The sequence below is a fragment of the Tachyglossus aculeatus genome (genome assembly GCF_015852505.1).
Source record: "Tachyglossus aculeatus isolate mTacAcu1 chromosome 12 unlocalized genomic scaffold, mTacAcu1.pri SUPER_6_unloc_3, whole genome shotgun sequence".
In the NCBI taxonomy this organism is placed as follows: domain Eukaryota; kingdom Metazoa; phylum Chordata; class Mammalia; order Monotremata; family Tachyglossidae; genus Tachyglossus; species Tachyglossus aculeatus.
This window is the reverse complement of record NW_024044830.1, coordinates 2,632,744-2,704,832: the sequence shown is the minus strand read 5'-3', so window position 1 is coordinate 2,704,832 and position 72,089 is coordinate 2,632,744.

Below are 72,089 nucleotides of genomic sequence, written 5' to 3'. Positions count from 1 at the left end.
CGTCACTGTTTTCCTCTCTGCAGGTGCATTTGTCTACATCAAGCCGCCCTCAGACTCCTCCTTGATTGTGGACCTGCTGGTGTTCGTGTTCTACGCATTGGTACACACTGCTCTGAACCACCGTATCTACAGCCTCAGGAACAGGGACGTGAAGGCCGCCATGTGCACGATCCTAAAAGGGTCACTCACTCACCCGGCCTCTGCTGTTGGACAAAATGCGTCTTACCTTGTGCAAATAACATCACAACACTACTTAACCAAGGAACTGCCCTTGGACCTAGACAGAAACTAAGCTGTCCTACTGGGTTCACAGAAAACGCTGGACGTAGATGAATTGCCAAAGTCTGGGAGGGAGGTAGCTAAGACTGAAGAAGGGTAGGATGGACAATCCAGTTTAGGGGAGGCATCATGGCCTAAAAGAGGGGGAGCTCTGTAGACTGCAAGCTCATTGTGGGAAGGGTATGTGTTTAACAACATTGGTGAAACAAACTCTCCTAAGTGCTTACTGTCGTAAATCCACTTTGGAGACGGTTTCTAAGCCCTGTTCTGCCACTTGTCTTCTGTGTGACCTTGGGCGAGCCACTTAACGTCTCCCTGACTCAGTCACCTAATCTGTAAAATGGGGATTAAGGCTGTGAACCCCACATGGGACAACCTGATTTCCCTGTATCTACCATAGTGCTAAGGACATGTGCTTGGCACATAGCAAGTACTTAACAAATACCATATTTTAAAAACATTTTATCATGGCCTAAAGTACTCGGAATCGCTCTAGACTGTAAGCACATTGTGGGCTGGAAACGTGTCTACCAACTCTATTATATTGAAATTTTCCAAGTGCTTAGTACAGTGTTGGGTCCAGAATAAGTGTTCAACAATTATGATTGATTGATTGATTGATTGATTGACATTGGATTCTGATGTTGGCTCTGCTACTGCCTTGTTTTGGGACCTAGTAGCAGTGACTTAACATCCCTAGGATCTCTCTTGCTCCAACAATCTTAGCCCCAGTGTGACAAGAATTGTGTCTGAACTGATTCTTTTGTTTCTACTCCAGCAAGTGGAAAAATTTAGGCATACAACCTCTTAATAAATACAATAATGATATCATTATTAGTAACGTCCATGAAAATATAATGATATGTTTTTTAGCATGACTCTGGGGTTCGAAATGAAAGTTGGAAAATGGAAGATTTTATGGGTGAAAGGAAGAGAGGATGATTGCAGCTTCATCTGTCATGTCAAATCAGTCCTTTCACTTCAATCAGTCTTTCCTGCCTTCCTTCTATCCTTTCTTCGAACCATTCGTTATCCATCCATGCATCCATCCATGCATACATACATGCATGCGTACATATATACATACATTCATCCATACAGCCATCCTTCCATCCAGAAAATAGGCCTGGGAGTCAGAGGTCGCAGGTTCTGATCCCCGTTCTGCTACGTGTCTGCCAAATGACCTGGGGCAAGTCACTTCACTTCTATGTGCTTCGGTTACCTCATCTGTAAAATGGGGATTGAGACTGTGAGTCCCAAGGGGAAGGGGACTATGTCCAACCTGATTACCTTGTATCTACTCCAGCACTTAGAACGGTGCTTGACTCATAGTAAGAGTTTGACAAAGACAGTACTTATTACTGTTATTATTATCAATGGTACTTATTGACCACATCCTGGGTGCAAAGCAGTGTAGTAAGCTCTCAGGAGAGTTAAAAAGAGATTAAATTGCATTGCTCCTGCCCTCTAGGAGATTATGATTTAATGGGGGAGATAGGCACAGAATAAATTATGTAGAGGAGGAAGGAGAGAAGGGAAAGATGAAAAAGTGGATTAAAGCTCGATTCAAGAGTACTGTTTATATAGTAAGTATGAACAGACCTTCAACGTATTTGCCATTAGGACAAGCCAGAAGAAACAGCGTAGCCTAGCGGGTAGAGGAGGGACCAGGGATTCTAAATGATATGGGTTCTGATCCCGGTTCCACCACATGTCTGCTGTGTGACCTTGGGCAGGGTCGCTTAACTTCTCCATGCCTCAGTTCCCTCATCTGTATAATGGGGAATGAGATGTGAGTCCCACGGGGGACGTGGACTCTGTCCAGCATGATTAACTTGTAACTACTCCAGCACTTAGTGTCGTACCTGATATAGAGTAAGTGCTTCACAAAGGCATAAGAAATAACTACAGTTGGCTGCTTGACTGACAGATTCAGTGTTAAGGTTGTGAATTAGACAATGGTGAAACCATTCACGGTGGCTAAAGACTGTCTTTCAAAACAGGAACCGTTGGGAAGCTGGGATGCAGATGCTGCTGTATCCACGGGAAGCCCGTGGGCCGGCACCATCACTGGTGCTGCAGGGACTGCGCCCTTGTCTCTCAGCAGCCTCAGGAACCACGTGACCAGAGGGTACTTGGCTTGTCCAGGCCTTGAGGTCCCTCGGCAGGGCCCCGAGTTATCCTCCAGGGATCCCCCTCAGAGCAGCTCCTGCTTTATCTGCAGGGATGGGGGCCGTCTGGAGAGCTTCTCAGTGTCTGAGGAAGAGTGGAGAGGGATCGAGAGCGCCTCTCCGTTCCTTCCTGGCTGACTGAACCCCGGGGTTTGAGGAGAAAGAGAGGACTAGACCAACCCTGCAGAGGCCAGAGACCCCCAACCCCATGCTGCGCCGGTGAGAGTGACCAGGGGTGAGTGGGATGGAGAGGTGTGGGGCATGAGGATGAGGATGGAAGTGATGGAGTCAGTCTGGGGCCTAAGTTCAGGTTGGGATCAGGGTCTCGGCCCCCAGCGGGGCAGGGGTGCTAGCAGGAGGTGAAGTGTTTTCAAGTTCAGTAACCCCCAACCATCACACACCTCTCCTTTTTCCTCCTCAAACCTCGCTACCATGCCAAACACCCGCTGGACTACGGTGTTCTTCAGTATCAGGACTGTGAACAATCAATCTGGCCTTCAGTGGGTCCCAGAATCCCCTGAAGAGGCTAAATGACAGACAGGGCTGAGATAGTGTGACCAGCTTTGGACTGCAACTGGTACTCTCAGCAATTCCTCCCTGTAAGAGTCCTTCCCAAATGTTGGGGGAAGACAAATTGTGAGAAAGGTTGTAATCCCTGCCCTCAAGAATTTTCCAACCTACTGGGCTAGGTTGACACGGTATAATTTACTATCAATCAATTAATCTTGAATCACATTTATTAAGTGCTTATTGTGTGCACTAGGTAGCTGCGGTAGTCCACCACCACGGTGCCCAGGGTGTTCATGCCCTCCATGTCCACGTCGTTGTAGGTGTGCATGCCATTCAGGTCGTGGCTGGGGGCGGCGTTTGTGGCCGACTAGCCCCCGAAGTCCTTGTAGTGGTCGCGCACATAGAAGTCCAGGCCGAAGAAGATGTTGTTCCAAGTGAACGTCATCTTGTTCTCCTCGCTGGGGTTGATGGCCATCACGATCAGGTCGATCAGCTCCATGGCTGCCTGAGTGGCTGACGCCGTGAGGTCACTGTGTATCTGGAGGTGGTAGGAGCTCGGCTCAGGGAGGGAGTCCCCGGGGCGGATGCTGCTGGTCTGTCTGTGGGCTCACGTGCCGAGAGGCGGTGTGTGGGGGGACTGGTGTCAGATGCCCACCCCCAACCCCCCACCCACACGGAACCAGCTCCTTGCCACCCCGTACCTTGAAGATGGCTCTTTGCCTCAGCAGACGCTAGGGAAGTTTCTTCCGGGGCAGCTCTCCGGTTATCTGCAATTCCGCATTGGAGAGGGTAGGTGGGAGGGCGAGGGTCAGGGAGCCATCACTCTGTAGGGTGCGGCCTGCACCCTACCTTGTCCTGTCTGGGTTTTCAGAGGGGCGATGCCACGACTCTGTCAGAGCTCCACGCCAGGGAGACGGGGAGGGCAGACACTGCTCCACCCAATCCACCAGAGCCACTCCCTCACACAGGGCTGGGCCCGGGCTTTGCCCCCTTCAACCTGAAGCCGTAGTGACAGGTCAGGGAAGGTGGACGGACCATGAGAATGCCCCACGGGGCAGGGGGCGAAGAGGGTGGGCAGGTAGGCACTTGTCCAGGGATGTGCTCCTAGTAGCCCAGGCGAGAGGTGTAGGTGTCCTCAGCCCGCACGCAGTCCAAGGCGCACTGGGACTGGGGTGCCTTCCAGCTGTACACCTGGAATGGGGTGGCGATCTTCTCGAAGGGGTGGTGCTGTACCCTGCAGTCGGAGTTGAAGGGGGGAGGGGTGCAAGGGCCTTCAGCCCCGAGCAGGAGGACGCTCTTCACCACTCCGGCCCTTCACCGTGCCCGGGGGCTCCCAGTATCCCCCAGACGAGACCAGCTCTTGGGGCTCATTTTCTCCAGCTTTTCGGGGGCCCCAGCTCCCATCGCCTCCCCCCCGGGTGCGGAGAAAAAGGAAGGAGTGCCGATTTATTCATTCATTAATAGTATTTAATGAGCGCTTACTGTGTACAGAACACTGTACTAAGCGATTGGGAGTACAAGTTGGCAATATAGAGAGACGGTCCCTACACAACAACGGGCTCACAGTCTAGAAGGGGGAGAGAGACAACAAAACAAAACATGTAGACAGGTGTCAAAATCGTCAGAACAAATAGAATCAAAGCTTTATGCACATCATTAACAAAATAAATAAGATAGTACATATGTACGAGTAAAGTAGAGTAATAAATCTGTACAAATACATACAAGTGTTGTGGGGAGGGGAAGGAGGTAGGGCGGGAGGGTTGAGGAGGAGGAAAGGAAAAGGGGGCTCAGTCTGGGAAGGCCTCCTGGAGGAGGTGAGCTCTCAGTAGGACTTTGAATGGAGGAAGAGAGCTAGCTTGACGCATGTGTGGAGGAAGGGCATTACAGGCCATGGGAAGGACGTGAGCCGGGGGTCCACGGCGGGACAGGCGAGAACGAGGCACAGAGAGGAGGTTAGCGGCAGAGGAGTGGAGGGTGCGGGCTGGGCTGTAGAAGGAAAGAAGGGAGGTGAGGTAGGAGGGAGCGAGGGGATGGAGAGCCTAGAAGCCGAGTGATGAGTTTTTGGTTGATTTGTAGGTTGACAGGCAGCCACTGGAGATTTTTGAGGAGTAGAGTAACATGCCCAGAGCGTTTCTGTACAAAGATAATCCGGGCAGCTGAGTGAAGTATAGACTGAAGTGGACGGTGACAGGAGGATGGGAGATCAGAGAGGAGGCTGGTGCAGTAATCCAGTCGGCATAGGATGAGAGATTGAACCAGCAAGGTAGTGGTTTGGATGGAGAGGAAAGGGCGGATATTGGCGATGTTGTGGAGGTGGAACCGGCAGGTTTGGGTGACTGATTGGATGTGTGGGGTGAACAAGAATGCGGAGTCGAGGATGACACCAAAGTTGCCGGCTTGTGAGATGGGAAGAATGGTAGTGCCTTCGACAGTGACGGACAAATCAGGGAGAGGGCAGGGTTTGGGAGGGAAGATAAGGAGCTCAGCCTTGGACATATTGAGTTTTAGATGGCGCACAGACATCCAGATAGAGAAGTCCTGAAGGCAGGAGGAGATATGAGCCTTGGGAGAGTGAGAGGGAGCAGGGGCAGAGAGGTAAATTTGGGTGTCATAAGCGAAGAGATGATAGTTGAAGCCTTGGGAGTGAATGAGTTCACCAAGGGAGTGAGTTTAGATAGAGAATGGAAGGGGACCAAGAACTGACCCTTGAGGAACTCCTACGGTAAGGGGATGTGAGGGAGAGGAGGAGCACGCAAGGAGACTGAGAATGAACGGCCTGAGAGAAAACCTCCAGCTTTGATTTCTCTACCCACGGTCTTCTAGGCCAGAAGAGAGAGTATTTGAGGTGCATAAGGAGAAATTAGCTTCATGCAAACCGACTCCACCTTTTACTTCTCTATATAACGTCTTCAAGGCCTCAAAAGTATTTGAGATGAAAAAGGAGATCTTTTCTTCTTGAAAACAACCTCCAGCTTTGATTTCTCTATCGAGGGTCATCTAGGCAAGAAAAGAGAATATCTGAGATGGAAAAGGAGACATTGCTATATGCAAAGATTCTGCAGCTTTGATTTCTCTACCAAGGGTCTTCAATAACCCGAAAGAGGATATCTGAGGTGGAAAAGTAGAAATTTTCATGCAATCCCCAGTTTGTATTTCTCCATCTTCAAGTCTTCCACAGATAATATACCTCGTGCAAAAGGGGAAATTTGCTTTATGCAAACAATTTCCTACGCTGATCTTTCTAAATCTGATCTTCATGACCTGAGAAAAATATATACAGGGTTGAAGAAGGAGAATTTTGCCTCCTGAAAATACTGTCCCACTCATTTGTCCTCCTTAGGTCTCCAGGGTCTTTGAAACAGAATATATGAGGTGAAAAATGATCGGTTTTCATCCTGAAAACAATCTCCAGCTGTTATTGCTGTAAGGTCTTAGGTCTTCAAGGCCTCCAAAGAGAATATTTGAGGTGGGAAAGGAGAAATTTTCTTCATTCAAAGAAACTCTAGCTTTTATTTCTCTAAGGTCTTCAAGGCCTGAAGAAACAGTGTTTGGCATTAAAAAAGGAGAATTTTCCTTCAGACAAAAAAAATGTCCTGCTTATTGTTCAACCTAAGGGCTCTGGAGCCATCAAAGAAAATATATCTGGTGAAAAAGGGTGAATTTGGCCATGTAAACAATCTCCAGCTGGTATTTCTCTATATAAGATCTTCAAAGTAGAGCTTCAAGGGGAGATACACTTCCTATGGACTACACCACCTCCGTCCTTCAAGGCCCTGTATTGGAGGGTATTTGAGGTGTAAAAGGAGAAATTTGCTTAATGCAAAACATCTCCAGCCATTACGTCTCTGTCTAAGGTCTTCAAGTCCTTCATGCAAACAAACTCCAGCTTTTATTTCCCTACCTAAGGTCTTCAAGGCCAGAGAAGAGAATACTGGAGGTGAAAATGGAGAAATTTGGTTCTTGCAATCCAACTCTAGTTTTGATTAATAAAGACTTCAAGGCCTCCAAAGAGAATATTTGAGGTGGGAAAGGGGAAATTTGCTTCATGCAAACAAATTCTACCTTTTATTTCTCTAAGGTCTTCAAGGCCTGAGAGATATTATATGACATTAAAATAGGAGAATTTTGCTTCATGAAAAACATGTCCTGCTTATTTGTCAACCTAAGGGCTTCGGGGCTGTCAAAGAAAATATACCTTGTGAAAAAGGATGAACTTGCTTCATGAAATCTCCAGCTGTTATTTCTTTCTATAAGGTCTTCAAGGCAGAGCTTCAAGGACAGATACACTTCCTGTGCACTACCGCACCTCAGGCCTTCAAGGCCTTTTAATTTAGAGTATTTGAGGTGCAAAAGCAGAAATTCACCTCATGCAAACCTTCTCCAGCTTTTACTGGAAAAAGGAGAAAGTTTCATGCAGACAATCTTCAGTTTGTATGTCTCTAATGCCTTCAAAAGGGAAGATTTCAAGTGAAAAGGGGGAAATTTCCTTTAGGCAAAATAATTTCCTGCACTCACTTTTCTAAATCAGATCTTCAAGGAATTTTAAAAAAATATGAGTTTAAAGAAAGAGAATTTTGCTTCATGAAATAAAAAACTGCCTGCTCATTTGTCCACCTTAGGTCTTCAAGGCCTTTCCAAGAGAATATATGAAGTGACAAATGTTTAGTTTACTTCACATAAACAATCTCCAGGTATTATGTCTGTAAGATGTTAGGTCTTCAAGGCCTCGAAAGAGAGTATTTGAGGTGAAAAGGACTAAAGTTGCTTCATGCAGTCCAAATTTTGCTTCATGCGAAAATATCCTGCTTACTTAACAACTTAAGGTTTTCAAGGCCATGAAAGAGAATATTTGTGTTGAAAAAGGAAGAATTTCCTTCATGCAAACCATCCCTAGGTTTGATTTCTCTATACAAGGTCTTCAAGGCAGACCTCCAAGCACAGATACACTACTTGCGCATTCCTCCACCTCAGGCCTTCATGGCCTTTTATTTGAGAATGAATAGAAATTATGTGGAGGTGTAAAAAAGAGAATCTCCAGCATTTTACTTCTCTAAAGTCTTCAAGACTTCAAAAGCGATTATTGGAAGGAAAATATAGAAAAAGGGGTTTCATGAAAACCACCTCCAACTTTTATTACTCGACCCTATGGACTTCAAGGCCAGAAAAAAGAAGTGAGATGGGAAAGGAGAAATTTACTTCACGGAAAAATTGTCTGAAGCTTTTACTTCTCTAAGGTCTTCAAGGCTGCAAAAGAGATTATTTGAAGTGGGAAAGAAGACAATTTGCTTCATGCAAACAACCTCCAGCCCTTATTTCGCTACCTAAGGTCTTCAAGGCCAGAAAAGAGAATATTTGAGGTGAATATGGAGATATTTGCTTCATGCAAACCGTATCCTACTTTGATTTCTCATAATGAATGTCTCAAGACATGGAATGAGAATATATTTGTTGAGAAAGACAAGTTTTCCTCGTGCAAAAAATCTCCCGCTTTTGTTTCTCTGCCTAAGGGCCAGAGAAGGTAATATATGGTGTTCACAAAGGAGAAATATCCTTGATACAAAAGCACCATATATTTTTCCACCTAAGGTCTTCAAGACTTGAAGGGAAAATGTATCAACTTGAAAAGGAGAAATTGGTTTCCTACATAAACTCCTCCTATGTAGTAGTTCACATCAGGCCGTCAAGGCCTCTGAAATGAGAATGAATAGAGTACATTGGTGGTGGAAGGGATAAATTTGTTTCATGCTAAGAAAAAAAAATCTGCTTTGATTTCTCTCCATATCAATCGTATATGGTCTTCAGGCCTAAAAAGAAAATATTTGAGGTGAGAAAGGAGAGGTTTTCTTCATGCAGATATATCTCCTGCTCATTACACCACTTGAGGCCTTCAAGACATTTTAATGGAGCTTATTTGACTCGGGCCCCAACCACCTCTGTTGCTGAACTGTTGCCGTCTGCCTCCACGCGTCCGGCGCAGCGGGGAGACAGGCACTCGCAATGGAAGAACGCAGGCCAGGCGAGTCTGAAGGTGGACAAGGAGACTGTTTATTCAGCACACTGTGGAGGATTTTATACAGTGAGGAGCCTCAAGGGAGTCAGGGGACAGGTGGATGACTGCAAGCTTATCAGCAAGGCTGAGCTAATCAGCAAGGCTGAACTTATCAGCAAGATTGAGCTCATCAGCAAGACTGAGCTCATCACTAAGGCTAAGCTTATCAGCAAGACTGAGCTCATGCCTAGATCTGCACGTTCCCATTCTCAGAACAGCGTCAAGTTATTCATCTAGCAGTCTGACTTCCTTCATTGCTCCTTGTAAGTCTTCCTGTGAGCACAGAAGGCCAGGTGGCCTGGCTTACTACCTAGGCCCAGATGTTAGGTCTGCCACAAGTCCCCCTTTTTGTTTTTGAAACAATTGCAAAGCATGGAGTTGAGTAAGAAGCAGGCGAAGGAAAACAGATAGCCATCGGGCAACGCAGGGCAGGCAAAACAGGGCCAAGATCAACAAAATAATATATGGGAGACTATGAAGCAGCACTGAGAGCCAATTAAAAGGATTAACCGCCTCAAGGACAGAAATGATCGGTGAAGCAATATCGGCAGGAATTGTCAAGGGAGGGGTATTTTGCATAGCATCGGAGAGTAAGGCAAGGTGTGACAAATCAAGGGAGACATTCGAAGAATGCCAGGCTCCTTGAAGCCGATTTCAGATCGCGGACCACGAAAATCCGGGAAATGTGGCATTATAATAATATGGGGTCACACAGATATGAGGGTAACGATAATCACAACGTTGAAAAGATAGTTGAGTGCGAGTAGCAAAGAGGGAGACATTGACAAGTGCCTCTTCTCCTGGTCCTTCCTATGGAATCGCATCCCCCCTTACAAGTCAGAAGCATTAGTGAGAATATCTCCCACCGGATCTTGCAACGTCACAACAGTGGAGGAGGCGAGAATCAGGAAAGCAATCATCATTTTTAGAAACTTTGCTGCTGATCCTCCAGAGGAAGAGTCGCGTAGTCTGTCTCCTGGTTCTCTGTCAGCTTCTGAAGTACGCAAGGTGAGGGAGAACGCACTGTAGAAAAGACGCGACGTATGTTCTTTGTGGGTATCCAGATTGGGCGGTCCTCAGTTTCTGGAAAGACACAAGCATACCCTCGGCCCCATGTTAATAAGGTATCTGGCCCTCGCCACTGTCGCGTGAGAGGGTCCTTCCATTTTACTCTTTCGGGGTGTTCTTTAGTGTCCCTGCCACCCCATTTTTCATCAGGGGTGAGACCTTTGTCATCCATAGTTTAAAAAATTAAGGGTATATATAGCAGATTGTAATTGTCTATGGGGAGAAGTCAGTTCATCTCCCCCTTTTTGTTTTTCAAAAAAAGCTTTGAGCCAACGATGACGGTTTTCGACAATGGCTTGACACGTGGGATTGTATGGAATACCCGTAACATGGCGAATAGCAAAAATATTACAGAAAGACCGGAACGCTTTAGAAGTGTATGCGGGGCCATTGTCGGTTTTCAATACCTGTGGAATTCCCATAAAGGCAAAAGCAAGAAACAAATGATCCATAACATGTTTGGCTGATTCACCAGTGTGAGCCGACGCAAAAGTAAATAATGTACAGGTATCAACAGTAACATGAATAAAAGCCAATCTGCCAAAGGGAGGGTAATGCGTGACGTCCATTTGCCACAGCTTTCTTGGCGCAAGACCACGCGGATTCGTGGCTTCAGAGGCCGCATGTAATGTAGTAACACAGGAGGTACAAGCTTTCACAATAGCCCGCGCGCTTTCCCGAGAGTCCCACAGTATCCTTTGGGAGAGGGCCAGCGACCCCCGTGGGGATTCGTTGAACCCCCATTTCAGGGGTTATAATCAAGTGTCCCACCACGGGGAGGTCGAGGCCAGCGGAGCCGCTAGTGGCTCGCTGCAATTCGCCGATGGTGAACAGTTGTCGGGAGAAGTCAGAGCCTGTTCCTTCAGAACAGCTGCGCGTTGCAGAGAGATTGCTGCCCCTATTGTTGTTGGGGCCTGGGGCCGGCCCCTGCGTCCGTTTCCCGGCACAGGGCTGCCATTATTTGAGAACATCGAGCGGCATTCAGAAGCCCAGTGGCGTCCTTTTTTGCATTTTGGGCATACTGAGGCTGGTAGCGGTCTGGAAAAGTTCTGTCGTGAGCTACGACAATCCTTCGCCATATGTCCGCTTTTTCCACCGTGAAAGCACACCATGTCTGCCTTAGTTTGTCTTTGAATTGCTGCGGCCATTAGATTAGCATTGAAAGAGGCTGTCCCTACATCCTGACATCGGCGTACCATGTCAGTGATGGACAAGGTCCGTTTGCCCCCAGCTAAGGCACGCTTGCAGTCTTGGTTAGCATTGTCATAAGCCAGCTGTCTTAATAAAATAACTCCCGCCGCATTATCACTGACGCTGCGCTGGATAGCCATCGTCAGGCGGCTGACAAATTGTTCAAATGGTTCTGACGGTCCTTGTAACATTTTTGTAAACCTGGAGTTTTGTTCTCCTTTCACCGGGAGCTTTTGCCATGCAGCTTTCCCCGCTATCATTATTTGTTGATATGCTTGCAGAGTGTAAGTTAATTGATTGGCAGTGTCCGCAGAAGGCCCAGTCCCTGTAAGCATCTCGAAAGTGATTTGAACTGGAGGTTGGGCGCGATCATTGCGACGCGCTTGCTCTGTGCACAAATCAAAAAATTCTGCCTTCCAAAGCATCTCCGCCATCCAGGACAGTCTTGGCTAAGGTTTGTCAATAATACGGGCAAAGGATTGATGAAGCAGTACTTTCTATGAGTGCCAGCACATAAGGAGCCGTGGGTCCACATGTCGTAGCACCCTGTTTCACTTCTTTTAATAATTTGAAATTAAAGAGTTCGTGGGTACGTATTACCTGACCAGGATTACCAGGGTCAGGTTGCTCCATCACAGGGAAACCCATCAATAATTCAATAGGTATCTCCTCTCCCCCTTCCATAGCAGCCCCCATCGCTCGCTGCAGAGGTGTTTGTGCTGGTTTCGGGACCCATGGAGGGGGTGGTGGAGGTGGTGGTGCGGACGGAGCTGGCTCAGCGAAAGGATTCCACTTTCCTTTCGGCCACTGCTCGGGATTACAGTCTATCAATGCAGATTCAGGCGGGGGAGGCAAAGGGGGGTCCGGACAAATCATAGCTTCGTCCGGGCCGGAGGCCACATCTATCCCTGCCAACTTTTCCTTCAAGGGAATTTTGTGGTCAGGAGTAAGACAAATCTTTAATACATTCCATAAGGAGAACGCAGCAATAGGAAAAGCCTGGGGTCCTTCTTCTCGTAGTCTGGAACTCATCTGCCTTCCCACTATTTCCCATCGTTCTAAATCCACTATTCCTTCCTTTGGAAACCAAGGGCAGCATTTTTCCACGCATTCCAAAAATTGTTCAATCTGGGCAGTGGTGATAATCAACCCACGCTCCTTTACAACATCCTTAAGTTATTGGATATAATGATTCCGAGAACGGAATTGAATTTGTCCCATTTTCTTCCCTGCTGTAAGCCTGGTGTTTGAAAATGTAAGTAAACTTAAATGCCCTCACCTCTTCCGTTTCTTTGGTGAGTCACTGCGCAGTGAAGAGTTGCTTCGTGAGGGTTGCGGTGCTGAGTCTGAGGGTCCAGGCTTCATGTCCCTGTCCCTGTTCGGGCGCCATTTGTTGCCGTCTGCCTCCACGCGTCCGGCGCAGTGGGGAGACGGGCACTCACAATGGAAGAACGCAGGCCAGGCGAGTCTCAAGGTGGACAAGGAGACTGTTTATTCAGCACACTGTGGAGGATTTTATACAGTGAGGAGCCTCAAGGGAGTCAGGGGACAGGCGGATGACTGCAAGCTTATCAGCAAGGCTGAGCTTGTCAGCAAGGCTGAACTTATCAGCAAGATTGAGCTCATCAGCAAGACTGAGCTCATCACTAAGGCTAAGCTTATCAGCAAGACTGAGCTCATGCCTAGATCTGCACGTTCCCATTCTCAGAACAGCGTCAAGTTATTCATCTAGCAGTCTGACTTCCTTCATTGCTCCTTGTAAGTCTTCCTGTGAGCACAGAAGGCCAGGTGGCCTGGCTTACTACCTAGGCCCAGATGTTAGGTCTGCCACACTGAACCACTTACTATCTGGCCAAGAGTTTTCAGTGAGGGGTGAGCAGATCGTCCAGCTTGAGGTAAGAGCCCAGAATACAGGGGAGGAGAAGAGGAATGAGGCTTGGACACGAAATGGAGTCGAAGGAAAGAAATCCATTCAAATAATATATAAACGAAAGAAATACTAGCCCGATCCTTGTACCCCCGCTCCTTTGGGAATTTGATGGGATTTGTGTGGTTTAGTGGAAAGAGCATGAGCTTGGGAGTCAGAAGATGTGAGTTATAATCCCGCCTACACCACTTGGCTGGTGCGTGACCTTAGGGAAGCCACTTAACTTCTCTGTGCCTCAGTTACTTCATCTGGAAAATGGGGATTAAGACTGTGAGCCCCACGTGGGATAACCGGATTATGTTGTATCTACCCCAGAGTTTAGAACAGTGTTTGGCACATGGTAAGTGATTAGACGTGTGCGATTGTAAATCCGGTGTGGGAAGGGATTGTGTCTCTTCATTAAGAATGGTACTTTCCAAGCGCTTAGTACAGTGCTCTGAACGCGGTAAGCACTAAGTAAATATGACTGACTGAATGAATAAATGACTGACAAGTAATTATTTGAGTGCAAACATGGCTGGGAGTGCCAACATGGCTGGGAATGCCTGCATTCCACGGAAACTGCCCTCTCAAAGGTCACCAATGACCTCCTGCTTGCCAAATCCAACGGCTCATAATCTATCCTAATCCTACTCGACCTCACAGCTGCCTTCGACACTGTGGACCACCCCCTTCTCCTCAACACGCTATCCGACCTTGGCTTCACAGACTCCATCCTCTCCTGGTTCTCCTCATCTCTCCGGTCGTTCATTCTTAGTCTCTTTTGCAGGCTCCTCCTCCCCCTCCCATCCCCTTACCGTGGGGGTTCCCCAAGGTTCAGTGCTTGGTCCCCTTCTGTTCTCGATCTACACGCACTCTCTTGGTGACCTCATTCGCTCCTACGGCTTCAACTATCATCTCTACGCTGATGACACCCAGATCTTCATCTCTGCCCCTGCTCTCTCCCCCCCTCTCCAGGCTCGTATCTCCTCCTGCCTTCAGAACATCTCCATCTGGATCTCTGACCGCCACCTAAAACTCAACATGTCCAAGTCTGAACTCCTTGTCTTCCCTCCCAAACCCTGCCCTCTCCCTGACTTTCCCATCTCTGCTGACGGCACTACCATCATTCCCGTCTCACAAGCCCGCAACCTTGGTGTCATCCTCGACTCCGCTCTCTCATTCACCCCTCACATCCAAGCTGTCACCAAACCATGCCGGTCTCAGCTCCGCAACATTGCCAAAATCCTCCGTATCCTCTCCATCCATACCGCTACCCTGCTCGTTCAAGCTCTCATCCTATCCCGTCTGGACTACTGCATCATCCTTCTCTCTGATCTCCCATCCTCGTGTCTCTTCCCACTTAAATCCATACTTCATGCTGCTGCCCGGATTGTCTTTGCCCAGAAACGCTCTGGGCATGTTACTCCCCTCCTCGAAAATCTCCAGTGGCTACCAATCAATCTTCTCATCAGGCAGAAACTCCTCACCCTCGGCTTCAAGGCTCTCCATCACCTCGCCCCCTCCTACCTCACCTCCCTTCTCTCCTTCTACAGCCCACCCCACACTCTCCACTCCTCTGCCGCTAATCTCCTCAATGTGCCTCGTTCTCGCCTGTCCCGCCTTCGACGACCGGCCCACGTCATCCCCCGGGCTTGGAATGCCCTCCCTCTGCAAATCCGCCAAGCTAGCTCTCTTCCTCCCTTCAAGGCCTTACTGAGAGCTCACCTCCTCCAGGAGGCCTTCCCAGACTGAGCCCCTTCCTTCCTCTCGCCCTCGTCCCCCCTCTATCCCCTCATCTTACCTCCTTCCCTTCCCCACAGCACCTGTATATATGTATATATGTTTGTTTATATTTATTACTCTATCTATTTATTTATTTTACTTGTACATATCTATTCTATTTATTTTATTTTTTTAGTATGTTTCGTTTTGTTCTCTGTCTCCCCCTTTTAGACTGTGAGCCCGCTGTTGGGTAGGGACTGTATATGTTGCCAACTTGTACTTCCCAAGCGCTTAGTACAGTGCTCTGCACACAGTAAGCACTTAATAAATGCGATTGATTGATTGATTGGTTGGGAGTCATGAGATTTGAAAGGTCTGCCCGGTTCTGCCACCGGCCTGCTGTATAATAATAATAATAATAATGATAATGGTAATGGTATTTGTTAAGCGCTTACTATGTGCATAGCACTGTTCTAAGTACTGGCGGGTTACAAGGTGATCAGGTTGTCTCACGTGGTGCTCACAGTCATAATCCCTACTGCGGCACAGAGAAGTTAAGTGACTTGCCCAAAGTCACACAGCTGACAATTGGCGGAGCTGGGATTTGAACACGTGACCTCTGACTGCAAAGCCCGGGCTCTTTCCACTGAGCCACACTGTATGACCTTGGTCTAACCACGTAACCTCTTGGGTCTCTCTGTAAAATCGAGATTCAATATCTGCTCTCTTTCGCAATATGAGTCCCTGTGGGCCATGAAACGTGTCCCATCTTATTAGTTTGTTTCTACTCCAACACATGGCAGTATTTGCAAGTAAATTCTTAATAAATTCAATAATGATAATGTTGATAATAACAGTAATTCTATGAATTTTAAGATCACTCTTGGTGGCTGTGATAATCAGAAAATCGGAGGATAACAAGGGAGAAGCGTGAGCCCACTGTTGGGTAGGGACCGTCTCTATATGTTGCCAACTTGTACTTCCCAAGTGCTTAGTACAGTGCTCTGCACATAGTAAGTGCTCAATAAATACGATTGAATGAAGGAATGAATGAAAGTGTCCCCCACATTTGACTGCCTGTTTACTTGTTTTGATGCTTGTCTCTCCCCTTCTACACCTGTGAGCCCGTTGTGAGCAGGGATTGTCTCTATTTGTTGCTGAATTGTACTTCACAAGCGCTTAGTCCAGTGCTCTGCACACAGTAAGCACTCCATAAGTACGATTGAATGAATGAATGAACTTGACAGAGCAAATCCTTGCCGCGAATCCATTCGTTCATCCATCCATCCATCCATTTGTCTGTTTACCCATCTGTCTGTCCGTCCATCCCGTCAGCCAGCCATCCTCCCATCCCTCCATCCCTCCTTCCATAATAATTATAATAGTGGTATTTGTTAAGTGCTTACTCCGTTACAGAGATTGTACTAAGTGCTGGGGTTGATACAAGCTAATCAGGTTTTACACAGTCCGTATCCCACACATGGTGCTCATGGTCTCAATTCATCATCATCATCATCAATCGTATTTATTGAGCACTTACTATGTGCAGAGCACTGTACCAAGAGCTTGGGAAGTACAAATTGGCAACATATAGAGACAGTCCCTACCCAACAGTGGGCTCACAGTCTAAAAGGGGGAGACAGAGAACAAAACCAAACATACTAACAAAATAAAATAAATAGAATAGATATATACAAGTAAAATAAATAAATAGAGTAATAAATATGTACAAACACATATACATATATACAGGTGCTGTGGGGAAGGGAAGGAGGTAAGATGGGGGGATGGAGAGGGGGACGAGGGGGAGAGGAAGGAAGGGGCTCAGTCTGGGAAGGCCTCCTGGAGGAGGTGAGCTCTCAGCAGGGCCTTGAAGGGAGGAAGAGAGCTAGCTTGGCGGATGGGCAGAGGGAGGACATTCCAGGCCAGGGGGATGATGTGGGCCGGGGGTCGATGGCGGGACAGGCGAGAACGAGGTATGGTGAGGAGATTAGGGGCGGAGGAACGGAGGGTGCGGGCTGGGCTGTAGAAGGAGAAAAGGGAAGTGAGGTAGGAGGGGGCGAGGTGATGGAGAGCCTTGAAGCCGAGGGTGAGGAGTTTCTGCCTGATGCGCAGATTGATTGGTAGCCCCTGGAGATTTTTAAGGATTTCAAGGAGAAAAATCAATTCCGATTTTACAGATGAGATAATTGAGGCACAGAGAAGTGAGGTGCCTTGCCTAGCGCCACACAGTAGACAATCCATCTGTTCATCCATTTACCCACCCAACCCTTCCATCCATCCATCCATCCAATAACCCATCTATGCATCTGTCAATCCGTCCATCCATCAATCAACGGTACTTTTTGAAAGCATCCTGGGTGTAAAGTGCTGTAGTGAACCCTTCAGTGAAATTAAAATAAATTAAACACAATCCCTGCTTTCCAAGAGCTTAAAATCTCACAGGGGAGATGAGTACATTTTATAAAAGCCATTATGTACAAAACTATTATGGTGGGTGTGAGTGCAAAAATGGATAAGTGTTCTAAAATGCTGATTGGTAGCTGGGAGAAGATGACTTAGGGAGAAGAAAATAGAATCGTGTGAGGCATCCTGGAAGTGGTTGGATTACGGAGGTACTCTGAATATGGGAAAAGCTATGCTCTGATAGACAGGAAGTGTGGAGTAGGAAATTTGGGCTGACATATTATTTCTCCATTTTCAATCACTGAGATATTTTGAAAGGGGACAGCGCCATTCAGAGGAGAGAATGAACTGAGCTTCTCACCCCAGTTTGGTACAGTGTCTTAGCTCTGAGATAGAAGAGTATGAACCCTAGGCTACAACCTATTCCTTCTGAAACCAGGGATTTTCTCGTCTTGTCCACCCAGCCAGTAACAGTGATTCCTTCCCATCACATGGGTCTCCGAACCCCTCAGCCCCTGCCAAACGGATAATAACAACAACAATAATAACTACATTTATTAAGCACTTACTATGTGACAAACACTGTTCTAAGCACTGGGGAAGATGCAACGTAATCAGGTTGTCCAACCTGGAGTTCGCAGTCTTAATGTCCATTTTCCAGAGCTGGTAACCTAGGCCCAAAGAAGTTAAGTGGTTTGCCCAAGGTCACGCATCAGACAAGAGGCGGAGCTGGGATTAGAATCCACGTCCTCTGACTTCCTCTGACCCCCAAGCATGTTCTCTTGCCACTAAATCATGCTGCTTCTCATGCTACTTCTCCGGGTTGATCCCCCAGGCCATCGCGGGGGAGTGTCTAGGATGCATTTATAGTCATTTTTCGTTCTCTCTAGACCTGCAATCAGAAGACGTTATGAAATTCAACTGATTAAGTGGCGGACTGATTGTTTGAGGTTATGAACAAGGTAAAACTCAGAGAAGCAGTGTGATCTAATAATAATAATAATAATGGCATTTATTAAGCACTTACTATGTGCAAAGCACTGTTCTAAGCGCTGGGGAGATTACAAGGTGATCAGGTTGTCCCATGGGTGGGACTCACAGTCTTAATCCCCATTTTACAGATGAGGTAACTGAGGCACAGAGAAGTTAGGTGACTTGCCCAAAGTCACACAGCAGACAATTTGTGGAACCTGGATTTGAACCCCTGATCTCTGACTCCAAATCCTGTGCTCTTTCCACTAAGCCACGCTGCTTCCATACAGCATGGACCTGGGAGTCAGAATGACCTGAATTCAAATCTCGACTCTGCCACCTTTCTGCTGTGTGACCTTGGGCAAGTCTCTTCACTTGTCCAGGCCTCAGTTACGTCATCTGTAAAATGGGAGTTGAGACCGTGAGCCCATGTAGGACAGGGACATGTCTGACCCAATTTGCTTGTGTCAATCAATCAATCGATCAATCAATCGTATTTATTGAGCGCTTACTATGTGCAGAGCACTGTACTAAGCTCTTGGGAAGTACTAATTGGCAACATATAGAGACAGTCCCTACCCAACAGTGGGCTCACAGTCTAAAAGGGGGAGCGTCCACTCCAGCGCTTAATACGGGATGGCATGGGATGAAGCTCCAAACCTCAGAGCTTAACCAGAACGCTATTATTAATCAAAGAAACGGATGGATCATTATTCTTTTGATGTTGTGGTCATAGGAAGGAGTCCCAGAGTGGGAACCACGTGGGATTGGTTGTGCGGGTCGGGACCACAGGGAGCCCACAAGGAGCCCACGATCCCAGCCTTCCGAGATTACCGGAAAGTCAGCTGTCTCATCGGAGCCCCGGGCCCATCTTCCTATGGGGAATTCCCCAGGAAATAACCGGGCCGTCATATAAGCGGACAGCGCAGCCAACCAGAGAGCCGAGAGGGGTAGCGAGGATACTGACAGCTCTCATCCCTCTCCCAGACCTTCCTGCCACCGCCACAATTATCCAGGACAGACGAGATGGAGTGAACCTCTCTCTCAGCAGAGGTAGATACTCTCCAGCCCAGGATAGGCCCGGTGACTCCAGAGTGGAACAGGGGAAAGTTGAGGGAAATTTCAATAGGGAACTGGGAAGACCAGGGTCATAGTCACAATTTCTCTAAGTTAAAAGCAGTGTCACTTATTTGAAAGAGCATAGGCCCGGGAGTCAAGGGGACCTAGGTTCTAATCCCGCCTCTACCACTTGTCAGTTGTGTGACTTTCAGCAAGTCAATTGACTTTTCTGTGCCTCAGTTACCTCAACTGTAAAATGGGGATGAAGACTGTGAGCTCCACATGGGACAACCTGATTACCTTGTATCTGTCCTGGCGCTTAGAACCGTGCTTGGCACACATTAAGCGCTTAACAAATACTATTGTTACATTGGGCAAGTCACTTCATTTCGTTGTGCCTCAATTACCTCGTCCTTAAAATGGGGATTAAGACTGTGAGCCCCGTGTCAGACAGGGACTGTTTCCAACCCGATATGCTTGTATCCCCCTCAGTACTTAGTACAGTGCTCGGCACATAGTTAACGCTTAACAAATACCATTTTAAAATCATGAGAGTAAGAGCTTGTTGATACATTCAATTTTGCCATAATCCTTGTTTCTCTGCATACAGGAAGAACTCAATAAATACCACTGATTGATTAATGGATTGATTGAGGTTCATGTCCAAAAAAGGGCATTATCTTGCCATGTGAGTTTCTCCCTGAATGTTTTTAATCTCTATCTGAAATCAGGTCCTATCACGCGATGCCCAAGAACATCTTGCATGACATGCCCAACGTCTCCACGGTGACGGGATTCTTTCTGCTGGATTTCACTTATATCTATCCCAGGGCTTAGAACAGTGCTTGCCATATAGTAAGCGATTACCAAGAACAGGAACAATAATAATAATAATGATAATAATGATAATTGGATGCAGGAGGGGCAAAGGGGCTGGTGCTGGACTGTAAATGGAGCTGTGGGTAGAAGGGTGGGGAGAAGTGAGGGAGGTAGCAGTTGACAGAAGCAGTGTAGTTTTAGAGAGGGCAGGGAAGGTAGCAAGCAGGATCAGGAGTGGGAGCTAATGTTAGGTCTGGAGGAGGGAGTACTAATACATCCAAACCATTTCAAAATGGCCACCCCACAGCCGTGAAGCGGATGAAGCCGGTGGGTCACTGACAAATAACCAAGATGGACAACTCATTGTCATTTACGCAGTTACTCTGGAGGTTCTTCCTGTGCAGCACATGCCATTGTGACGGGTTATATGACCCCAGTGGGGTAATCACGTGGGGCAGGGCCACTACTCCACCCAAGGTCCCCGAGGTCCGCAGCAATGCCGGACCCCCGGGGATCCAGGCCCGAACATGACATAATGAGGCCCACCTCGGCTGGGGCCCAAGGTGTGACCCGTCCCCCGGGGGTAGTCCTGCAGGAGCGACAGGGAGCTTTTCCGGAAAGACCAGGCTTCACCGAGAGCCAACACGCTCCAAGCAGGAAGTAAGAAGAGCCAGGATCCCACACACCTCCCGGAGATCCTCCTGTGGCCGACGTCTGGGAGCTGAGAGTAAGTGTTTGAGAAATGTCACTATTATTATTATTATCATCATTATCATTAATCCCCATTTTCCAGATGAGGTAACTGAGTCCCGGAGAAGTTACGTGGTTTGACCAAGGTCACGCAGAAGACAAGTGGTAGAGCCAGGATTAGAATCCAGGTCCTCTTACTCCTAGGACCGGGATCTTACTAGAAGGCTATACTGCTTCTTATGCTGCTTCTCTGGGTTGAGTCCCCAAGCCAGCCCGGAGGAGGGTTTTATGATGGATTTAGAGTAATGTCTTATTTTATCTAGATTTGCAATCAGAAGACATTATAAAATACAGCTGATTAAATGACCGATTGATTGTTTGAAATCATGACCAAGATGTAACTCAGAGAAACAGTGTGGCCAAGTTGATAGAGCATGGACCTGAGAGACAGAATGACCCAAATTCTAATCTCGGCTCTGCTACCTTTCTGCTATGTGACCTCGGGAAAGTCTCTTCACTTCTCTCGACTCAGTTCCCTCATATGTGAAATGGGGGTTGAGACTGTGAGCCCATGTGGGATATTGACTTGTCTGACCCAGTTTGCTTATATCCACTCCAGTGCTTAGTACAGTGCCTGGAACATAATAAACTCTTATCAAATACCACAATTATTATTATTGTTATTATAATAATTATTAAGCATGGGAGGGGGGCTTTTTACCGAGACAATTAAACTCCATGTGACAGGGAAGCACAGGGAAGAAGCATAGCCCACTTGATAGAGCATGGGCCTGGGAGTCAGAGGACATGAGTTCTCATTCTTCCTAGACTACTTGTCTGCCATGTAACCTTGGGCAAGTTATTTCACTTCTTGCCTCAGCTACCTCATCTGTAAAATGGGGATTAAGACTGGAAAGCCTGTGCGGGACAGGGACTGGAAGGCCTCTGAGGGACAGGGACTATGTCCAACCTGACTAGCCTGTATGTTCTTCAGTGCTTAGAACGGCCCCTAGAAAATAGTAAACACTTACCACGTACCATTATGAAAACATAATCAAGTAAGGTTCCATGGATTTAATAGAGTTTTAGGAAGGGGTTTTGAATATGGAAAGTCCTGTGATAGGGAGAAAATGAAAGGAGAGGGAATTCCAAGCCGGAGAAAGGTGGTGAGGTATGGGTCTGAGTGGAGGGAGTTGGGAATGAGGCACAGTGAGATGGTGAGCTTGGGAGGAATGGAGAATGCAGATAGGCGGCTCTGCCACGAGCCCACGATCCCGGCCTTCCGAGATTACCGGACAGTCATCTGTCTCAGCGGAGCCCAGGGCCCGTCCTCCCCCAGGAAATCCCTCAGGAAATAACCGGGCCATCATTTGAGTGGACGGCGCAGCCACCCGGAGAGCCAAGAGGGGGAGCAAAGATCCTGATAGCTCTCACCTCTGGCCCAATCCTATCTGTCACCACCGTAAGCGTCCAGGACCGACGAGATGGAGTGAGCCTCTCACCAGAGGTCGCTGCTCCCCAACCCAGAACAGGCCCGGTGACTCCCGAGAGGAGCAGGGGACATGTGAGGAAAATTTCAATAGGGAACTGGATGACCAGGGTCAGAGTCACAGTTTCTCTATAGTAAAAACAGTGTCGCTTAATGTAAAGAGCATGGGCCCCGGAGTCAAAAGGACCTGGGTTCCAATCCCAGCTCTGCCACTTATCTGGTATGTGACACTGGGCAAGTCACTTCACTTCCTTTGGGCCCCTATCCAGACCTCCAGGGATTCCCCTCAGAGCAGTGTCTGCTTTATCTTTGGGGACGGGGTCCATCTGCAGAAGTATCTCGGTGTTCGTGGGAAAACGGAGAGGGGCTGAGGGCTCCTCGAAGTCCCTCCTTGGCTAACCAAACCCAGCAGTGAGAGGGGAGACAGGGGACTAGCCCAGCCTGGCAGTGGTCTGTGCCGGTGAGTGCGCCCTGGGGTGAGGATGGAGGGGCGGGGAGAGGTCAGGATACCGTAGTGAATCTGTACAGAATCTCGCACTGGGCACTCTGGTTGAAGTTTGGATCAGGGCTGCATTGCAGGCGGGTGTGTGGGAGCAGGAACCAGGCTTCTGCAGGGAAGAGACAGTGGCAGGTACCACAACACAAGCCACTCGTACTGGAATCACTTCCTCCGCTCAGGTTCTCAGTCTCATGGTCTTTGTACCTGGACCAGCACTTATCTGTCATTTACTCCAGTACACCCCCTCCATCGTCTCGCTGACATTCCTTCATCAGCCCTCCGTCAGCCCTCCGTCATCCTTCGATCACCGTTTCATCGTCCCTCCATCCTATCTCCATCATCCCCTCATCAACGCCCCATCATCCTTCCATCCCCCTAGACGGTCAGCTCGTTGTGGGCAGTGAACGTGTCTACCAACTCTGTTGGATTGTCCTCTACTTAACGCTTTCGTCCAGTGCTCCGCACACAGTAAGCGTTGGTAAATGCCATTGATTAATCATTTGTCCCAGCCCTCTGCCAAGCCCGAGGGGACGTATATAATTGGGGTCCCACGCCAGACCCTTCCCTTAGCAAGACTTCACTCTGCAGTTCATTGTCCTCATATAGAGACAGTTGCAATCGGATTCCCTGGACCCGCAGCTTTTTGTGTGTGCGCGCGCGCGTGTGTGTACGCATGCTCGGGGCAGGATAAGAAAATCAGGGAGCAAATCTCATACTGTAAGGAAGGGGGAAATCTGGGTAGGGAACAGTGGGGAATGTTCTCCATCTCTCCCTAGGGAACAGGTTTGGGGGTCAAGGAAGAGCCGAATGAGTGACTAGATACATTTATGGGTCTATGTGTCTATCTACTTGTTCGTATTGTACTCTCCCAAGTGATTAACACGGTGCTCTGTACACAGTAAGCACTCGATAAATACGATTGACTCTGTGCGACTGTCCATCTGTGGGAGAACCCCGGTTTGTGAGTGAGCGGGAATACATGTAAGGGCATTATGTGTTTGGATACATGTATGTTTACCTGTACTTATGTGTGTGAGAATGAATTTGTGTCCTTCAGGTTGCCTTGCAGGTTTGGTATATCTTTGCCTTTTGTATCCACCGAGGGCTCGATAATCACCGTTATTACTATGGCCAATCGGTCAATCAGCTTAGTACAGTGCTCTGCACATGGTAAGCACTCGAAAAACAAGACTGAATGAATGAATATTTATTGAGATCAGAGCAGAGGTCTGAGTATAGAGCACGGTAATAATGCTTGGGAGAGTACAATACAACAAGAGAAACAGCGTGGCTCAGTGAAAAGAGCACGGGCTTTGGAGTCAGAGGTCATGGGCCTCAATTTACCTCATCTGTAAAGTGGGGATGAAGACTGTGAGCCTGTGGGACAACCTGATCACCTTGTAACCTCCCCGGCGCTTAGAACAGTGCTTTACACATAGTAAGCGCTTAATAGATGCCATTAAAAAAATCCAGGCTTTGCCAATTGTCAGCTGTTTGACTTTGGGCAAGTCACTTAACTTCTCCGTGCCTCGGTTCCCTCATCTGTAACATGGGGATTAAGACTGTGAGCCCCCCGTGGGACAACCTGGTCACCTTGTATCTCCCACAGCGCTTAGAACAGTGCTTTGCACATAGTAAGCGCTACTAAATGCTATCATCATTATTATAACAATATAGCAGGCATACTCCCTACCCAAAACGAGCTTATAGTCTCTGTGCATATCCTTAATTGATTTCATATTAACATCTTTATCCCGCTTTAGACTGTAAGGTTGTTGTGGTCAGGGGACATGTCTACCAACTCTGTTACATTGTATTCTCCCATGTATTTAGTACAGTGCTCTGCACACAGTAAATGCTCACGAAATACGCTTTCTTAATTGCTTAACTGGGTCCTACAACTTGTATTAGGGCGTTTGCTGCTATTACTGCTACTATTACTGTGATTTCTTTCCCCTCTTATGTATTTGTCATCTTGTTGTTTGCATGTGGAGAATTATGGTGTCAGTCCTCCTTGGGAATTCGCTCCTAGTGACGTGGAAGTCTTTGACCAAGTTTCTAGGTCATTTTGTAATTGACAGCACTCTTCCGATATACCATAAGTTGCTGCTCCCATAGACTCACCGGCAAAACTCCTGCAGATTTCTTCACCTCATCAAGATCATTGTCCTGTGCAGGGAGTCATCATCACTTACCAATAACCAACATCTCTACAGTGAGGGAATTCCTCTTCCTGAGATGCTCAGAGATCCGGGAGCTGCAGCTGGTCCACGTTGCGATGTTCCTCGTGGTCTACCTGGCGGCCCTGATGGGGAATTTCCTCATCGTCGCCATCACCGCCCTCGACTGACGCCTCCACACTGCCATGTACTTCTTTCTCAGGAGCCTGTCCATCCTTGACCTCTGCTACATCTCCCTCACTGTTCCCAAAAACATCCACAACCCACTGACCGACTGTAGATCCATCTCCTTCCTGGACCGTGCCGCCCAGGTCTTCTCCGTGGTCTGGTCTGGCTGCTCAGAGCGTTGGTCCTCATGGTCATGTCTTACAATCGCTATGCCACCATCTGCCTCCCCCTGAGCTACGAGGTCGTCATAAACAAAGTGGCCTGTGGGAATATGGCCGCCGCCTCGTGGCCCAGTTGGTGCCTGACTGGAGCCTTTTTTCAGCTTCGACTTTCTCCCTGTCGTCCTGTGGGTCCAACGTGGTCCAGCAGGTTTCGTGTGACATCCCCTCCCCGCTGAAGATCCTCTGCTTCGAGGACCACGTTGCCGTCGACGTGAGCATCACCGCCGGGGTAGCGTTAGGTCTCTACTGCTTCATTCTCATCATCGTCTCGTATGTGCTCATCTTCCAGGCCACCGAGAGCCGGGATAAAGCCTTCTCCACCTGCCTGCCCCACCTTTTCCTCGTCACTATTTTCCTTTCTGTGGGTATATTTCTCTACATCAAGCCACTCTAAGCCTCCTCCTTGATCGTGGACCTGCTGGTGTCTGGGTTCTATGAAGTGATACCCCCTGCTGTGAACCCCCTTATCTACAGTCTGAGGAACCAAGACATGAAGGCCGCCACGGGCAGGATCCTAAAAGAGTCACTCACCCGGCCTCCGCTCAGGGACAAAATTATCCTTCCTTGTGCAAAATAATATCACACCACCACTTAACCAAGCAATTGCCTTTGGACCTAGCCAGAAGCGTAGATGTCCTACTGAGTTCACAGAAAACGCTGGGCGTTGATGAATTGTCAAAGTCTGGGAGGGAAGTGGCTAAATTTGAAGTATGACCGACAATCCAGTTTTGGGAGGCATCTTGGCCTATCAGAAGGGGAGTTCCTGTAGACTGTAAGATCACTGTGGGAAGGGAATGTGTTTAACCACTCTGGTAACCTGAACTCTTCCATGTGCTTAGTACAGTAAATCCAGTTTTGGAGCGGTTCTAATCCCTGCTCTGCCACTTCTCTTCTGTGTGACCTTGGGCCAGCCACTTAACTACTACGTACCTCAGTTAACTCATCTGTAAACTGGGGATTAAGGCTATGAACCCCGCATGGGGCAACTCGATTACCTTGGATCTACTCTAGTGCTTCGAAGAGTATATGGCACATAGTAAGTAATGATAATAATAATAATAATAATTTTGGTATTTGTTAAGCGCTTAGTACGTGCGAAGCACTGTTCTAAGCGCTGGGAGAGATGCAAGGTCATCAGGTTGTCCCACGTGGGGCTCACAGTCTTAATCCCCATTTTACAGATGAAGTTACTGAGGCCCAGAGAAGTTAAGTGATTTGACCAAAGTCACACGGTTGATAAGTGGCGGAGCTGGGATTAGAACCCATGGCCTCTGACTCCCAAACCCGTGCTCTTTCCACTGCGCAACGCTGCTTCTCTATGTAAGTACCTAACAAATGCCATTATTTTTTAAATTTAATCATGGCGTAAAGGAATGGGGATCGCTCTAGACCATAGGCTCACTGTGGGCAGGGAACGTGTCTACCAACTCTGCTATAGTGAAATTTTCCAAGTGCTGGGCCCAGAATAAGTGCTCAATAAACATGATTGATTGATTGACTGAGAGTTGAGTTCTGATTCCAGCTCTGCTACTAGCCTGCTGTGTGACCTAGGGACAGTGACTTAACAATAATGATATCATCATTAGTAATGATTATGAAAATGTAATGGTATGCTCCTTAACAAGACTCTGGGGGTGGGAATGAAAGCTCTAAAATGGGAGATGGAATTAGGGAACGCAAGAAAGGATGACTGCAGTTCCATCTGTCTTGTCAACTCCATCCTCTCTCATCAATCCATCTTTCCTTCCTTCCATCCATCCTTCCAAACATTCATCTATCCTTCTATCCTTCCATCCATCCAAAGCACAGGGATTCAGAGGGCGTGGATTCTAATCCCAGTTCCGCTATTTGTCTGCCTTGTTACCTGGAGCAAATCAGTTCACTTCTGTGCCTCAGTTACCTCATTTGTAAAATAGGGATTGAGACTTTAGCTCATTGTGGGACAGGGACTGTGCCCAACATGATTACCTTGTACCTATTCCAGCACTTACAACAGTGCTTGGCACATAGTAGGCGCTTACCAAAGACCATAATTATTACTATTATTATTATCAATGATATTTATTGACCACATCCTGGGTGCAAAGCACTGTAGTAAGCTCTCAGGAGAGTTGAAAAGAGACAAAGTTAGATTGTTCCTGCTCTTAAAAGGTTATGGTCTAATGGGGGAGATAGACACACGAAGGAAGGAGAGAAGGGAAATATGAGAAAGTGGATGAACGCTTGATTCAAGAATACAGTTCAAACAGTAGGTATGAACAGCGCTTCAACGGATTTGCAATAAGGGCAAGTCAGAAGAAGCAACGTAACCTAGTGGGTAGAGCACTGGCCTGGGATTCAAATAGGCCTGGGTTCTGATCCCGGTTCCACCACATGTCTGCTGTTTGACCTTGGGCAGGGTCGCTTAACTTCTCCGTGTCTCAGTTCCCTCATCTGTGAAATGGGGATTGAGATGTGAGACCCAAGGGGGACATGGACTCTGTCCAATCCCATTAGATTTGTATCTACTCCAGCAATTCGTATAATGACTGATATATTGTAAGCGCTTCACAAAGACCATAAGAAAAAGTTACAATTGGCTGATTGACTGACAGATCGAGTGTCTCAGGTTATGAATTAGAAAAGGATGAAACCAGTGGTTAAACACTGTCGTTGAAAGCAGGAACCGTTAGAACTCTGGGATGCAGATGCTGCTGTTTCCCCGGGAACCCCTGAGTCCCGGAAAAAATGCTGAGGCTGCAGGGAGTGGACCCTTGTCTCTCAGGAGCCTCAGGAACCACGTGACAAGAGGGTACGTGTCTTGTTCAGGACACGAGGTCCCTCGGTATGACCCCCAGCCATCCTCAAGGGATCTCCCTCGGAGCAGCTCCTGCTTTATCTACAAGAACCGTGGCCGGTCTAGAGAGCTTCTCAGGGTCTTAAGGAGAGTGGAGTGAGCTCGTTGTTGGGTAGGGACCGTCTCTATATGTTACCAACTTGTACTTCCCAAGCGCTTAGTACAGTACTCTGCACAAAGTAAGCGCTCAATAAATACTATTAATGAATGAATAAATCGGCACTCCTTCCTTTCTCTCCACACCGGGTTGGTAGGCGGTGGGCACTGGGGCCCCCGAACAGCTGGACAAAATCTCCTCATCGTCGCCGTCATCGTCCTTGACAGGCGCCTCCACACTCCCATGCACTTCTTCCTTAGGAACCTGTCGGTCCTCGACCTCTGTCTCATCACCGTCACTGACCCCAACTCCGTCCTCAACTCTTTAACCAACTGCAACTCCATCTCCTTCTTGGGCTTTGCTGCTCAGGTCTTCCTCGAGGCCGTGTTTGTCGCTTCAGAGATTTTAATCCTCACAGCGATGTCCTACGACCGCTATGCCGCCATCTGCCGCCCTCTGCACTACGAGCTTATGAGGCTTTGGAAAGATGGCAGCCGCCTCCTGGCGCAGCGGGGGGCTTTTCGGAGACTTGTATTCATCTTAGACTTTCCCCCTGAGTTTCTGTGGGTCTAACATCATCCAGCAGTTCTTCTGTGACGTCCCCTTCCTGTTGAAGATCTCCTGCTCTGAAGTCCACGTCGCCATCGATGTGAGCGTCAACTGCGGGCTATCTCTATGTTTCATCTGCTTCGTCTTCATCATCACCTCCTATGTGCACATCTTCCAGGCCGTGCTGAGGATGCCGGCCACTGAGGGCCGGACCAAAGCCTTCTCCACCTGCCTGACCCACGTCGTGGTCTTCACCGTCTTCATCTCTAAGGTCGTCATCTCTTACTTCAAGCCCTTGTCAATGCTCTCCCTCGACCCTGGACCTCCTGATTTCCGTGTTCTACAGCGTGGTGCTCACCACCCTGAACCCTCTCATCTACAACCGGGACATAAAGGCCGCCCTGGGGAGAGTCCTAAAGGGGAGATACCTCCTTCCTCCTCTAATGGACAAAATGTCTGTTTCCTTCTGCTGAACTATCCCATTCCTCATCAGGGTTCTGACCGTGGGGGTATCCATATAAAGTGCTGTCCAAAGAGAAAGTCTAGCATCTGAGGATTTGTTAATGTCTGAGACATAGGCTTATCACAGGCACCCGTAACATTTTTGAAAAGTTTAAGCTCCTTGTATGCAAAGAATGTACCTTGGCCTTCTGTTTTACATCAATTTGATTGATTGATTGATTAAATTAATACTTAAATATTGAAGTATATTATCAACATTAATCAATCAGTTATAGTTATTGAGCATTTACAGTGCAGAACACTGTACTAAGCACTTGGGAGAGTACAATACAACATGGTTGGCAGAGAACCTTCCTGCCTACATTCAAACAATCAATTAATCAATGGTATTTACTGAGTGCTTGCTGTGTGCAGAACACCGAACAAAGTGGCTGGGAGAATACAATACGACAGAGTTGGTAGACACGTTCCCTACCCACTTTCAATCAGTCGATAGTATTTCTCGAGTGCTTACTGTGTGCACAACACTGTACTCAGCGCTTGTAAGAGAACCATGCAACAGAATGACACCCAAATCTACATCACTACCCCTGCTCTCTCACTCTCCCTTCAGGGTCGGGTCTCCTCCTGCCTTCAGGACAACTCCATCTGAATGTCTGCCCACCATCTAAAACTCAAAATATCCAACACTGAACTCCTTATCTTCCCTCCCAAACACTGCCCTCTCCCTGACTTTCCCATCACTGTAGACGGCATTACCATCCTTCCTGTCTCACAAGCCCGGAACCCTGGTGTCATCCTCGACTCTGCTCTCTCGTTCACCCCTCACATCAAATCCGTCATCCGAACCTGCCGGTCTCACCTCCTCAACATCGCCAAGATCCACCCTTTCCTCTCCACTCAAACCGCAACCTTGCTGGTTCAATCTCTCATCCTATCCCGACTGGATTACTGCATCATTCTCCTCTTTGATCTCCATTCCTCCTGTCTCTCCCCACTTCAGTCTGTACTTCACACTGCTGCCTGGATCGCCTTTGTGCAGAAACGCTCTGGGCATGTTACTCCCCTCCTCAAAAATTTCGAGTGGCTGCCAGTCAACCTATGCATCAAGCAAAAATTCCTCACTCTCGGCTTCAAGGATCTCCATCACCTCGCCCACTCCTATCTCACCTCCCTTCTCTCTTTCTACAGCCCAACCCTCACCCTCCGCTCCTCTGTCTCTAACCTCCTCACTGTGCCTCGTTCTCTCCTGTCCCGCCATCGACACCTGGCCCACGTCCTTCTCCTGGACTGGAATGCTCTCCCTTCACACATCCACCAAGCTAGCTCTCTTCCTCCCTTCAAAGCCTTACTGAGAGCTCACCTTCTCCAGGAGGCGTTCCCAGACTGAGCCCCCTTTTTCCTCTCCTCCTCCCCATCTCCCCTGCCCTACCTCCTTCCCCTCCCCACAACACCTGCATATATGTTTGTACAGATTTATTACTCTATTTTACTGGTACATATTTACTATTCTATTGATTTTGTTAATGATGTGCATCTAGCTTTATTTCTATTTATTGTGATGACTTGACACCTTTCCACATGTTTTGTTTGTTGTCTGTTATTGCGTAGGGAGCGTCTCGAAATGTTGCCAACTTGTACTTCCCAAGCACTTAGTACAGTGCTTTGCACACAGTAAGCGCTCAATAAATACGATTGAATGAATTATTACTCTCCCAAGAGTTTAGTGCAAACAGTAAGCACTAAATAAATATGATTCAAGATTGATTGACTGATAGTGAAATGTACTGTGTCAACCTAGCCCAGTAGACTGGAAAGTTCTTGAGGTCAGAAATTACAACCTTTCCTACTATTTGACCCCTTCCAACTTTTGGGAATAACTCTTACAAGGAGGAACTTCTGATAGTGCTGGTGGCAGTCCAAAGCTGGTCACACTCTCTCAGCCCTACTTGTAATTTACCCACTGCAAGAGACTCTGGGACCCACTGAAGCCCGAAGTGACTGTCCGTGACACTGTACTGAAGCACCTTATCCCGGTGGGTGGTTGGCATGGTAGCGAGGTTTGAGGAAGTAGGAAGAGACTTGTGTGATGGTTCGTGGTTACTGAACTGGAAAACACGACTCCTCCTACAAGCCTACCTCCCCTTTTAGTGGTCTAGGCTTTGTTCCCAACACAATTTAGGCCCCAGACTGGCTCCCTCTCTTCCATCCTCATCCTCATCAACCCCCTTCCCCTCCATCGCACTCACCCCTGGTCACTCTCACCAGGGCAGCGTGGGGCTGTGGGTCGCTGACCTCTGCAGGGCTGGGCTGGTCCCCTCTTTCCCCTGAGACTCTTGGCTTTGGTCAGCCAGGAAGGAACAGAGAGGAGCCCTCGACATCTCTCTGATCTCCTGAAAAGGTCTCCAGACCGGACCCCGTCACTGTAGATAAAGCAGGAGCTGCTCCGAGGGAGATCCCTGGAGGAATCGTTGTCCAGTGAGATCATCAGAATATGACTGAGGCCTATGGGCCTCTAGCCTCCACATGACCACACCGCCAGCGTCTGATTGACTGGGTCGGTGCCTGGACTGGTTTCCATGGGCATCTGATGGAGAGAAACGGGAACTAATGATGGCTCGCTCCCGTGGAAGCAACTTGTGAAGGACGAAGGGCAGCTGCCTGGACCAGCAGGGAGCGGACTCATATCAATAAAACTCTTTCCGATTTAAGGAGCCGGCCTTCAGTACACGGGGCCTCTTAGTTTCATGTCGGTTGTGTGGTAAACTTTTCCGTAAGCGAATGGGATGAAAGGAGCCCAATTTGGACCGAGTTTGGGGTCTCTGTGTTTTCTGTGCTACATTTCATAGAGAGGGGTAGCAAGTACTTAGAAAATACCAAAATTACTATCAATCTCAATCGGAAAAAGTTCTAGACAAACGCTGCCCGCGCCTACCGCGCTCTGGTCCGTGGCCTCGGTCCCCATCACTGACCATGCTGGGACTGGTAGTTCGGGAGATGGAGATGAAGTCCAGTCAAGAGCGAGCATCAGACTACGACTCCCAGAAATCTTTGTGCCCCGAACTGTTACGCCACTGTCCCTCCCACCACGACACGGCCGGATTGTTTGGGTAGGCACTTGTGCTGGCCTCTGTCGCCTCTGCTTTCTCGCAGTGCTGTTGGTTCAGTGATTACTCTTGGCCCATCACGGGTGTGGGGACCGTAAAACCAGAGCAGATGCAGCCTGGGTTGGACAAAGGGGCTCTCAGTCTGTGGAGGACAGTTAACACGTAGTTCATACTCAGGTTTACAGGTGTGACTGCTGAGACACACAGATTCCAGAGTGTCTTGGTCAAGGCCACACAGCAAAAAAGTGTCACAATCGGGACGTGGTCCCAAGTCTGCCACATTCCAGGCCTACGCCCTTTCCACCTCCCTTCGCTGCTCTCAAGGCTGATGTGAGGCTGTTTCGATGTTGGCGGGGCTCTTTGAATGCAGAGGAGCCAGTCGGGGCCAGACGAATCCAGGCAGCTGTCCTCTTGTGGCCAAACTAGCTCTTTTCCTCCTTTCAAATCCCTACTGAGAGCTCGCCTCTTCCAGGAGACCTTCCCAGACTGAGCCCCCTCTTTTTCTCTGCTCCTCCACCCTTTCCCAACGCCCCCACTCCCTCGCTCTTCTCTACCCCCTTCCCCTCCCCACAGTACTTGGGTATATGTTTACATATTTATTAATCTATTTTATTAATGATGTGTATATATCTATAATTATATTCATCTATTCTAATGGTGTTGATACCTGTCTACTTGTTTTGTTTTGTTGCCTTTCTCCCTCTTCTAGAATGTGAGCCCGTTTTTGGATAGGGATTGTGTCTATCTGTTGACGAATTGTACTTTCCAAGCACTTAGTATAGGGCTCTGTACACAGTAAGTGCTCAATAAATACGATTGAATGAATGAAAGAATTCCCAAAAGACTTTGTGCCCCAAGACACCACAACTACGGACCCCAGTTCTCCGTGCGGGGAGGAAGGTGACTCTCAAGACCAACGTGGCACGAGCCGAGCTGGCTTTATCCTCTCTGTTCGCGACACGCTCCAGTGCCAGAAGTCAGGATCAGTAATGAGTTTACACCGTTAGGCGCGGTGGTAGCCAGTGGAGACCGGGGCCCGTGCAGAATGGGGCCTGGGGGACTTCGGGGGTCAGGGAAGGAGGTTAAGTGCCAAGAGATGAAGTGGGGACTGCAGGGATGCAGCCTGGATACCCTGGTTGAGGTCTTCCTTGGGGAGGGACAGTTACACCGGTCTTGGCCTAGGGGAGGAGAGAGGATCTTACGACAGCCCGGTTCTGCCCCACCCTAAAACAGGACCTTCTGGCTGGGCCCGGATTTGGGGCTTCAAACATTAGTTGCTGAATTGTACTTTCCAAGCGCTTAGTACAGTGCCCTCCAGACAGTAAGAGCTCAGTAAATGCAAATGAATGAATGAATGAATTTGCCGCCTGGACTCCATTTGTTAATATCAGCACTAGTCCCACCCATGAACAGCCCTCGGGGATTCACAGCCACCAGTTCTTTCCTGCAACATTCCCAGGAGAAAAACACACAAGCCCAATTTATCAGTAGCATTAACTGTGTGAAGACCTCCGTAATAAACGTTGACAAAATGAAAACAAACAAATAAACGAACAAAAACCACAATAGATATAGGAGACAAGGAGTTTACAATCTAGCCAGGAAACAGACCAAAAATGAATTACGGACAAAATAGGAAGGTATATTTATGGGAAAGTAAGGGCTTAAATAGATGATCGCATACAGTTGTAGTAGTAGTAGTAGTAGTAGTAGTAGTAGTAGTAGTAGTAGTAGTACTGGTAGTAGTAGTTATGAGCTCCTCCAGAGTAAAGTGAACTGTATTATTCCTTACCCAATCAGTCAGCCAATCAGTGGTATTTACTGAGTGCTTACTGAGAAGTGCTAAATTATTGACATACTACAATAGAATAAACAAACATGTCTCCTTTTCTCAAGAAGATTTTTGCAGACCTTCTTGCAGTTTAATGAGGAAGGAAGGTATGAGAAAAATGAGAAGTAGCGTCTCCTAGTGGAGACAACACAGGCCTGGAAGTCCCAGGACCCAGTTTCTAATCCCTGCTCCGCCAATTGTCTGCTGTGCAACCTTGTGTCACTTAACTTCTCTCTGCCACACTTCCCTTAGCTGTTCAATGGATATTCAATACCTCTTCTACCTCAGTTTAGACTGTTAGCTTAGTGTGGAACAGGGACTGTAACTGACTTGATGGTCTTGTACTTACCCTAGTGCTTAGTAATAATAATGATGATAATAATGGCATTTGTTAAGTGCTTACTATGTGCAAAGCACTGTTCTAAGCACTGGGGAGGATACAAGGTGATCGGGTTGTCCCACGTGAGCTCACAGTCTTATTCCCCAATTTTTCAGATGAGGAAAATGAGGCACAGAGAAGTTAAGTGACTTGCCCGAAGTCACACAGCTAACAAGTAGCGGAACAGGGATTTGAATCCACGACCTCTGACTCCAAAGTACGTACTCTTTCCACTGAACCACGCTGCTTCTCAGTGGTACAGTGTTTGGCACCCAGTAAGCGATGAACAAATACAACAACAAGAACAATAATAACAATAATAATAATTTACCACTAGAATGGCCAAATTAAATAATCGAATGCATAGTTGAATAAAGATGAGGGTACAAGTGCTGAAGATAGTTTAAATAAAGTCTTCTGTGCTAGAATTGGCTCAGCTTAAATTGAAGGGACGTTAACTGGGAGAGGGTAAATTCATAGGAACAGAAGTGCTTTGGTTGTTGGAATTGAATATAGGCTGAGGTGGTAGTGAGGAGGCTGAGACCTAAGTAAAAAAAAAAAACTAAATGGGCAAGATCTCTTGGGGGAAGAGGAATTTCAGAAAGGCTTTTAAGACAGAGATTTTTGGTCTGGCAGGTATAAAATGTGAGGGAGCTCAAGGCAGGAGAAAGGGCATGGAGTCAGGGGAAGGAGAAAAAAACACACAACACATTGCACCTGTGGTACTCCATGGGCTTCGGAACAGACTTGAAGAGAAAACCTCGGAACGTCTCTATAACGTGGATGGAAAGGGCAACATTCCCCTCTGAATGGTCGGAGTCAGAAGGACTAGGGTAGCAGGGAGACCTGGCGAGGACAGGGATTTCTGGGAAGGTGGTTGCTGGGGCGCACAGAGGCCTGGAGAACGGCCAGTTCCTATTTGTCGGGCAGCAGATGAAGAATTAGGCTAATGTACAGGCGCCGAACCTCTGTGGTCGACCTTTTGCGATTCCTGCAGATTTTCCTGTTGTATTTTATGGCAGATGAGCCCTCACTTCCTGGAGGAAAACCCAACCCCTTGCACAGAGGCCCTGAAGGCCTGATTGACCTGCTCGTCCCGTAGGGTGTAGATGAAGGTGTTGAGCATTGGGGCAACGGAATTGTTGAGCACCGCCACCCCCTTGGTCAGTTCCACCCTGTCCTTGGCAGACGGCTTGATGTACATGAAGATGCAACTGCTATACGTGATGGAGACCATGACCATGTGTGAGGATCAGGTGGAAAAGGCCTTTCTCCTCTGCTGAGCAGAGGACAGTCTCAGGATAGTGCGGACGATGGCCGTTTATGACACGGTCATTAGTGCCAGGGTGACCGGAAGCGTCCCCAAGGCCAGGAGGAAAGCCATCATCTCCAGGTAGCGTGTGTCTGTGCACGAGATCCCCATCATAGGGGAAGAATTGCAGATGAAGTGGTTGAGGATGTTGGAATTGCAAAGGTCTAGCTGGGCGATCATCACAACCGGTGGGAACACGATCAGATAACTGGAGAGAAGAAAGCAGAGGACCAAAAGGGTGCAGACACCCAGGCTGATGACGGTCATGTAGTGCAGCGGCCAGCAAATGGCGAGGTAGGGGTCGTAGGACATGGCGGCCTGGAGGAAGAACTCTGTCCCGCCCAGAAAAATGATGAAGAACAGCTGAGTGAAGCAGTTGGAAAAGGAAATGGTTCTGTCTCCGGTGACGATGGTGACCAGGAAACTGGGAATGCAGGCGGATGTGAAGGTGATCTCCAGCAAGGAGAAGCTTCACAGGAAGAAGTACATGGGGGTGCGAAGGTGGGAGTCCAGGAGGGTAAGGGTGACGATTGTCAGGTTCCCGGTGACGTTTAATACGTAAATGAGGAAGAGGACCAGGAAGATCAGAGCCTGCAGGTGGGAGTCACCTGTGAGCCCCACGAGGATGAACTCGGTCACCCACGTGCCATTTCCAATGGTTGATTGGTGGCGTCAGCCGAACCTGTAGGAGCAAAGGGAGAGATGTGAGAGCTGAGAGCAGGTGCAGGAACAGCCTAAGACGGGGGGAAGAGCCTATGGACCAAACAACGAGCGATTCCCCCTTCCCTGGACGGTCAGTGGTTCAGGCTCCGGCTGCTGCAAAACCAAACTATATATACTTTGGCCAGAGAGGGCGTGGGCAAATTTCCTCGATTCTGCTCCAGGAAATCCATCGGCCTTTCCTAGGTGCCGCTTCTTTGCTCACGGTACAGGTGAGCCCAGCCTCCCTTGAAAGCTCATGGTTCCTCTGGCAGCGAGGATCACTCTGGATCCCACCCTTTTGTTTATTCCTCGCACCTTCGACTGTCTGCTTCTTCTCTTCTGTCTGCTACTTCCTGGTTGAGTTAATCATATCCAGTAGCCCTGATCCATGAAGCCTAGAGGGGCCTCTAGGAAGCGGGGCCAGAAATGTGGTCCACTACCTGCCATTACCTCCCTTCTGCCTTCCCTTTCTCTGGCTCCTCCTTCTTCTCCTCAAAAGTCTACATCTCCAGCCCATATCTCCCTCTCTGCGGTCTCGTATTTCCTCCTGCCTTAAAGACATCTCTTCTTGGATGTTCTACCATCACCTCAAACATGACATATCTAAAACAGTACCCTTTATCTTCCCACACAAATTCCGTCCGTCCCCCAACTTTCGCATCACTGTAGACGGCACCACCATACTTCCTGTCTCACTATCCCATAACCTTGGCGGTAGTCTTGACTTGTCTCTTTCACTCAATCCATATATTCAATACATTACTAAATCCTTTCGGTTCGACCTTCACAACATCGCTAAAATCCACCCTTTCCTCTCCACCCAAACTGCTGCCACATTAGTCCAAGCACTTATCCTATCCCGTCTTGGCTACTGTATCTGCGTCCTTGCTGAACTCCCTGCTTCCTCTTCCCACTACGGTCCATACTTCACTCTGAAACTGGGTTCATTTTTCTACAAAAACGTCCAGTCCGTGTTTCCCTATTCCTCAAGAACCACCAATGGTTGCTCAACCACATCCACATTAATCAAAATCTCCCTACCATCGGCTTTAAAGCACTCAATCATGTTTCCCTCGCCTACCTCCCCTTGTTTCTTTCCTTCTACAACCAAGCCAGCACCCTGTGCTCCTCTAATGCTGTCCTTCTCACTGTACCTTCTCATTGTCAATCTCTCGCCCACGTCCTGCTCTGGCCTAGAATGCTCTCCCTCTTCATATCCGACAGGCTATTATTCTCCCCACTTTTAAAGCCTTACTGAAGGTACATCTCCTCTAAGAGGCCCTCCTTTCCCCTTCTCCCACTCCCTTCTGCATTGCCCTGACTTATTCCCTTTATTCAATCTCCCTCCCAGTCCCACAGCATTTATGTACGTACCTGTAATTTTATTCATTTAAATTGTCTGTTTCCTCCTCAAGACCTGAAGCTCGTTGTGGCAGGGAATGTGTCTTATATTGTTATATTGTACTTTCCCATGTGTTTAGTACGGTGATCCACACACAGTAAGTGCTCAATAAATATGATCGACTGACTGACTGTCTCTTCCCCATCTCATTACTTTTCCTCTTTTACCTCCTCTTCCCCTTTCTTTTTCCTATACATCTCTTCCTCTTCTTTCTTCTCCTTTTACTTCTCGTTCTTCTCTTCCCCCTCATCTTCTTGCTCTTCCTCCCCCTTCTTTATTACTTATCCCCCCTCTCTCTTCTCCTTCCTCCTCCTACTCCTGGTTATACACCCTCTTCTTCTTCACTTCTCTGGTGTCCTTCCCTATCGGGCGATGGTTATATCCGATCCCTGAATTATCTTGGGTAATTGATGAATCAATTACAGCATTAACAAAGCATGTCCTGTGTGCTAAGCATCACCTGTAATGCTGAGTTAGATTCAAGATAGTCACATCAGACCCAATTTCTGTCCCTCAGGGAGACTCACAGTCTATCTTATACTCATTTATAAAGGAGGAAGCTGAGGCTTAATGCGGTGAAGTGGTTGCCCAGGGTTACCCAATAAACCAGAGGGATAGTTGGGAATAGAAACCAGGTGGGACTCCCAATCCCGTGCTCTTTTCACTAGATTGTTTTGCCTCCTTCTGAAGAGTGAAGATAGTCCAACACAGACAAGAACTGATGGCTGACTTGACTGGGAAACTCCGCTAACGGGGGGACCGGTTCTCCAGGGTGGCGGTAAAGTCTTCCTTCTGTTCCGTGTGGAATGACATCTTCCCAGGAGCCACACCCAATGCCTGTTCGGGGAGATGCCAGTGGCTCACGTTCATCTGCTTTACCCAGACAAGTGGCCTCCTTTGCTGGCCTGAAAGACTTGAAGGAGGCTGGGTAGTTTAGATGTCAGAACATAGGACTGGCTTCTATTTCTAGATCTGCTCTTTACCTGCAGTGTGACCTTAGAGAAATCCCTTCGCCTCTCTGGGGCTCTGTTTTCTCCTCTGTAAAGGGTGGATGAGAGTTGAGTCCAGTGTGGGGCAGGTAATGTATCTGCTCTGATAGCCATTCATTAATTCAATTGCATTTATTGAGCGCTTACTGTGTGCAGAGCACTGTACTAAGCGCTTGGGAAGTACAAGTTGGCAACATATAGAGGCGGTCCCTACCCAACAACGGGCTCACAGTCTAGAAGGGGGAGATAGACAACAAAAAAAAACATGTGGACAGGTGTCAAGTCGTCATGAACGAATAGAATTTCAAGCTAAATGCACATCATAAACAAAATGAAAAGAATAGTAAATATGTACAAGTAAAATAAATAGTGTAATAAATCTGTACAAACATATATACAGGTGCTGTGGGGAGGAGAAGGAGATAGTTCGGGGGGATGGGGAGGGGAGAGGAAAGAGGGAGCTCAGACTGGGAAGGCCTCCTGGGGGAGGTGAGCTCTCAGTAGGGATTTAAAACGAGTAACAGGGATGTGTGGAGGGAGGACATTCCGAGTCAGAGGAAGGACGTGGACCTGAGGTTGACGGCGGGACAGGTGAGAACGAGATACAGTTAGGAGGTTAGCGGCAGACGAGAGGAGGGGGCGGGCTGTGCTGTAGAAGGAGAGACGGGAGGTGAGGTAGGAGGGGGTGAGGTGATAGAGAGATTTGAAGCCGAGAGTGAGGAGTTTTTGCCTGATGCGTAGGTTGACTGGTAGCCACTGGAGTTTTGAGGAGGGGATGTGACCAAGGTTGCGGGCTTGTGAAATGGGAAGGATGGTAGTGCCATCTACAGTGCCGGAAAAGTCAGGGAGAGGGCAGGAATCGGGAGGGAAGATATGGAGTTCAGTCTTGGACCTATTGAGTTTTAGATGGCGGGCAGACATCCAGATGGAGATGTCCTGAAGGCAGGAGGAAACACGAGCCTGAAGGAAGGGAGAGAGAGCAGGGACAGAGATGTAGATAGTTGAAGCCGTGGGAGCGAATGTGTTCCCCAAGGGAGTGAGTGTAGATAGAGAACAGAAGGGGACCAAGACCTGACCCTTGAGGAACCCTTACAGTAAGGGTATGGGAGGGGGAGGAGTATCCTGCATAGGAAACTGAGAATGAACGGCCAGAGAGATAAGAAGAGAACCAGGAGAGGACAGAGTCTGTGAAGCCAAGGTTGGATAGCTTGTTGAAGAGAAGGGGGTGGTCCACAGTGTCAAAGGCAGCTGAGAGGTCGAGGAGGATTACGATAGAGTAGGAACCGTTGGATTTGGCAAGAAGGAGGTCATTGGTGACCATTGAGAGGGCAGTGTCGGTGGAGTGTAGGGTACGGAAGCCAGAGTGGGTCGAGGAGCGAGTTGGCGTTGAGGAATCCGAGGTACTGGGTATAGACGACTCGTACTAGGAGTTTGGAAACGAATGGTAGGAGGGAGATAGGGCGATAACTAGAAAGGGAGGTGGGGTCAAGAGAAGGATATTTAGGATGGGGTGACGTGGACATGTTTGAAGGCAGAGGGGAAGGAACCAGTGGAGAGTGAGCCGTTGAAGACGGAAGTTGAGGAAGGGAGGAGGGAAGGGGCGAGAGATTTGATAAGACGATAGGGAATGGGGTCCGAAGCAACAGGTGGTTGGAGTAGCACTTGAGAGGAGGGAGGAAATCTCATCTGAAGATACTGCTGGGAAGGATGGGAGAGTAGCGGATAGGGTTGAGAGCAGGGGGGTTGGAGAAAGGGGAGGAGTGACTTTGGAGAGCTCAGACCTGATGGAGGTAGTTTTACTAATGACGTAAGAGGCCAGATTGTTGGGAGTGAGGGATGGAGGAAGGGGAGGAACAGGGTGCCTGAGAAGGGAGTTAAATGTACGGAAGAGCTGACAGTGATGATGGGCACGGTTGCCAATAAGGGAGGAGAAATAGTTTTGCTTGACAGAGGAGAGGGCAGAGTTAAGGCAGGAAAATATAAACTTGAAGTGAACAAGGTTGGCTTGGTGTTTAGACTTTCGCCAGCAGCGTTCAGTAGCTCTAGCATAAGTGCAAAGGAGACAGACAGTGGGAGTGATCTAAGGCTGTTTGTTAGTGGTATGAGAGCGGCAAAGGGAAAGGGGAGTGAGCAAATTGAGTTGAGTAGAGAAGGTGGAGTTGAGAGCAGTAAAGCGCTTAACAAATGCCATTATTATTATTATTATTATCTGGTCATGACGATTGGGTAGAGAGGAAAGGGAAGCGAGCTGGGATGTGATGCGCTGAGAAAGATGGATGGGGTCGAGAGAGCCGAGGTCTCTGTGAGGTAATATAGATTTACACGGGAGGAGTGTGAGTGAGGAGGTAGGTGAGAAAGTTTTGATCAAAGAGAGGGATTTCAGAGTTTGTAAGGGTTGAAATAGTGCAGCGGTAGGAGATGATGAGGTCGAGGGTGTGACCAGGTTGGTGAGTGGGGGGGGTGGGGTGGAGCAGGAGGTTGGCAGCATCAAGGAGAGATAGAAGACAGGCGGCAGAGGAGTCACCAGGGACATCCATGTGGATGTTGAAGTCTCCGAGGATCAGACTGTAAGTGCCATAACAACACCAACAACTACAGCTAGTGCAACAACAATTATAATAATGGTAATAATAAATAATATTGATATTTCATGTCCAGTGTCGTCCCTAATAACAAGCAGAATGCTTATGAGGGTTCCAGAGCAGATGAAGTCACACGAGTCAGATCATATTAGCTCCGCATACGCTTTGGAGATGAAGAGAATGAAAGCAGGAAGAGAAGACATGAGAGAAGGCACAGGCTCACTTTCCCGTGATCAGGTTTCTGATGGCGACCCTCAGAAGGTGAACCCGGAAGGCCGCTTTTTGTTCCCCTTGAAGCCGGTGTGCTGGTGCTGCACCAGAGGAGCGGGTGTCGGTACCAGGGAGCACTTCCCAACCCCATCACATCCAGGCCTTCTCCCTCCTAACCCCTGCTCCCTCCCTGTTGCTCCTCGTCAAGCTGACCCTCTCTTGGGGGCCAGCCCCAGGCTAGTTTAAGGTCAGCTCCCCTCCCTTTATCTCCAGGACACTTCCTAGAGCAGATCCGATCTAGAATCCAGAGTGACAGGGCCCACCTCAGTTGACCTTCCCAAGCTCCGGACCCTCGGGGAGTGGGAAAGACTCTTAGAGATCACAGAGAGGAGGTCCCTTCCCTCCTCCAGCACCGGAGCAAGGAGTAGCAATAACGCCTAGCACTGCACTAAACACTGGGAAAATTACCCAAGGGAGAATTAAACCCAGTCCCTGGAAACTTTCCTATCTAATCATAATTGAGCAGAAGGATGGCGACGGAGCCATAAAGGCAATGACAAATAATACAAGAGCGACAGGGGACGGTGGCCATAGGAGAAGTTTCAAGGCTACCTGTGGCCCGGATTCCAACAGCCACAGCAACAGACCCGGTTCTCCGTGCGGGGAGGCGGGTGACTCTGAAGGCTTGTGTGGCAGGTTTTTATCCGCTCTGTTTGTGATCAGCTCCCGGGACCGGGGCCAGGAGTTACAGCCGGGCCCGGGGAGCAGCGCTTGGGAACTCTAATGGGTCTACACCACTATCCTTGGTGGCGGCCAGAGGAGACCGGGGCCCGTGAAGAACGGGGCCGGGGGAACCTCGGTGGGCAGGGTCCGGGGCTCAGAACTCAAGAGCTGAAGCAGGGACTGCAGGGACCCAGCCTGGAGACCTTGGCTGAGTTCTTCTCTAGGAAGGGGTAACGACTCCATCTTTAGCCTTGGGGAAGGGAGAGGCACATCCATCAGCCCAGTGCTGCCCCACCTTCTGGCTGGGCCCCACAGTCTGATTCCATCAACACTGGTCCTCCCCAGGGACTGCCCCCAGGATTTCACAGATTTCACAGGTTCTTTACCAAGTCCTTCTCGGAGGAAAACACACAATCTCAATCCATCAGTAGCATATACGGTGTCCAGACCTCTGTGCCAAATGTTATGAAAATAAAAATAGAAAATAGAGGTAGAAGACATGGTCTTTCTCCTCAAGGACTTTACAATCTAACAAGGAGAGAGACACAAAATGAATTATGGATAAAATACGAAGATATATTTATGGGAAAGTAAGGGTTTGAATAGACGATCATATCCTGCAGTAGTATTAGTCATGAGGGCCTCCTGGGAGCAGTGAGCTGTACTATTTCTTATACAACCAACTGGTCTGTGGTATTTACCTGGTGGTTATTGAAAGGTGCTAAATTCCTGAGAGAATACAAGAGTAAATATGCATGTTCCCTGTCCTCAAGAATATTTCAATCTAACGATGAAGGAAGGTATAAGAAGAAGAAGCAATGTCGGCTAGTGGAAAGAGCATAGGCCTGGAAGTTACAGGAACCAGGTTCTGATCCCTGCTCTGCTACTTGTCTGTGGTGTTACCTTGGGCAAGTCACTTAACGATTCTCTGCCTCACTTTCCTTAGCTATTCAATGGGGATTTGATACCTACTCTACCTCCAATTTAGCCTGTGATCTCAGTGTGGAACAGGGACTGCGTCTGGCTTGATGGTCTTGTAATCAATCAATCAATCAATCGTATTTATTGAGCACTTACTGTGTGCAGAGCACGGTGCTAAGCGCTTGGGAAGTCCAAGTTGGCAACATATAGAGACGGTCCCTACCCAACAGCGGGCTCACAGTCTAGAAGGGGTATCTATTCCAGTACCTAGCACAGTGTCTAGCACCCAGTGAGTGATTAGCAAATACAACAATAATGATAATAGCTAATGCAATAATAATTTACCACTAGAGTGGTCAGTTTAAATAACTGAATGTACATTTGAATAAAGACGAATATGCAAGTGCTGAAGATGGGTTTAAATAAAGTCATTTATGCTAGAGGTGGCTCATCTTAAAATGCTGGGAGAATAACTGAGATAGACTAAATTGATATCATCAGAAGTGGTATGGATAATTGGGATTGAATAAGGGCTGAGGTCGTAGTTAGGAAGATGAGAACTTGATGAAAGAAAAATAAGTGGGGAAGGACACCTGGAGGAATAGGGATTTCAGAAGGATTTTAAAGTGAATACTGGTCTGGCAAGTATGAAATTGGAGGTTGTTAAAGGTAGGAGGAAGGGCATGGAGCCGGAGTCAGCGATGAGAGAGTTGAGAATGAGGCACGGCTATTAGGTTAGTTTGGAAGGCACGAAGAGTGAAAACTGGGCTGTGGTGGGAGAAGAGAATGCATAAGCAGAAGAGTGAGAATGCTGAGAGATAGCTTTGAAACTCATGGTCAGGCGTTTCTGCTTGATGTGGAAAGGAATGGACAACAATCGGGAGGATCTTAGCAGTGGAGAGACCTGGAACTCCCTCCTTTCCCATGTCAGACAAACCACAGCTCTCCCCAAGTTGACCACCCTCTTAAAATCTCATCTCCTCCAACAAGCTTTCTCCAATTAATTGCTCACTCCCCAGAGCCATATCATTCCTTCAGCCAATTACAGCACATGTGGACCTATTTATTCCCTCCTGACTACCCATGTATATATGTTGGACTACATATATATTTCGATTAACATCCTCCCTGTCTCACAAGCCCATAACTTTGTTGTTATCCTCGACACATCTCCTTCATTCAGTTCACGGTGCAGTGTACTGTTTTAACCACTTGGAAACTTCAGGGGATGTGCTAGATCTGATTAATTCCTTCCCTGATTTCTCATTCGACCAATCAATCAATCAATCTCATTTATTGAGCGCCTACTGTATGCAGAGCACTGTACTAAGCGCTTGGGAAGTACAAGTTGGCAACATATAGAGACAGTGGGCTCACAGTCTAGAAGGGGGAGACAGAGAACCAAACCAAATATATTAACAAAATAAAATAAATAGAATAGATATGTACAAGCAAAATAAATAAATAAATAGAATAATAAATATGTACAAACATATATACATATATAAAGGTGCTGTGGGGAGGGGAAGGCGGTAAGACGGGGGAGATGGAGAGGGGGACGAGGGGAAGAGGAAGGAGGGGGCTCCATCTGGGAAGGCCTCCTGAAGGAGGTGAGCTCTCAGTAGGGCCTTGAAGGGAGGAAGAGAGCTAGCTTGGCGGATGGGCAGAGGGAGAGCATTCCTGGCCAGGGGGATGTCGTGGGCCGTGGGTCTGCGGGGGGACAGGCGAGAACGAGGCACGGTGAGGAGATTAGCGGCAGAGGAGCGGAGGGTGCGGGCTGGGCTATAGAAGGAGAGAAGGGAGGTGAGGTAGGAGGGGGCGAGGTGATGGAGAGCCTTGAAGCCGAGGGTGAGGTTTCTGCTTGATGCGCAGATTGATTGGTAGCCACTGGAGATTTTTGAGGAGGGTCACCAAGGGTCACTTTATTATTCCCAAGTCATCTAAGCATCTGTTTAAACATACTCATATCTTCATTCTCTATTACCTCTTCCTACCTGTGATCAGTTGTAGTGTCTGTCTTTCCTGCTCAGCTACAAACTTCTTCAAGGCAGGAATTGTGTCTACCAATTCTGCTGTCCTCTCCCAAGAGCTCAATACAGTGTTCAGCATCCAGTTGGTGCTCAATCAAACTATTGGTTGATTGACTGGTCGAGACATGTTTGTTGCCAGCAAGGAGCTCCCGCGTCACTGAGGAAGAGAGAATGGAAAGCTAATAGTGTAGATGCAGGCAAGTCAGACTGGTGGAATTGTTGGAATGATGGGAGCTGTAGAGATAAGCTGAGTAAGGCTGCTCAGGTAGAACTCTATGAAATGGGTATTTTGTCCCCATTTTACGGTTTAAAAATGAGGGTGGAGTTTGGAGCCTTGCTATTCTAGTTTTCCTAGCCAGTGTGTGATCGAATTATTAAAACAGCAGGATTGAGGTGATTCCAATAAAGCTTAAAAGGTTTGATGTTTTATTGCAGAACCTTCGGTGTGGCCTGTCCTCTTGGATCTGCACACTTTAAGCAGGTAATAATTACACACCCTCAGCATCGCAGCACTAAGGTACATATCAGTAACATTTCTTTATATTAATGTTAATATATTAGAGAAGCAGCGTGTCTTAGTGGAAAGAGCACGGGCTTGGACGTCAGAGGACGTGGGTTCTAATCCAGATTGTGCCACTTGTCACTATGCGACCTTTGGCAAGCAGCTTAACTTCTCTGTGCCTCAGTTACCTCACCTGTAAAATGGATATTAAGACTGTGTGCCTCACGGGGGACAACCTTAGTACCTTGTATCTACCCAGCGATTAGAACACAGCGCTTAGAACAGTGCTTGGAACATAGTAATTATTACTATCTCTGTCTGTCTCCCCCTCTGGACTGTAAATTCCTTGTAGGCTGGAAACGTGTCTACCATCTCGTTATACTGTACTCTCCCAAGCGCTTAGCTCAGTAAGCACACAGTAAGTGCTCAATAGATGCCGTCGGTTGTTTGACTAGAATACTGTGGTCCCAGTGTCGTTTGACTTCTCCTTCTCACCCTGCCTCATCACACTTCCCAGAGGAAAACCCAACCCGATGCACCAGGTCCCTGAAAGTCTACTGTTTTGCAGGATGTAGATTAAGTGGTTCAGCATAGGGGCCACAGAGGTATTGACACCCCTACCCACCTGGTCAGGTCCACACTTTCCTGGGTGGAAAGTTTGATGGACATAAAGATGCAGCTGATGTATGTGATGGAGACCACTACAATCATGGGAGGAGAAGATGGAAAAGGACTTTCTTCTCTTCTGGGCAGAGGATGGATGGAGCAGGCTAACAATAGGAGAGACCGTTTAGACCCCTGCGAGGCCTTCCCAGACTGAGCCCTCTCCTTCCTCTCCCCCTCCTCCCCCTCTCCATCCCCCTGTTTGCCTCCTTCCCTTCCCCACAGCACCTGTATTTATGTATATATGTTTGTACGTATTTATTACTCTATTTATTTATTTTACTTGTACATATTTATTCTATTTGTTTTATTCTGTTAATATGTTTTGTTTTGTTCTCTGTCTCCCCCTTCTAGACTGTGAGCCCACTGTTGGGTAGGGACCGTCTCTATGTGTTGCCAACTTGTACTTCCCAAGCGCTTAGTACAGTGCTCTGCACACAGTAAGCGCTCAATAAATACGATTGAGTGAATGAATGAATGCGACAAGAGATGGAATTCTCTACCTTCTGCAGGAGGAAGAGTGGTGGTTTTATTATTTTTGTTTCACAGTGGGCACATGGGGACCAATTGTGAAATTAATGAAAGCATCTCCAGGGATGAGTCGGGAGACACTACTCAATGGTAGATGCTTTGGTGGCTCTGGCTATGAATGTTTAATACTCAGACTGGAGATATATCCAGAAGGATGAGGCGCAGCCACGGCTATTCCAAACAATTAATCACTGGTCCTCGTAACTAAGAGGAAAGTAAGTAAGGTGGAACAATGGGGCTCTCCCTTTTCCCTTCTGCTAGGTCCAGAGGTGGTGAAGTATTGAGCTGAGTTTCTCTGGTCTCAGTGCTCCCTGCTCCCCAAAACTCAGCTCCCTTGTAGAACCTCCAATCTTGCATCGAGACGCTCCCGCCCAGACCAGATGCCAGATGTCAGGTCTGGCAATTATTTGCTTAACTGGCAAATCAGGCATTAAATGATATTTATTGAGCACCGACTGCTCATGGCATTTATTGAGAGCCTAGAGAGTGCAGAACAATCCATCAATCAGATGGCATTTATTAAGCACGTACTGAGTGCAAAGCAATCCTTCAATCAATTTGTTTGCGTTCATTGAGGGCATACAAAGTGCTAAAAAATTCACCAATCTATCAAATGGAATCTAGTGACTGCCTACTGGCTGAGTTCTAGGCACTGTATTAAGTGCTTGGGAGAGCACAACTAAAGAAAGACACAGACTTCCTGCTATCCAGACATTTCCAATCAAATAGGGGAGACAGAGAGAAATGATGTCCAAAGAGTGGGAGTCAAAGTAAGAATCAGGATCAGGAAAGAAGCAGAACAAATAGGACAGATGGGAATGCTGTTTATACATGGTTTTTGATAAGTGCTTACTATGTGCCAGACACTGCAGTAGGCGCTGGGGTACATACAAATTATTAAGTTGGACACAATCCCTGTCCCACATAGAGCTCACTGTCTTAATCTCCATTTTACAGATGAGGTAGCTGAGATACAGAGATGTGAAGTGACCTGCCCAAGGTCACACAGCATACATGTAGCAGAGCCGGGATTAGAACCCAAGTCCTTCTGACTCTCAGGCCCCTGCCCTATCGACTAGGATGCACTCGTTCTCTGATGGCCGCTCAAATGCCTGCCCAAATAAGAATATATCACTGTAATTAAATCTAATGTTTACACATGCATACGTGCTGAGATGATAGGAAGTGGGAGTGAGATGGGGAGAGCATTAGGGTAGAAGTGTAGTAGCAATAGGATAGTAGCGAGAGGTGGTAAGCCTTTGGGTTCCCCTCAGCAAACGTCCAGTGACATCAAGTGACTTCAAAGATCTAGGTGCAAGAACTCAGGACACGGAAGGAGACTTGGAAAACACACACACACACACACACACACACACACACACACACATTGCACCTGTGATAATCCACCAGCTTCGGCACCGACCTACAGAGCAAACCTCGGAGCATCAGTATCATGTGGAGGGAAAAGGCAAGATTCCCCTCTAACTGGATGAGGACAGAAGGGCTGGGGTTGCAGGGGGAACCTGGCCAGGGGAAGGATTTACAGGGGGGCGGGTGTGGGGGCGCACAGAGGGCTGGAGAATGCCCAGGTCCTGTTTGTCAGGCAGTGGATGAGGCTAATGTACGGGCACCGAGTCTCTGTGGTCGACCTTTTGCGACTCCTGCAGATTTTCCTGTGGTATATTATCGCAGATGAGCCCTCACGTCCTGGAGGAAAACCCCATTGGGTGCACCAAGGCCCTGATGGCCTGCTTGACCTGCTCATTCCGCAGCATGAAGATGAAGGTGTTCAGCATGAGGGCAACGGACGTGTTGAGCACCGCCACCCCCTTGGTCAGTTCCACCCTGTCCTTGGCGGACAGTTTGATGTACATGAAGATGCCACTGCCAAATATGATGGAGACCACAACCATGTGGAAGGAGCAAGTGGAAAAGGCCTTTCTCCTCTGCTGAGCGGAGGGCAGTCTCAGGATGGCGCGGATCATGGCTGTTTAGGACGCGGTCACCAGAGACAGGAGGTAAGCCATTAGCTCCAGGAACCGGGTATCCAAGCAGGAGAGCTGTGGCATGGGAGAAGAATCACAGATGAAGTGGTTGATGATATTGGAGGAGCAGAAATCGTGATGGAGGAGAACAACGACTGGTGGAAAGACAATCAGGAGCCCAGCCAGACAATAGCAGAGGATCAGCAGAGCTCAGAGGCCCCGGCTCATGACTGTCTTGTAGTGCAGGGGCGTCATTCTCAGAAAAAAATGATGAAGAACAGCCGAGTGAAGCAGTTGGAAAAGAAAATGGTTCTGTCTCCGGTGATGTTGGTGACCAAGAATCGCGGGATGCTGGCAGATGTGAAGGCGATCTCCAGAAAAGAGAAACCGCGCAGGACGAAGTACATGAGGGTGCGGAGGCGGGAGTCCCGCGAGGTGAGGGTGACGATGGTCAGATTCCCGGTGACGCTTAATGCGTAGGTGAGGAAGAGGACGGAGAAGAGAGGAGCCTGCAGGTGGGCTGTCATCGATGAGCCCCACGAGGATGAACTCTGTCACCCCCGTGCCATTTCCCGTGGTTGCTTGTTCTCGTTGACTGGACCTGCTGATGCAGCAGAAGGGAGAGAGGAAGTGAGGGCTGGCACAGAAGCAGCCTGTGACCCAGATGGAGAGGCCAGGAGCGGTGAACCTCTGCTCTCTCCCTTCCTTCATTCAGTCGTTGATTCATTCAATCGTATGTTTTTGAGGGCTTATTGTGTGCAGAGCACTGTACCAAGTGCCTGGGAGAGTAAAATATAACAATAACAGACATACTCCCTGCCCTTAATGAGGGTACTGTCATTTGCCAACACTAGCTGCAATGTACAAGTGCTGTGTCTCCCCCGTTCTAGACTATGAGCTCCTTGTTGGGTAGGGATTGTCTCTATTTGTGCCCGAATTGTACTTTCTAAGCGTTTAGTACAGTGCTCTGCACACAGTAAGCGCTCAATAAATGCGATTGAATGAGTGAAGTGTCCAAAAAAGAGTAGGCGTCAGTATCTTTGAACTATCTACCCCATCAGCCTCTTTTCTTATATTATTGTCCTTAATTTCAATCTCTCCTTAACCAACACTTTTCTCTGAATGAATCCCTCTCCCCTACAATCTTCCCGGCTAGACTGGTAACTCCTTGAGTACAAGGACTTTTATGGTATTTAAACACTTACCATGAGTCAGGCACTGTGATGAGCACTGGGGAGATACAAGGTAATCAGGTTAGACACAGTTCATGTCCCATTGGAGCTCATAGTCTTAATCCCCATTCTACAGATGATGTACCTGAGTACATGTCTTGCCCAAGGTCACACAACAAAGACGTGGCCGGGCCGTGATTGGACCCAGATCCTTCTGACTCCCAGGTCCGGACTCTTCTAACTCTGCGTTTCTCTCCCAAGAGCTCGGAATCCTGCTCTGCACCAATTAAGTACTTAGTTAATTCTATTGTTCGATTGATTGACTATTTAAGAGTGAGTTCTACGTTAGTGCTATTGATTAATTAATTTACTGTTTGGCTGATGAATGCACCGACAGAACATTCAGATCTATTATCTGCAGAACGGCAGGTGGAGGAAAGGGAAAATCTTTCTCATGTCAAGCAAAGACCACACAGTTTTCCCACTCTCCTCGATAGCTTTCTCGGGTCTTTGACTCGGCATGCAGAGACAGAAGAGAATTTTGTGTTTCAGTCTAGTTCCACATCTTGAACCCACGGAAGCAGCCTCTACCTCATCCAACTAAATTCTCAGCGTGATGGTGGTGGAGGGGTGCGGGGAATCCCAGGGGAACTACCCGCCAGTTTTCCCCAGAACCTTTCCAGGACCCTGCCGGCTTTTGCTTTGCGGGCCATATCCAAACTGTCGGGATCATCTAGGTGGATCATGGTTTGTCCTGATGAAGGGGTCTTACTCACTGAGCCGGGAGGCGAGAGACTTTGAAGGCTCAGAGCCAGATTGGCTTCATCCTCTCTGTTCGCGATGGGCTCTGGGGAAACGGGTACCACAGCTGAGCAGCGCGAAGCCGCGGGGAGCACTAATGAATCTATGCCGTTAACCACGATGGCAGATGACAGAGGCTGGAGTCCTTAGGAAACAGAAGGGAGAGCAGACAGCGCCTGTATATATGTATATATGTTTGTACATATTTATTACTCTATTTATTTATTTATTTATTTTACTTGTACATATCTATTCTATTTATTTTATTTTGTTAGTATGTTTGGTTTTGTTCTCTGTCTCCCCCTTTTAGACTGTGAGCCCACTGTTGGGTAGGGACTATCTCTATATGTTGCCAATTTGTACTTCCCAAGCTCTTAGTACAGTGCTCTGCACATAGTAAGCGCTCAATAAATACGATTGATGATGATGATGATGGAGGCGAGACGAGGGCTCCTGGGACTCAGCCTGGAGATCCCTGGCTATGTTATCCCTCTGGGAATGGCAGAGACACTGAGTTTATCGTAGGGTAGGGGGTGCGGAGGGGCGCGCTTCCGAGAGCCCAAATTCGCCCCAGCAACGTTTCCAGGAAAATATGCATGTTTTCCCTCCTTTCCCTCTCCTTCCATTTTCTCCAACGTTAAGAAGTGGTTGCAAGCTTCAGAGTGATGGTCGGATTTGGGTCAGACTTTTGGGATACAGCTAGCACTCCCTTTCTGCGATGCTGTCTAGCGTGTCACGAGAACATCCTCATATGGCTATCTAGAATATCACTGGAGTATTTCTAACTCTCTGATTCCACACAATCCAGTACTGGATCTAAAGGCATGGGACCTGGGAAATGTCCAAGGTGCTGAGATATATGGCTTGAGAGTCAGGAAACACAGATGTCCACCTCTATCGAACAATCGTTTTCATTGAGCATTTACTGCAAGCAGAACACTGCTTGGGCTTGGGATAGTACAGCACAACAATATGACAGACACATTCCTTGCCCACAACGAGCTTGCAGTCTAGAGGGGTAGATGGACATTAATATAATAAATTCTAGATATATACATACGTGCTGTGCTGTCGCGCTTGGCAGAGTGTGGTGAATAAAAAAAAGCAAGTCAGGGTAACTCAGAAGGGAGAGGGAAAAGAGGAAATGAGGGTTTAGTCAGGGAAGTCCTCTTGGAGAAGATGTGCCTTCAATAAGGCTTTGAAGGTGGGTACAAAAATTTTCTATCGTTTATGAAAACGGAGGGAGTTCCAGGCCAGACGGAGAATGTGGACGAGAGGTCAGAGGCTAGATAGGCGAGATCGAAGTACAGTGAGTACGTTCGCATTAGAGGAACAAAGTGTGTGGGCTGGGTTGTAGTAAAAGAGTAATGACGTGAGACATACATTCATACATATATACACAGACGTATATTCTTTTCTTTCCCTTCCTCACTCCCTACTGATTTTTCCATGGCCTCTGGGTGACTGGAGAAAGCGAGATTCATCGCTGCCCAGGATCGCTCATTACGTAGGAGCAGCTATGGTCACTCCCAACAGCCCTCAAATTTGAAGACAGGAAGGAGATATTACATACAGGTACAGTAATGACATTTGTTTTTTTAAAGCTGAGTTCACTTTTCCTATGAAGAGCAGTGATATCACAACTCTCGTCGCAGAGCGGTTACTCTTTCCTGTTACAGAAATGGAGAAGGCAGAACTGTTCTGCCAACATCATCTGAGATTATCACTTGGCACTGATGATGATTAACTTCTTCCCTCCATTTAGACTGTGGGCCCAATGTGGGACAGGGACCTGATAAACTTGGATCTGCCCCAGTGCCTAGAACAGTGTTTTTTCATTTATTAATGACTTTCTCCCCCTCCAGACTATAAGATCGTAGTGGGCAGGGAATGTGTTTTCTTATTGTTGTGTTGCATTTTACTCTCCCAAGCGTTTAGTACAGTGCTCTGTGCACAGTTAGTGCTCAATAAATATGATTAAGTGACTGACTGACTATTTCATACATAGTAAATGCATATCAAATGCAACAAGAAAGGAGATAGATTACATTCCGTGGGCCCTAGAGGTTACTTAACCCATTTTACCTTAATTTGGATTCCATCATGGTGGAGGTGGGGATTGAAAAATGATTTGGAGGAGAATGAGTTATCTTGTCTGCCATAGGTGGAAAAGAGAGTAGATTATCTAGGTTTATGTCCCAGCTCTGTCTTTTGATCACTTCGGGCAAGTCATTCAAATACATGTTACAGTCACACTTACAAAACTTACAATTACACGACTAAAAAAGAAATGCACAAGATAGTGAAAGTGGCTAATGGGACATCCCAACCAGGAAAGGGAGCTATCAATCAAGGAAGGCTTCCTGGAGGAAGTAGCATTTGGCTTTGAAGCAAGGTTCCGATCATCATCATCATCATCATCAATCGTATTTATTGAGCGCTTACTATGTGCAGAGCACTGTACTAAGCGCTTGGGAAGTACAAATTGGCAACATATAGAGACAGTCCCTACCCAACAGTGGGCTCACAGTCTAAAAGGGGGAGACAGAGAACAAAACCAAACATACTAACAAAATAAAATAAATGTGTTCTGGCTGAGGGAAGAGGGCAGGCTGTTTCCTGGAGGTGGAAGAGAGTAGAATATGGAATATTGCAGGATCCCCAGCGAGGTATATTTAGAAGGTTTGCTTGGGAGGAGGAAAGGCCACAGTCTGGGTAGGAGGCCTGGGAGAAGAGATTAGATTGGTTTCGGGGAGATTACAGGATGACAGTCCAAACGCCAACAGAGAGGAGTTCTCATTTGATGTGAGTAGAAATGGGTTGGTAAGAAACATGTGACACATTCACAGCCCACGAGAAGCTTCCACTCTAACGGGCGAGATATAAATAATATATATTTATGAATGGAGTGAGAAGAACAAGTTACTGAGTGTTCAGTGAGATTCCCTGCTTAACCACCTGCCTGCTGTGTGACCCAGGGCAAGTCACTTCACATCTCTGTGCCTCTGATCCCTCATCTGTAAAATGTGTATTAAGACTGTGAGCCCCATGTGGGACAGGGACTGTGTCCAACCCGACTGTCTTGTATCTACCCCAGCGCTTTGAACTATGCCTGGTACATAGTAAGCTCTTAACAAATAATGATAATAACAAATGATAATTCATTAATAATAATTCATTCACGCAGGCTACTACTTCTGCTATTCCGTCTACTGCTACTATTACTACTATATCTACTATGACTACTTCTATTAGTGTTAGTACTTCTGCTACCACTACTGCTGCTTTGCTATTATTACTTTTATTGCTGCTACAATTATCAATCAATCACTCAGTCAATGGCATTTATTGAACACTTCCTGTGTGCAAAGCACTGTACAATGCGCTTGGGAGAGTAAAATACAGTAGAGTATATAGTCATGATCTTTGCCTACAAGGAGCCTACAGTCTAAAGAGGGAGACAGACGCTAAGATAAATTACAGATGGTCATGTATCAAAGTGCTTATGGTGTTCTGATCCAAGTCCGTAGGTAACACAGAAGTGAGGGCTTAATCAGGGAAGGGCTTTTGGAGGAGATATGATTTAGTAGGGCTTTGAAGGCACAACTCCTCCAAGAGGCCTTCCCTGGCTAAGCTCTCCTTTCCTCTTCTCCCAGTCATTTCAAATTTACCCTGGCTTACTCCCTTTATCTACCCCTATCCCAGACCCACAGCATTCATGTACAGATCAGTAATTTATTTATTTATATTGAAATCTGCCTCCCCCTCTAGAGTGTAAACTCTTTGTGGGCAGGGAATGTGTCTGTTTATTTTTCTATTATACTATCCCAAGACTTAATACAGTGCTCTGCGCTCAGTAAGCTCTCATTAAATATGATTGAATGAATGAATGAATGAATGAAGTGGCTGTTCTCGTGGCCTGTCATACATGAAGGGGGAGGGAATTCCAAGCCAGAGGGAGGTTGTGGGCAAGCGGTCTGTGGTGAGAAAGAAGGGACTGAGGTACAGTGCATAGGTTGGTATTAAAGAAGCTAGGTGTGTGGGTTTGGTTGCAGTAGGAGATGAGTGAAGTAAGGTAGAAGGGTAAGAGATGATTAAGTGCCTTAAAGCCTATAGTTAGGTTTTTCTATTTGATTCATAGATAGATGGCTAACAGTTGGAGGTTTTTGAAGAGAGGGGAGATATGGACCAAGTCCCTTTTTAAGAAAAATGATCCGGGCAGCAGAGTGAAGTATGAACTGAAGATGGGAGAGACAGAGAATCACTATTACTACTACTACGACTATTTATTTATTCATTATTCGTCCGTTCGTTCAATCGTATTTATTGAGCATTTACTGTGCACAAAGCACTGCACTAAGCGCTTGGCAAACTACAATACAATAAAGAGTGACAATCCCTGCCCACAGTGAGCTCAGAGTCTGAGGTTGGGGAAGATAAACATCAATACAAATAACAGACTTGAATACAAAAAATGAAATTACAGATATATACATAAGTGCTATGGGGCTGGGAGAGGGGGCAAGAGCCAAGAGAACAAGTCATGGCGACATATAAGGGAATGGAAGATGAAGAAACTTTTGACTTATTCTGGGAAGGCCTCTTGGAGAAGATGTGCCTGCAGTAAAATTCTGAAAAGGTGGGGGAATTGTAATTGCCTATTGGATTTGAGGAGGGAGGGCGTTCCAAGCCAGTGGTAGGATGTGGGCTAGGGCTCGGCAGTAAGACAGGCGAGATCAAGGCACAGTGAGTAGGTTAGCACTGGAGGAGCGAAGTATGTTGGCTGGATTGTAGAAGGAGAGAAGCGAAATGAGGTAAGAGGTGACAAGGTGATGGAGTGTTTCAAAGCCAATGGAGAGGAATTTTTGTTTGATACGGAGGTGGATGAGCAACCATTGGAGTATTTTGAGGAGAGGGGTGACGTGTCCAGAACGCTTTGGCAGCAGAGTGAAGTATGGACTGGAGTGGGGTAGGAAACTGGAGGTCAGCATGGAGAGACTGATGCAGTAAATCCAGGAAGTATAGGATGAGTGATTGTGTTAACGTGGTAGCAGTATGGATTGGAGAGGAAAGGGCGGGTTTCAGCGATGTTGTGAAGGTGAGGTCTCAGGATTTCGTGACGGACTGAATTTATGGGTTCAATGAGAGAGGGGAGTCAAGGATCACGCCAAGGTAACAGGCTTGTGAGAAAGGAAGGATGGTGCTGCTGTCTGAAGTAATGGGAAAGTACTTCTCCTCCTCCTCCTCCTCCTCCTCCTCCTCCTCCTCCTACTACTACTACTACTACTACTACTACTACTACTACTACTATTCTGAACCCAATGAGGGACAGACTCCGTCCAACGCGATTTGCTTGTATCCACCCAAGAGCTTAGTACAATACCTGACATATAGTAAGCACTTAAAAAACCACAATTATTATTCTATAACTCATGTGATCACAACTAGCTCTAAAGTTGTTGCAGAAAGGGATGGGGCAGGTCTAGTGGACAAAGTGGTGAGCGACCCAGGCTTGGGAGTGGAAATAGAAAAAGAGGATGAGGAAGGAAGAAGTGAGGAGGAGCTGCAAGTCCATCTTCACTGAGGAAAGCTTTGGCCATTCAATTTCGTTTTTCGTTACAGAATCACAAATAAGGATCCAAAGCCTCTTATTTTTTTCTTAAAAAAAGTCACCTTTCTTGGCTAGTTCTTGATGGCCTGCTTCACCTGCTGGTTTTGTAGGGTGTAGATAAAGGGGTTCAGCATAAAGGGGGCCACGGAGGTGCTTAGCACCGTCACCCTCTTGTTGAATTCTAAACCGTCCTTGGGGGATCGTTGCTCCCCGGGGTTTCGGGGGCAACTCTCGGGTTCTTACCCTCTCCGGGTCTTCGGACATCTCCGGACGCGGCCCGCGCGTTCACACCAGGAAGGCAGCCAGAGGTTCAAAGCTTGGTTGCCGTTTATTTGCTATCAGCGGTTACATGGTTGAAAGACAGAGAGAGCGAGAGAGAGAGAGAGAGAGAGAGGGAGAGAGAGAGAGATAGAGAGAGGGAGAGAGAGAGGGAGAGAGGCGCGCCCCCCCCTTGTCTTGTTCGTCTCTTATACCCTCCGTTGCCCGGGGGCAGGGTTTTCTCGGGGGGATGGCGTATCGAGGCTTTGCCATGTAGCACACACCGCCCTCCAGCCACTAGCCTAACAACAGCTCTGTCCAGTCACGAAGCGTTTGCTCTGGCTCGCCCCCAGCCACCCGTTGCCAACCATCGCTGACTGCGGATATGGCCTTGAGGTTGGCTCCGAGCCTTGCAGGTGCAAGCTTGTTTTTCTTGCCCTGGTCTCTTTATCTCCTGTTGTTGACTCTGTTTGGCCTTGAGCCGTTGGGTACGGTTTGTGTGCACATACTGCCTGTCTCATCGCCTTCCCCCGCTCCCTACGGGGGATGGCTTGATGTACATGCATACGCAGATTCCATAAGAGAGGGACATGACGATCATGTGGGAAGAGCAGGTGGAAAAGGCTTTTTTCTTTGCTGGGTGGAGGGCAGTCTCAGGATGGTGCGGATGATGGCCGTGTAGGACACGGAGACTAGTGCCAGAGTGACCAGGAGTGTCCCAACTGCTAATATAAAATTCATATTCTCTAATAAGCGCTTGTCAGTGCACGAGATTTCCACCATGGGAGCAGTGTCTCAGGTGAAATGGTTGATGACATTTGAGTCACAGAAGTCCAGCTGGAGACCCAGGATGAGGCCCGGAAAGATGATCAGGAAGCCAAACAGCCAGGAGCAGAGGACCAGCAGGGTGCAGACTCTCTGGCTCATGATGGTCAAGTAGTACAGCGGCCGGCACATGGCGACATAGCGGTCGTAGGACATGGCGGCCAGGAAGAAGAACTCCGTTGCCCCAGGAAGATGAAGAAGAACAACTAAATAACACAAGCATTACAGGAAATGGTCGAAATATCCACCAGCAGTTTGGGAATGGTGACCGATGTAAACGAAATTTCTAGGAAGGAGAAATTCTGGAGAAAGGAGTATATTGGGGTGCGGAGGCGGGAGTCCAGTAGGGTGAGAGTGAGCATGGTCAGGTTCCCAGTGATGCTCAACAAGTAACTGAGTAGCAGGAATAAAAAGATGACAATCTTCCAGTCTGGATTGTCTGTCAGCTCTAGGGGGATGAACTCGGTCACTGAGGTCTGATTTCTCATCTCTGACTCTGGATTTCCTCCGGGGTCACAACTGAGTATGAGAGAGGAAGCAAAAGTGAGGTTGGTCAGGGAATGTTTCTGTTAATTGTTATATCATACTCTTCCAAGCGCTTAGTACAGAGCTCTGCAAAACGTAAATGCTCAATAAATATGATTAAATGAGGAGAGAGGCTGAAAAGGGAAACACCAGTTGGAATGCTTCTCCTTCTCTCATTGGAGCAAATCATTATCATCACCCTGGCTTTCTTTATTAAACCAATCCTCATCAGCGTTTATTGGGCACCTCTTCTGTACACAACACTCTCATAGGTTCTTAGGGAAATAAAATAAATCAGTCAGTGGTATTTACTGAGTGATTACTGAATACAGAGCACAACAATAGACTACAGACCCCGCCTGTGGGGAGCTTACCATCTAATGGGAGAGATCAGCAATAAAAATTAGCTATCGAGGAATTCACCAGGATTTTTGAACCCAGATTCAGGGAAGACATCAATCGCATCAACCATCACCAGGCCGAGCAGGGGCTAGAATCCCAGGTATCCAAGAGCTGAGAACCATCAAATGGACCCCTAGCAGGGCTCCAGGCCAGGATCTGCCTGGTGAAAAGGAGAAAGTTGCCAGGGGCAACAGATCACCTGAGGTACGGTCCAGTCCCAAACACTTAGAGATCGATCCAGCCAGCAAAAATACCAATCCAGCCGATTCCTTTCCAACTGTCGCTATCTCCCTCCCTGCCTAAATCAGAAAGGTCAGATCTGGGACAGGAAAAACCAACAGAGATCAGATTTCGGGAGGACCGAGGTACTTAAGAAGGAGCAGGTACTTGCTTTTCTGACACTCTCGATGGTTTTGGCCAGAGTTGTCACACGGAATATACGGTTTGCTCGTTTGAAAATCTGAATCGACCTTCTCCCTATTCTCAGGAAGAATTGCATGCCATTTAGGTAGCGCATATCCCTCCCCATTTTCTTGGTGCCCTGCCAGGCAGGACAGAATTTCCCTTATTCTCGTCCTTCTGCTGCTGCTACTTCCATTGGTTTGCAGAGGGGAGAAGAGTAGGGGTCTTGGGCGGCACCCTTCCTGCCAGCCTAACGGTGGGGATGGAGAAACGTATGTTCTATAGGGAAGAAAAGACAGGATAGCTTAGACTGGAGAAAGCAAGCTGGTTCCTAAGTCATAGAAAGGAGATTTGACATTAATCGTCTCTCCCCCAGCCCTTATTTTACAGGGACAAAATTCAGCCCCTTCTATGAGTTCTTCTCAATGTAGATGGGGAGGTCTCTTTAGATAACAAGGGAGACATTCCCTGGAGATGCTTATAGCAAGGAAGTAATGAACTTGGCTCTCAATCCCCCAGAGCAAAGAATTTTAATTTGGGTTGGAAAGAGACAGTGCCAGGATAAGCCACGAAGGAGGAGTGATGGGGATCTTGAAGGGTTCTTTCCTGGAGATGGGGCAGGGTTCATTCATCACCCAGTGGTCCCTAGTATTTGTTAAGCATTTACTAGGTGCCAGGTGCTGTACTAAGGACTGGGGTGGATAGATCTAAATTGGGTTGGACACAGTCCCTGTTCACTTGGGGTTCACCGTAATTATTATTATTATTATTGTTATTACTATTATTACAGATAGTGAGTACCCAAATGCTTAGGTGGGACTGAAGTTCTGAAATGGCAATCATGGGGAATATAAACTAGGGATATCAGTGATCAATCAGGAAAGACTTCCTGATCGATTGAGCGATTGATTGATTGATTTCAACAGGGTTTGGATGATGGGGAGAGTAGTGGTGTGCCAGATGTGGAAAGGGAGAGTTCCAGTTAGAAGGACGGGTATTGGCAGCGGGAGATATGAGACAAGGGTGAAGGCTGTAAAAATCACAGTCTTTTTCCTACAAGGAACAGGAATATACAGATGGTTAAATACAGGGTTCTGAACTGTGGTTTCTCAGTAGATATGTGCTGTATTCTCTCAGGAGAGCCTTATCCAGACAAAGGAATCCCCCAGGGCCTGAAGCTGCCCAGTCCGAGTTTAAAAAAGAAAAAACGAATTAGGATTGGCAGAAGTCCTTGTTCTCCGGGTAGCTTTGGGTCTCACTCAAGTCTCCAAACTCCGAGGAACCTCGTCCCCACCCCACCCCCACAGAGACTTATGTTCCAAGCGTACTAATTATTCCCCTAGTGCCTCATTAGTCACTTCTCAAAGTTTAGGTCTAAGGACCGGACTCGATTTGCCTACCTCTGACACAACAATAGAATGATGAACTGTTTCCGAGTGGGTTTGATCACTCCAGAGGGATTGCTTTCCAGAAGCGGTAAGGACTAGATCAAAGAGTGAGAGTTTCCGAGTTGGAGAACCTGGGTTTTAATCCTTTGTCTCCTGGCTGACCTTGGACAAGTCACATAACTTTTTTGTGCCTTAGTCCTTTGTCTGCACAATGGGTATTCTTCCCCCTATTTAGACTGTGACCCCCATATCTTGATTACCTTGTGTCTACCCGTGTACTTAGTACAGTACTTGGCACCTAGTAATGGCTTAACAACAACAACAATAATAATAATAATGGTATTCGTTAAGCACTTACTATGTGGCAGCCACTGTACTAAGCACTGGAGTGGATACAAGAAAATCGAGTTGGACACAGTCCTGTCCCACGTGGGGCTCACAGTCTCAACCCCCATTTTTCAAATGAAGTAACCGAGGCCCAGAAAAGTGAAGTGATTTGCCCAAAGCCACACAGCAAGCAAGTGGTGCATCAAGGATTAAAACCCAGGTCCTTCTGACTCCCAGGCCCGTGCTCTATCCACTATGCCATGCTGCTTCTCAATACCAACTACCTAATAATCAAATACCAAATAGCAAATACCACTACTGTTATTATTATTATTATAATTATTATTATGATTATTATTAATATTTCACTGTTAGAGAGTGTTAAAGAATCTGGTGCCGGGTCACTCAGAACTCTTTTACATCCAGTCTCCCCTCAAGGTAGCAGCAATTTGCAATTAGTCGATCAATGGAAAGTACTGAACACTTACTGTGTGTTTACAGACAGCTATAGTGAGCACTTGGGGGAGTGCAATAGAGGTAGAAGACATTATCCCCACCCTCAAAAGGATTACGGTCTATCGAAGAATTGATTGAGTATTTACTGTGTTTGGAACACTCTACTGAGTGCTTGGGAGCATATAATAAAAAAAAACCCAAACTCCTTGCCCACAAAGAGCTAGCAGGGGAGATAGGCACTGAAGTAATTTATAAATGAAAATAATAATAACTATGGCGTTCATTAAGCACTTATATGTCAAGTGCTATTTTAAGCACTAGGGTGCATGAAAATTAATCAGATCGGACACGGTGGCTGTCACACATAGGGTTCACAGCCTACGTATTATCTACTCTATAGTAGTAGATAGTAGAGTAGATAATATGGTATGTACTAAAGTGTAATGTGAAGAGGTGAGTGCAAAAAAGCTGAAAAGAGAGTAGGGATGATGTGACCTAGGAAAAAGAAAATTAATTGGGATAGGCATCCTGGAATTTAAATAATAATAATAGGGGTGGATACAGGCAAATCAGGTTGGATACAATCCCTGTCCCACGTGGGGCTCACGGTCACAATCCCCATTTTACAAATGAGGTAACTGAGGCACAGAGAAGTGAAGTGACTTGTGCAATGTCCAAGAGCATACAAGTGGCAAAGCTGGGATTAGAACCCAGCTCCTTCTGACTCCCAGGCCCATGCTCTATCCACAAGGCAATACTTCTCTCAAAGGGCTTGGACTATGGGGAGAGCTGTGGACCGGTGGATTTCAAGTGGGAGGGAGTTCCAGGCACGAGGAAGGTTCATGGGAAAGAGACTGGAGACAAGAGAGTTGTGAACATATCATATGAGAAGGTGTGCTTGTGAGGGAAAGAAGAGTGTGAGCTGAAGTGTAGTAGGAGAATGGAGTGGGTATATAATAGTCATGAAAATAATAATTATGGCATTCATTAAGCACTTATATGTCAAGAGCTATTTTAAGCACTAGGGTGCATGAAAATTAATCAGATCGGACACAGTAGCTGTTCCACATAGGGTTCACAGCCTAAGTATTGAACTCCTATTTTTCAGGTGAAGAAACAGAAGTACAGAGAAGTTAAGTGGCTTGTCCGAGGTCTCACAGCAACAAGTGGCAGAGCTGGGTTTAGAACCTAGGTTCTATGACTCCCAGGCACATGCTCTGTCAACTAGACCAAGCTCTGACAAGGGGTGTGTGTGTTTGTGTGTGTGTGTGTGCCTATGTATATGTATGTAGGAGGAGCAGACCATGGTAATTTGGCAACAGAAGTGGTAATAGCACTAGTATGATGTAAATGGTATTTAAGTGTTTTCTAAGTACCAGGCATTGTACTAAGCACTGGGATAGGTCAAAAATAATCAGGTTGGATATAACACAGGTCCCACATGGAGCTCACAGTCTTAATCCCCATTTTACAGAAGAGGTAACTGAGGTCCAGAGAAGTGAATTGACTTAACCAAGGTTTCACAGGAGACAGGTTGTGGAGTTGGGATTAGAACCCTGATCTTTCTAACTCCCAGGACTGTGCCCTGTACACCAGGCCATACTGTTTCTCATCAGTGCCACTGCTATTACTACTACTACTATTATGAATAATGATATAATAATAATAATAATAATAATAATAATAATGTTATTTGTTAAGCACCTACTATGTGTGAAGCACTTCTCTATGCGCCGGGGGGATACAAGCTGATTAGGTTGTCCCACATGGGGCTCACAATCTTAATCCCCATTTTCCAGGTGAGGTAACTGAGGCACAAAGAAGTTAAGCGACTTGCCAAAAGTCACACAGCAGACGAGTGGTGGAACTGGGATTAGAACCCATGACCTCTGACTCCCGACCCCGGGATCTTTCCACTGAGCAACGCTCTACTACTACTACTACTACTACTACTACTACTACTACTACTACTGCTGCTGCTGCTGCTGCTGCTGCTGCTACTGCTACTACTGCTACTACTGGTGCTGATGCTTCTAGTAGTACTAGATAGCTATTATGATCACTACTACTAATAGTATAGTTACTATTATTACTAGTAATACCAGTAACTGTTCTATTAGTAGGAATTATAATAGTAGTCGTCTAGTCAGCTGTTGGCAAGCCTATGCTCCAAGCTACCGTTGCCTTCAGTGAATGCCAGTTACTTGGGCAGCTCAGAGTCCAATTACCGAGGTCTGCGAGAAAGAGCAAGGCCACCTGAGAGAAGAAAGGAACAGTGGACCCGCTGCTTCAGCTAGTACATGAGTTCCTGGGGTAGGGAGTGAAGGGGAAGCTAGCCAGGAAAATCGAAAGTAACAGTAGAAATTAGTAGAGTTCAGACCTGAAAAAGCTATACAGAATGTATCAGGTACCCAACAAACCTGTAGGCAAAGAGAAGGGCGTGGACTTCCTATATTAACACTTCCAGGCATGGGCTAATGAAGACCCACATCATTATTATTATGAGTAGTAATAAAAATAGTAATGATAGTATTTGTTAAGTGTTTCCTATGTTCCAGGCACTGTTATAAGCACTGCGGTGAGAAGCAGCATGGCGCAGTGGATAGAGCACGGGTCTGGGAGTGAAAAGGTCATGGGTTGGAACCCCGGCTCTGCCATTTGTCTGCTATGTGAAGTCACTTCACTTCTCTGGGCCTCAGGTACCTCATCAGACTGTGAGCCCATCTTCTAGACCGTGAGGCCATTGTTGGGTAGGTACTATCTCTATATGTTGCTGATTTGTACTTCCCAAGCGCTTACTACAGTGCTCTGCACACAGTAAGCACTCAATAAATACGATTGAATGAATTAATGAATCTGTAAAATGGGGATTGAAACTGTGAACCCCATGTGGAGTGGGGACAGTGTCCAAACCGATATGCTTGTCTCCACTCCAGCACTTGGTAAAGTGCCTGGCAAATTGTAAGTGCTTAACAAATACCATTATTATTATTATTATTACAAGCAAACTGGGTTGGACACAGCACCTTTTCCACATGGAGCTTACAGTCTTAATTCCCATTTCACAAATGAGATAACTGAGACCCAGAGAAGTGAAGTGACTTGCCCAAAATGACAAAGCGATGAGTGGAAGAGTCTGGATGAGAACACAGCTCCTTCTGACTCCCAGGCCCACGCTTTATCCACGAGGAAACACTGTTTCTCTTATCATTCATGCATAGCATCCCTAGAACTGAGGGGGAATGGTTAATCATTTTGTTGAAAATATAAGAGAAGCCATGAGCAGAGATTAGGGACAGGATAACAACACTTTCTACTGACCATTCTCCCCAAAATCTGCAACATGAGATTTCCTTAATCCTTGGGAAGACTAGTGACTGTGGTAACCATTTCTGTGACTTCGGGTATGCCATGAACTCCAAATCACAGAGAACCTGAAATCCAGCTCCTCCAGTCACAGCTCCCTAATGACTTTTGCTTTTTATTTCTTGTTATGTGTATTTGTCCTTCTCTCTTATGCTGTCTTAATGTTTTATTGTTTCATTGCTCTCATTGTGTGTCTCAGGTACTCTCCCCCATCTTTATTCATAGATTGTGAACCTCTCAAGGGACAGAATCTGTGCCTAATTCCTTCTTGTGTACTCTTTCCCAGTGCTTAGTACAGTGCTCTGCATATAGTAAGTGCTTAATAAATGTTATTTTAGTACTAGTAGTCATCAAGATAATACTACTAGCAGTATTTAATATACTGCTATCATAATACTGGTCTAAGGACTTATTTATCCCTAAACCTGTCTCAAACCAGAAGATAACCTTAATCAGCCAATGATAATTATTGAACATTTACAGTGCACAACACTGTACTAAAGCACTTGGTAGAGTACAATACAATATGATTGGCAGAGAACTTCCCTGCTCACATTCAAACAATTAGTCAATCACTGGTATTTACTGAGTGCTTACTGTATGCAGAGAACTGAACTAAATGACTGGGAGAATACAGAGGAGTTGGTAGGCATGTTCCCTACCCACATTTATCAGTCGATAGTATTTATAGAGTGTTTACTGTGTGCAGAGCACTGTACTCATCGCTTGGAAGAGGACAATGCAACAGAATTGGTAAATGTTTTCCTTACACCCAGTGAGCCCTCATTCTAGAGACTAGTTTAACTTATTTCTATCCCTCCTACGCTCAAACCTGTCCCTTTTCCTTACTTTATAATTTGCAAATCAGTATGATACCTAGAGCATTTTATAAGCACTATAATAAGAGTAGATATAATAATATATGGTATAGATAATATAATAACAATAATTATGGTTTTTTGTTAAGTGCATACTATGTGTCAAGCATTATAGTAAGTCCTGGGGTAAATACAAGATAATCAGGTCACTTTTAGGGCCCCCAGTCTCAGTAGGAGGGAGATGTTGAATGCTGATGTTGAATCCCCATTTTGCTCCTACTGTATGCGAAACACTGGGATAGGTACGTTGGACACAGTGTCTGGTCTGTCTGGGGCTTACAATCTAAGAGAGAGGGAGAGCAAAAATGAAATCCTTACCTTCGAGGAGTTTGCAATATAATGGATTGTTGGATCTCTCCCCACAGTGTATTAAAGAAACGAAGGTTCCAGGCAACCTATGATTTAAAACAAAGGAAATAATAACAATAGTATTACCATGGACCAAGCACTGATTTAAGCTCCGCGGTATATGTAACTTAATCAGGTTGGACAGAGCTCCTGTCCCACATGGAGCTCACACTCTTATTCCCCACTTTGCCAATAAGGTAACTGACGCTCAGAGAAGTGAAGTGGCTTTCCCAAGGTCACACAGCAGACACATGGCAGAGCCGAGATTAGAAGCCAGGTACTTCTAACTTCCAGGCCCATGCTCCATCCACTAGGCGACGATGTTTGCCAAAAACTACGGTGCTTGAATGAAAGCTACAGATTGATCAATCAACGATATCTGGTGAGCACTTACCGGATGCTAGGCACTGTACTAAGCACTTAGCAGATCAGGAAACTGGAGCACAGAGATATAAAGCGGCTTTCCCGAGACAACACAGCAGACCAGTGGCAGAGATGGGGGTGTCTTCTGTACTAAGAACTTGGGAGAGTATAATATAACAGACACAGTCCCTCCCAAAGCGAAATTACAGTCTAGACGGGGAGACAGGCATTAAACCAATACATATATTACAGAACTGTACATATGTGTTCTGGTGTTCTGGTGTTCTGGTTCTCCTGAAAAAGGTAGCAAATCAAGTGACACAGAACGGGATGGGAGAAGAGGAAATGAGGGCTTAGCTTGGGAAGGCCACTTGGCGGAGATGTGTCTAACATGTAGCAGTGCGTTCTGTTTGGAGTTGAAGATATACAGTGACGGTGGGAATTGAATACCTCAGTGATAAAGGAACTGGCTATGTTGTCATGACTGTGAGATTGTGAGTTAGGGAAGAATTCTATGGAACAGCATCATCATAATAATATGAAGAATAATAATGGTATTTGTTAAGCACCAACTATGTACCAAGCACTGTTCTAAGTGCTGGGGTAGATACAAAGTAATCGGGTTGTCCCATGTGGGGCTCAAAGTCTTTATCCCAATTTTGCAGAAGAGGTAACTGAGGCACAGAGAAGTGAAGTGGCTTGTACAAGGCCATAAAGCAAACCAGTGGCGGAGGCGAGATTAGAACCCACGTCCTCTGACTCCCAAGCCCATGCTCTTGCCACTAAACCACGGTCTCCCGACAGCTGATTGGATGTGCATGTCTGACTCCAGCTTTGACCATGAAAGTCAGGTGCAAATAACCCAGAGAGAGAGCTGGAATTCTGTACCTACCTGCACTAGGATGTCCTTAAACCCACCAAAATTCTCACGGCGATGAAGAAGTTAATGCTGTGTGACCTTGGACTAGTAACTTCACTTATCTGTGCCTCAATTAACTCATCGGTAAAATGGTGATTAAGAGTGTGAACGCTTAGTGAGACAGGGACTGTGTCTAACCAGATTCACTTGTATCTATCCCAGCGCTTAGAATACGGCTTGGCACATAGTAAGAGCTTAACAAGGACCATAATAATAATAATAAATGGATGCAGGAGGGGCCAGAGGGGCTGGGGCAGGACAATGAATGGAGCTGTGGGTAGGAGGGGAGAAGAGAGGGAGGTGGCTGTTGACAGAAAGTGCGTAGTTTTAGAGAGGGCAGGGAGGGTAGCAAGTGGGATCAGGAGTGGGAGGGTTAAAGTAAGGTCTGGAGGAGGGAGAACTGGTACATCCAAACTGTTTTCAAATGGCCGCCCCACAGCCGTGAAGCAGATGAAGCCGGTGGTCACTGAAAAAAAAATGGACACCTCATTGTCAATAACTCTGTCAATAACTCTGGAGTTTCTCACCGTGCTACGCACGCCAGTGTTTCGGGCCACATGGTCCCCAGTAGGGTAGTCACGTGGGGCAGGGCCACTACCACACCCAAGTTCCTCAGGATCGCCAGCGGTGCCGATTCCCCGGGGAGCCAAGCCTGAACAGGACATAATGAGGTCCCTCAGCCCAACGTGTGACCCGTCCCCCCGAGGGAGTCCCGCAGGAATGGCAGGGAGCTTTTCTGGAAAGGCCGGGCTTCACCGAGAGCCCGACACACTTCAATCAGGAAGCAAGAACAGCCAGGACCCCGCCCACCTCCCGGAGATCCTCGTGTAGCCGACGTCCCGGAGCTGAGGGGACAGGGGATGGTTGAAGGACAACAGAGACCAGAGCTCGCTCTTTCCAGTTTGACCAGTGAGTCTGGTCCGAGGAAGACACGGATGAGTTGCGGTCTTACAGGGGAGACGGCAGTGACAGAGAACTAGAATCTCCTCAGGCCTCCATGTGTAAAACCGATCTCTCCCCCCGCCGTCTCCATGGCTCTAGATCCGCTGGATCTACTAGGTGGATGGCGGGGATGGACGGGGATGGATCGGTGAATTACGTTCAGGGTGGCCAATCGATCATATTTCTTGAGCACTTACTTTGTGGAGAGCACCGTTCTAAGTGCCCGGGAGAGTAAATTATATGATTGTCAGACATATTCCCGGCTCGTAATGAGCTTACAGTCTAGAACGGGAGAAAAACATTAATAGAAATACATAAATTATGGATCTATGCATAATTGACGTGGGATCGAGAGAGCGATGAAGAAAGGGGGTCAATTCAAGTGAAGGGCGACACAGAAATGATTGGGAAAAAGAGGAAATATGGACTTGGTCTGGGAAGACCTCTTGGAGGAGATGTGATTTTAATAGGGCTTTGAAGGTGGGGAGAATGAATGTCTGTCGGATATGAAGAGGGAGGACATTCCAGGCAAGAGACAGGACGTGGACTAGAGGTGGTTGGCGGGAGAGATGAGATGGAGGTATCATGAACAGATTGGAATTAGAGGAGCGAAGTGTACGGGCTGGCTTGTAGTAGGAGAGTAGCGAGGTAAGATAGGAGGGAGCGAGATGATTGTGAGCTTTAACGATGATGGTGAGGAGGTTCTATATGACGCAGAGGTGGACGGACAACTACTGCAGGTTCCAGAGGAGTGGGGAATCATAGTCAGAGCTGGAAATGTCTGCGTCTCAGTGGTGTTTACTAAGGACCTGCTATCCGAAGAGCACCATACTCAGTTCTGAGGAAGAGAACAATTCATTAGACACTATCCTTTGAGAGGGCAGTCACTGACAACTAGACGAGGGTTAAGCACACATGGGAGATAAAAGGCTCTCAAATTTGTCACGAAACATCTGGTTAGAGATCATTTATTTTGTTGCAGTCAGCACAGCCCTGTGCACATAGTAAGTGCTCAACATATTTGATCGATTGATTGATTTTGGTTTCCCTCTGCCTTTTCATGGTCACCCAGTACACACATTTGGCTCGTCTAAAACCAACCTACTCACTGCATTTTGGTCTCATCTATCCAGCTACTGACCACCCCAGCCCACTCCCTTGCACTGGCCTGGAACTCCCTCCCTCTTCATATAATAATAATAATAATAATAATAACAACAACAATAATAATAATTGAATTTGATAGCACTGTTCTAAGCGCTGGGGTAGATGCAAGGTTATCAAGTTGGACACAGTCCCTATTCCACATGGGGCTCATGGGCTTAATCCCCATTTTACAGATGAGGGAACTGAGGCACAGAGAAGTGAAGCGACTTCCGCAAGGTCACACGGCAGGCAAGTGTCAGAGCCAGGAGTGGATCACAGGTCCTTCTGACTCTCAGGCCATTTCTCTTTCCACTAGGCCTCTCTGTGTACTCTGACAAACCATCGCTCTCTCCAATATCAGAGACTTCCTAAAAACACATCTCCTCCAAGAGGCCTTCCCCGACTGAGCCCTAATTTTCCCTACTTCCTCTACCTTCTGCCGTTCCCTTGTACATGGATTTGCAGTTTTTATTCTGCCCACTTTCATCCCCACAGCACTTATGTACATATTTGAAATTTATTTCAATCTATATCTTCCCCTCTAGCCTGTAAACTCCTCGTCTAAAGAAAATATGTCTGCCAATTCTGCTATATTACACTCTCCCAATCGCTTAGTACTCTGCACAACGTAAGTGCTCAATAAAAACCAGTGATGGATTGATTTGATCGTCATTGTCTGTTGAGGCTCTGAAATAGCTTCCTTCTCCTTGTTTGTGTAGGTAGTCTCATCAATCCTTGGGAAATATTCAACCTCACGGCGGTGAGGGGATTCCCGCTGCTGGGATTCTCAGAGGTCCGGGAGCTGCAGCTGGTCCACGCTCCGCTGTTCCTCCTGGTCTACCTTGCGGCCCTGACGGGGAATCTTCTGATCATCGCTGTCACCACCCTCGACCGGCGCCTCCATGTTCTTCTTCCTCAGGAACCTGTCCACACTCGACCTCTGCTACATCTCCGTCACCATCCCCAAATCTTTCCTTAACTCTCTGCCCGACCATAGAGAAATCTCCCTCGTGGGCTGCTTTTTCCAGGTCTTCTTCATGATTCTTTTTGCAGGCACAGAGTTCTTCATGCTCTCGGCCATGTCCTATGACCGATACTTGGCCATCTGCAATTTTCTGTACTACAAGGTCTTCAGGACCCGCCTTGAGATGGCAGTCGGGTCCTGGTTTACCGGGGTAATGTTCGGAGTCTTCCTTTCAGCAGCGACGTTTTCCCTGCCTTTCTGCAGGTCCCATGTGATCACACAGTTTTTCTGTAACGTCCCGTTGGTAATAAAACTCTCCTGCTCTAAAACTTATGCTTTCTTCAAGCTGGTTGTAGCCCCTGGTGCCTGTTTCAGTGTCTTCCCCTTCGTCTACATCGCGGTCTCGTACGTGTGCATCTTCCGGGCCGTGCTGAGGATGCCGGCCTCCGAGGGCCGGGACAAAGCCTTCTGCACCTGCCTGCCCCATATCGTCGTCGTCACCGCTTTTTTTCTTCACGGCCGCCTTCGCCCACTTAAAACCTACTTCCAGCTCCTAATTTCACCTGGGCCTGCTGGTGTCGTGTTCTACACCGTGGTGCCCCCCTACCCTGAACCCCGTTATCAACAGCCTGAGGAACAGGGTTGCGAAGATGGTGATGGGGAGAGTCCTGGTTGGGAATATTTTCAACGGAGATAGAAAATTTCACTTCACACTCTGACCCTGTTATTTCTCTCCCCAAGGACTGACTCTAGACAGACTTGGGAAGCCTGGAACTATCTGTGGTATTTGTCGCTGGAGACTTTTCTTAGCTGCACTCTGCCTATTATCAATGGCTTTAAATAGGTAGAAGAGTCTTTACTAGTTGGTCTTGTCTGGTATTTAAATCTAGCTCCCATACCTGGGGATGGATGTCTGCACTTGGATTCACTCCCTTTATTCACCATCAGCAGAGCGTAGAGAACGGGTCTGGGAGTGAGAAAGACCTGAGCTCTAATCCTGGCTCTGCCACATATCTGCTGTGTGGCCTTGGACAAATCATTTCACTTCTCTGGGCCTCAGTTCCTTCATGTCTAAAATGGGGATGTATACTGTGGACCCCTTGTGGGACATGGACTGTGTCCAACCTGTTTACCTTGTATCTACCCCAGTGGATAATGTAGTGCCTGGTACATAGTAAGTGCTTAACAAATAAATTAAAGAAAATGGAAGAGGTAGCTGCAGAAGGGTGTTTTAGGCTTATATTTGATCCTCAAATATGGCCCAGAAGCCAGGAGCAGGGGTGCAGGTTGAATTTTTCCAACCACTAATGCTCTTAGTTATCACTCAATAAACACCATTACTTATCTTCCTACTTTTACTGTTGTTACTATTATTATTGTACAATATACTTCAATATTTAACTATTAATTCAATAAATCAGTCAATCAAATTGAAGTACAACAGAAGTCCAAAATACATTCTTTGCACACAAGGAGCTTACATTTTTCAAAAATGTTGCAGGTGCTTGTGACATACAGCCATTCAGTGGCAGGACTGGAATGAGATCTTGGGGTCCTTTTCTTTTTTTTTTTTTGCAAGTCAACCTGAATATTGCATTCAACCATGACCAAACAAATGGGATAGGTTGCCTATTCCCCCTACCACGAAATATCTCCAATCCCCAGAGTTGAAACATGAAGCTATTATTAATCATGGAAAAAGAATGACAGGTCCGTTGAGGTTGTTCTAGGAAGGAGTCCCAGAGTGGGAACCCCGTGGGATTGGGCGGTCATTTATG